The 72,089-nt window shown below is 42.2% G+C and overlaps 1 protein-coding gene across 2 annotated transcripts; it reads right to left on the reverse strand.

The window, feature by feature from the left end:
• Window positions 1-17,018: 17,018 nt before the first annotated feature.
• BDNF (brain derived neurotrophic factor) lies at window positions 17,019-52,774 on the reverse strand (the record flags this gene model as incomplete). Of its 2 annotated transcripts, none has more annotated exons than XM_082843995.1 (2): window positions 17,019-18,951; window positions 52,709-52,774. In XM_082843995.1, the coding sequence occupies 2 exons, from the start codon at window positions 52,772-52,774 to the stop codon at window positions 18,184-18,186; spliced, it is 834 nt and encodes a 277-aa protein (XP_082700121.1). In that variant the 3' UTR covers window positions 17,019-18,183. The 2 variants fall into 2 exon arrangements, with proteins under 2 accessions (XP_082700121.1, XP_082700122.1); XM_082843996.1 differs by lacking the exon at window positions 52,709-52,774 and adding an exon at window positions 51,891-51,943.
• Window positions 52,775-72,089: the final 19,315 nt, after the last annotated feature.

The raw sequence follows: 72,089 nt of genomic DNA on the forward strand, positions 1-72,089 counted from the left end.
ATCCTGTAATAAACCATAATGGAAAAGAATATGGAAAAGGATGTATATATATGTATGACTGTATCACTTTGCTGTACAGTAGGAATTAACATAACATTATAAATCAATTATATTTCAATAAAATAAATTTTTTAAAGAAGAAAGAAAGCTGTGTTCTAGGAGTATAATGGCATGACAGAAAACGCTAAGGGTCCATTGAGGGCTGGAATTAAAGTGGGATGGAGATTTCAGGACAGGGCCTATGGGAGATGGTTTCTAGCTTGGGAAATCAGGAGCAGCGTCAAGGAGGACGTGGCATTGGAGTTGAGTCTTGAAGGATTTATTTATCCAGAGACAGGAGTGAGAAAGGACAAGCAAAGGGCCAGGGGTGGGAAGGGCAATGTATTGATGGGAACCAGGCAGCAGGAAAAGTGGATCCTGAGGGCTGTGCAGGAGAGCAGGGAGGCATGGGACCTGAAACCCCAGGTGAGGCCAGATCACCAGGGGCCTCAAGTGTCAAGCTAAAAAGTGTGCTTCTAAAATTGGAGGTCCTTAAAATGGCTCTTGAAAGGACCAAATGAAAAAAAGAACAAAAACAAAAAAATAAGACTCAAGACTTTGAGACACAGTTATTATTTATCAGTAAGAATTGGCAAAATATGGGCTTATTTATCTAGTTAGCTCTCTTCTGAAAAAATCACATCAGTTTACAGAAAAAAAAAAAAGCTTTTTTTAACCACAAAGGGAGTTGATTTTGCAAACAAATACTTGTTCATGTGAAGAGCTTTCTGTATGAAACGTGGTACAATTTCCATATTTAAATGAAGATGCTATCGCGGGTATTTTCCCTTGACTGGATAAAATATACCTAGAACTTAAATTTTATTTGTGAATTCTTTCCCTTCCTCCTTTCCTCCTTTTCTCCCTCCCTTCCTTCTTCTTGCACTGGAGCTTGGCTCACTCCTTTGTCCTGGACAACTGGTATCTTCTCCATCTTTAATTTTGATCTCTCCTTCATGTTTTGAATGTTGTCTTATGTTTAAATTTCACATTCTTTGTGACATGAACTCTCAGCCACTAGCACACCCAACATCCCTGGCATGACCAAGCTGAAAGGGACAGTCAAGAGGATGTAGTCTAACATCGGATTACAGCTGAGAAGACTAAGGCCCAGAGACAGAGCATGTCTTTCTCAAGAACATGGTGCCAGTTCAAGGCAGAGCTGGGCCCTGAGCTTGTCCTCTGTTTCCCATCCAGCGCTCATTTCAGTGCATCATGTGAGCACGTGTGTAATCAGGGCTCAGGGGGAGAATTTAGTTTCCTAGAAGTGGTTATTTCAGAGTTTCAACAGACTTCTCATGTACCTTTTCAAGACTTAGAAGCCATGGAGTATTTAGAGCTGGAGGGAACTTTAAGATCATCAAATCCAGCATCCTCCTTTTGCAGAGGAGATGACCAAGGCTGAGAGAAGTGAAGGGGGGACTTGCCCAGATCAGGCAGCTGGAGAGGGGCAGAGCAAGGTCAGGGATTCCAATCTGCTGACTCTCAGGCCCATGTTTTCTCTCTGTACATGCTCATCCTTATTTTTCAGCGTCTCCACTTCAAGAACCCATCTCTTGACACTCACATACACTGGAAGGAATTCTGCGGCACAAGGCCTGGAAGAGCTTCAAGTGGAATGTATCCAAACCAGGAGGAAGCCGTTCCTTTGGTTTTCCTCTGATGGTCAGTTCAGGCTGGTGTGTGGTGGGGATGGAGGTGTGGAAAGCTGGCCAGTTCCGCTTTAGCAAGGTCTTCATCCTTTCCTACCTGAAAATGTATCACAGTTATGGACGTCTTTGTGAAACCAGAACCCAAACAAGAGAAAGTGGAATTGGGAACTGGTGAATTAATGCCCAACCCAGTCAAAGCCAAGATTTCATATTTGCATAGCACATCTGCAGCCACCTGGTCCTCACACTCAGGAAGGGAACACGCGGCGAAGGCTCGATGGCTAGACTGAGTTGTGGGTATGGTATGTGCATATGTGTCCACACATGTGTGAAAGCACTGTGTAAACTATAAAACACATTGTATGAAAAACTGAAAAGAAATCCATAACTCTCCCTCATACCCCATTCTCGCTCCTTTGTTATGGGTTAGACCCAAAGAAGAATGTCAGTCCAAATCTCTAGCAACCACCCATCATTTTCAACCTTGCCTGCCCAGTAAAAATCACCTGGGAGCTTAGAAAACAATATATATGCCTGAGCTCCACCCCCAAAGATTCTGATTCACTTGATCTGGGATGGTGTCTAGACTTCATGGGGTTTTTTTATTTGTTTTTTTTTTTAAAGATGTTGGGGGTAGGAGTTTATTAATTAATTTATTTATTTTTGCTGTGTTGGGTCTTCATTTCTCTGCGGGCTTTCTCTAGTTGTGGCAAGCGGGGGCCACTCTTCATCGCGGTGCGTGGGCCTCTCACTATCGCAGCTTCTCTTGTTGTGGAGCACAGGCTCCAGACACGCAGGCTCAGTAGTTGTGGCTCACGGGCCTAGTTGCTCCGCGGCATGTGGGATCTTCCCAGACCAGGGCTCGAACCCGTGTCCCCTGCATTAGCAGGCAGATTCTCAACCACTGCGCCACCAGGGAAGCCCAAGACTTCATGGTTTTTTACAAAACTCCCCAGATGTCTAACCTGCAACTAGGATGGAGAATCACTCAGTTGAACTATCCAATAGCTTTCCCTAACTGCTGGGACCCACTCCTTTTTTTGCTGCTAATCTCTTTGTAGTCACTTGGGGCTAAATGCACTTAAAATGTGGTGTTATACTGTGTCATTCAATTTCATAGACACTTGTTGAGTGCTTGATGGCTATATGGACTGCAGTGGGTGCATAGATGAATGAAAATGCCCATGGCCCTAGAAAAGCATAGGGTAAAACAAGGGGCTCAGTCACCTAGACACATAACTACTGCCTGGGGAGGTAGCAATTACTTTTTTCTGGGAAAATCCTGAAGGCCTCATAAAATTGAACCTTGAAGATTCTATAACATGTGGGAACAGTTTTTATTTTCTTAGTAGATGATTCCTTTGTAGGAAGAGGCCTGATTAATGGAAAGGTTGCTTTGATAAGTCCACCATCATGTTCAAAAGTGCCTTGGGCCAGTGCCTGGGTTTGGAAGATGGAAGCTTCCCTGTGTAACAGAGAGTGGGAGTTGGGGAGCAGGGCTGAATGCCGTGTAGGGAAGAGGTCAAAGGAACACTTGGCAACTTTTTCACCAAAAACGGAGGCTCAGGGGGCCATTTTTAATAAGATTCTTTTAAGATGAAATGATAGGTATTATGGAACATAAACCCCACCTTTCATATTTACTAAGAAACATTCAGTAAAATACACATTGTTCACCAATGATTTGGTAAGAATGAATTCCGTATGGAAAACACAAAGAAGTGCTGAATCCGACTTTGAGATGGGCTGAGTAAAATCAGAGGGTGCATATGGGTAGAGCAGCATCTTATGGGCAGGGCTGCTGGATTTAGCAAGCGAAATTCCAAGACACACCGAGTTCAATTCGAATTTAAATAAACACAAATAATATGTTAAGTGTGTCCCATGCAGTATTTCTACATACTTACATTAAACATTATTCATTGTTTATTTGAAATTCAAATTTAACTGGAATCCTGTATTTTATCTGGCAGTGGGTTAGGCTTGGGTGGGGTTTTTACAATCAGGGAATCAGGAAGTGAACAAAGGAATGGTGGAGAGAGAGTGCAAAGTGCGCTTGGAGAATAGGGAGGGGTGGGTTGGGAGTGGTCTGAGAAATACAGTAGGAAAATAATCTACAACCACATCCTAGAAGGCTATGAATGCCAGTCTGATGGATTTATGTTCTGTCAACAATGGAAATCCCTTCAATACGTCAAAGGAAGGAAAATCATATTGTCTGTTCATCCGTCCATCCATCCATCCATCCTTCTACATCAATGTATCTGTATTAATAGCATGTTGGAAAGCACATGTCCTCTGAATTTATATAAGGTTCTGCTATGTGCTCACTGAGAAATGTTTGGCAAACCACCCAGCCTCTCTCAGCCTCCGTTCCTTGAGAAATGGGCATAATTAGGTCTTTATCCTGTACTTCTCATCGGGATTATCACACTGTCATACAATTGCTGAGCAGACAAGGCCATCTTGAATGACTTCTTGAGAACTTTTTTAAAGGTTCCAATACTGTGTGTACCAACTGATACCCTTGTTACCCTAAAACATTCCACTCAGCTGTCTGTTTCATCCTTTTGCGAAAGCACTGGACTTTATCCCTGTGTCCTTACCAGTGAGTAAGGACAGCATCCCTGCCTCCTGCCAAGTCAGTTGATGGGCGTTGCCATGTGTATACTGTGTTACAAAGCATTTTCGCATGATTTCCATCGAATCTTCAGGGAGATCCTTCTGCTATCACGAGAGGATAGATTGTGGTGGGGGTAACAGATTGGAGGCAGAGAACCCACCAGAAGACTATCATGAGAGTCCAGGCAAGAAGTAACGAAGACCTGAACTAGAGTAGTGGAAAGGGTGAGGTGAAAATGGAAGGAACGGATGAGAAAAAATGGCACACAAGTAAAAACAAAGGGATGTTCCGACACAGGTATTTGGTCTCTCTAACACTGCTTCCATTTCCTCTAGGGACGTGTCCCGGATAAGGGTGAAATCGGATATTCTTTGGCAGTTTCGGATGACACCACCCCTAACTTTCCACTGGATGAGAGAAGGCTCAAAATAGCTTCTGGTCCCACAGGCTAGTGATTCCAGGGACTCGGATTCCTGTTCTGAAAAACATGGGGAAGAAGCCAGGCGCTTGCCCACTGTTACCCTCTCACCAGCTGACCCTGCTGCCTGCTGACACAGAGCATTCGCCGGTTCCGACGAGCCCCGTGGCCTGGCCAAGCTGGGCATCTCCTGCACTGCTGCTCAGAGAAGCCCTCCAGGAAGGGGCCAAGAGACATAGAGATGTTTTTTCCTACTAAGTGTCAATCAAACTGACTGCTTGGCAGTTTGAGGTAGGGGTGGGGGGAGATAGAAAAATTAGAAGGGGCAAAAGACAAAGCCAAATGCTAACCTAATGGTCACTCTGAAAACAGAGAAGACATTCCAAACAATCAGATCTTCTTTTTGCTTGAACTTTATAAAGTCCTTTGGAGTCCAGCAGAATAAGACAAGCTTCATTGAAGTGACGTGTGCAGGCTTGTCTCTGGCTCAGAGCAGCCTGCTCAGAGGTGGGACAGGGGATGACCTGCCTGCCTCCTGGCGAGTGGAGCTTTTTTCTCTGCACTGCTGCCACTTGACCCTCACCTGCAGGCTCAGCCCTCCTGTAGAGTTCGTGCCTCTCCTGTTCTTGATCACAGTGAATCTGAAGGAGTTTGAGGACCCTAGTTCGGGATTCAGTGTTTAACTGAGCTATCTGGTCATCCCATCCTGACTCTGAATGTTGATTTTCATATCTAGAATTGTTCTTTGTTCCATGGTAAGTCTTCTACTCTATTTGATTTCCCCTAGGTCTAGGGTCTAGTTGGTTAATCCCCAGACATTAAACTACAATGCCCAAGTCCTAGCCACTGGGTTAGGACCAGAATTCTCTGATATTTCTGACTCATGCTTACCCAGAGGAAGAGGAGTCTAGGGTAGTGGTTCTACCCTGGCTGGTCAACAGAACCACTGGGGAATTTTAATACAGATGCCTGGGTCCCGCTCCCAGAGATTCTGATTTAACTCATCTGGGGTGGGGCCTGGGCATATGCATTTTTAAAACATTCCCTAAGTGATTCAGATGTATAGATCATGATCAAGAGCCACTGGTCTGGTGATTAAGATTGGGGGCCTTGGCATTTGCAACAATGTGGATGGACCATGTGGGTATTATGCTAAGTGAAATAAGTCAGACAGAGAAAGACAAATACTGTATGATCTCATTTATATGTAGAATCTAAAAAAGCTGAAACTTAAGTCATACAAATGTTTTCTTATGTCAGTCTCCCAAGGTAATAGAAACAAAAACAAAAATAAACACATGGGACCTAATCAAACTTACAAGCTTTTGCACAGCAAAAGAAACCATAAACAAAACAAAAAGACAACCTATAGAATGGGAGAAAATATTTGCAAATGATGCAACCAACAAGGGCTTAATTTCCAAAATATACAAACAGCTCGTACAACTCAACAACAAAAAAACAAACAACCCAACTGAAAAATGGGCAGAAGACCTAAATAGATATTTCTCCAAAGAAGACATACAGATGGCCAACAGGCACATGAAAAGTTGCTCAACAGCTCTAATTATTAGAGAAATGAAAATCAAAGCTACAATGAGGTACCACCTCACAGCAGTCAGAATGTCCTTCATTAAACAGCCTACAAATAACAAATGCTGGAGAGGGTGAGGAGAAAAGAGAACCCTCCTATGCTGTTGGTGGGAATGTAAGTTGATGCAGCCACTATGGAAACAGTATGGAGGTTCCTCAGAAAACTAAAAATAGAATTACCATATGATCCAGCAATCCCACTCCTGGGCATATATCCAGACGAAATTATAATTCAAAAAGATACATGCACCCCTATGTTCACAGCAGCACCATTTACAATAGCCAAGACATGGAAGCAACCTAAATGTCCATTGACAGATGAATGGATAAAGAAGGTGTGGTACATATATACAATGAAATATTACTTAGCCATAAAAAAGAATGAAATAATGCCATTTGCAGCAACATGGATGCAAGTAGAGATTATCATACTAAGTGATGTAAGTCAGAAAGAGAAATACAAATACCATATGATATCTCTTACATGTGGAATCCAAAATATGACACAAATGAACCTATCTAGGAAACAGAAACAGACTCTGTTTCGGACATAGAGAACAGACTTGTGGTTGCCAAGGCGGAGGGGGTTGGGGGAGGGATGGAGTGGGAGGTTGGGATTAGCAGATGTAAGCCTTTATATATAGAATGGATAAACAACAAGGTCCTACTGTATAGCACAGGGAACTATATTCAATATCCTATGATAAACCATAATAGAAAAGAATATTAAAAAGTATATATATATCTCTATATATCTCTTTCTATATACATAACTGAATCACTTTGCTGTACAGCAGAAATTAGCACAACATTTTAAACCAACTATACTTCAATAAAACAATAAAAATTTTAAAAGTGAACTTATAGAAATAGAGACTAGAATGATGGCTATCAGGGGCTGGGGGTGGGGCAAATGGGGAGATTTTGGTCAAAGGATACAAACTTCAGCTATAAGACGAATACGTTCTGGGAACTCTAATGTACAGCATGGTGCTTATAGTTAACAATACTGTATTGTACACTTGAAAGTTACTAAGAGAATAGATCTTTAATGGTCTCACCACAAAAAAGAACAGTAATTATGTGATGTGATGCAGGTGTTAGTTAACATTATGGTGGTAATCATTTTGCAATATATAAGTGTATCAAAGCAACACATTGTACTTAAACTTACACAGCGTTATATGTCAATTATATCTTAATAAAGCTGCGGTGGGGGGGAGAAAAATGCCAGGGTTATAGTGAGCATGCCAAGAGATTATTAACAGAGGCAACAGCAAACTTATGAAGAATTGTAGGTAACATACGAACAATGAAAGGAAATGAAACAATGCTGATTTGAAAACAATTGGGGGTCTTGAGATTCTATAGATGTGGCTTCAAATCTGACTTTATCATTTATTAACTGTGTGACCTTGGGGCAAGTTATTTAGGCTGTCCGTTGTCAGTTTCCTTGTCTCTAAAGTTATATGTATCACAGAGTTGACGTGTATTTTAAATAGCATGCAAAGGGTCTAGCACAGCATCTGGTACATGGCATCTGGTACAAAATAGTACAATAGCATGGCATCTGGTACTAATATTATTGCCTATGTCAAACTCTTCCCCATGTTCAATCAGTTCCTAGGGTAATCATTCCTTACTGGGCTTCTCACAGTGGATCATCTGTCTGAAGCCATGGAATTCACTCTCACGTTCACATGTCTGTAGAACATGCTTTGCCCTTTCACACCCAAATTCTGCTCTGACCTGATGGGCATATCCAGTCCTCAGCACCTTGACTTTGCTGCCAGATCGATCCCATCACCTATAGGATCTGATCTTGAGAAACTGGGGGAATCAGGACAGCAAACCGTGTTCGTCTCCTGGGTCAGAGCACAGCCTTAAAGACGGTTCTGAGACTGCAGCTAAGCTCAGCTAGGACTTGTTAGCAATGTCTGCCCTACATGGAAGAGTAGGGGAGAGATGGCTCATGTGCTGCTCTGCTCCTGATGCCAACCCAGCAGGGCCAGGATCACTGCACTTTCTCTCCTCCACCAAGCCCAAACACAAAACAACTTTGTACGTTTTTGACCTAGGGAGGATTGGGCTTTCCTGAGTTTAGCAAGTGGTTCCAGAACACTCTGCCTGTCTACCCAATCCTGGCTGCTCACAGGAAGCCCTTCCGAGCTGCTATGAGGTAGACTGGGTGACAGCTGCCTCATTTCCAGGTATTGGAGACAGCTGACACAAAGCTCTAGAAACCCTGCCCTCAGATTGCCCAGCACAGAGTTGCGTCCACTTTTGGAAGGGCCCGCACACAATTTGACCCCCTTGGCACGTTAACCCTTAAAAGAGCAAGCCAGTGTTCTCTCGAAAGCTAAAAACTATAAGCACCACTAGTGCTCCACCTGCTTGATGGAGGTCCAACTCTTCTTAGATACGTAGCTCCCTCCATTTTTTTTGTTTCTATATTTTCCCAATGCTCTTACACTGTTTCTATTTTGCAGGGGTTAACAGAGTGGCCCCAGATCCAGGCTGCCTGGACTCCAGGTCCTGCTCTGCTACTCACTAGTGATCTTTGGCAACTTAATTGAACTCTCTGTGTCCTAGTGTGCTCATCTCTAAAATGGGAGTCCTAATCCTACCACCTAGTCTATGGACTCGTGAGAATTAAGTGAGCACGTCTGCACGATGTGCCTCGGACGCTGCCTGCTCACAGTGAGCACTGGTCATTCTTATTGTGTGAAGGGCTGGATGGCTCAGCGGTGAGGTGGGATCTTCCCGATGGGCCACAGCTATTTTTAGAAGTACGGCTGTGGCGCCTTGTTTTTCTTTCTGACTCTGTGAGTTCATCCATTTCACCCTGGCGTCAGTCTTTTCCATTCAGCTGGGATGGACACTTAAAGGATAATGGGCTTCATTTGGATTGTACAATCTAGAAAGATGCCTTTGATTGTAGTGTACCTCCTTCTCCATTTGCCTAAGTGTGTGTATTGGCCACAGTTTAACTGCCAAGGAGTATATTGCTATGGGATACACAAGAGTTGACTCCCCGAGTCTTCCAGAAAAGACAAGTGGCCTTGGATGCTTGATGAAACACATGAAATAGGATCCTCTCTAGGAGTCAGAGAATATTCGAGAACAGTCTCTGATATCTGCTCTAGGTGAGCCCAGCTCATCCGCAGTCAACAGAGTAAGAGTTTGACGCTTCCATGGGACCATCCTTTTTCTAAGTGCTTTATGTGCATGGACCCATTTGCTTTTCACAAAATCCTATGAGGGAACTGGTAGTATTTTTACCTGTCCTTTACAAGTGAGGAAATTGGAGCACATTGAAGTTAAGTAACTTGCCCACAGACACACAGCTCTAGTGTCAGAGCTGAAATTCAGACCCCCAACCCTCAGGCTCCAAAATCTATGGTCCTGTACTCTGAAGGGTGAGAAGTTGGATCCCAGAATAAATAGAGTCCTGAGGTTGCCAGGAAGGGAAGATCAGCATGAACGAGGAGCAGACATAGATGGCACTAGAAAGAAAATATAGGTTTTCAGAGATTCAGGCCCAAAGGATTCTGGCCCAGGAATAAGCCAAAGTTGGGTAGCTGGAACGAGGAATTCCAGATTCTGCCTAACCAGCGAGGTTTGTCTCCTAAGCTAGCCAAAGTTCTACTCAGAATGACCTTCCCTGAAGGTTTGCTGTGAAGAAGTCTATTGGGTGTGGTGTTGCCATGATTCATCATGTGACACCATTGTCTTCAAGGCTATTGTCTCCAGAAAGAGGCTATATACCTAGAGTGCCGGGGGTAGCAGAGGAGCAGGTTGAGAGCTGCATGACCCTGGTGAAGCTATAAACCCAAAGGAACTGAGAGGCAAGTCCCTTCTGCTTTGGAGGGTTCTATAAACAGTGACTTCACAGGATGCAAATCCTGCAGTTTGATCCAGGGTTTCCTGACCTCACCTCAGCAAAACATACCAGATCTCTGTTTGTCGGGCACCATTTCTGTCATGGAGTGACATAAAACACAGGCAAATATTGTCTGGCTTTGAAAGCAAGTATAGAGCCAGGCAGAAAATGTTTGCACCTTGCAGAATATTTGGGCTCCTCTTCCAAGGCATTTTCTGCCTGATTGTCAAACAGTTGGTAACATTTTCATTTTATATATGAAGTGAAAAGCTTCCTTGGGGCATTTCCCCCCTTCCTCAACTCCCATTTTGACACAAGTACCTCCTGATTTCAATCTTGTGATAAGTGCCAAGCAGTAAGCGTGGAGGGATCCAGGAGATGGGCCGTGAACTTTCATAATGTTCCCCAACCTTTAAGAGCTTCAGAAACCTCTTTTAACCTCTTTTACCACAAATGATGAAGTAGGAAGAATGGAATGATAGACTCTTAGGGCTGGAATTTACCTCCAAGACCATCCAGTTCAGTCTTTTCCTACAATAGATGAGGGCTTGGAGGTCCAGAGACCAGAAATGGCTTTGGTCATCCTAGTTAAAGACTGAACTACCAGGACTCCTGGTTCCTAAGGTAGGCTTGTCAGAATTCAGGTTTCCATGTTGTCCAATAGATGGGTAACGTATTTGGATACCCTCCGCCCCAGCTCCTAAACAGAGAATCTTCAAATGCAGTTTGCAGTGTCTAACGTGTGCAGGAATATGCACACACAGATACACACACACTCACACAGAAGGGGTGGAAGTGCAAATAGATTATTCTCCCGTCCTCCTTTCCAGAAATAGTTCCTACGATCAGGAAAAGGTTTGCCACCGAGGCTGGAGAAGCCCTTTGCATTTGCAATCTGGTCTTTCTGGAGGGGTGAACCTAGGACTCCTCAGCTGGACGTTAATAGCTGATTAACTCAGGAAGCTTATTTAATGTGTGACTAATATAGCTCTGTTTCACAAAGAGGGGGCCATGTTGGCAGATGCAGAGACCAGCTCCCCAGATGGAATAATCTTTTTCTTATTAATTTGCTGCATGTTGCTTCTCATTTCTTGCGGTCATTCCAAATGTGTTACAAACAACTACATGCTCTGGGTCCTGTATCCACTACTGCTATAGCTTTGAAAAAAAAAAAAGAAAAAAAATATTGACTATCAACTGCAGTGAGCTTTCCCAGCACACATCTTCATGCTTGCTTTTTTTTTAAATCATTGCAGTCTCCCATCACTGAGCATTGCTCCACCTGGGAGCACCCATTGCTCTTGTGTTTTTTAGGAAATGAAAATCTGGATGGTTTGAATGATGTTTTCAGGGTCCTGGAAAGAGGTGGTGGCATGGCTGGGATTAGAACTCACAGATCCAATTTCTTGGGCTGTGCTGTCTTCCTACTGTCTAGAAGAATATGTGGCAGACTGTCTACTCCCCCTAGTCCAGGGATTCACGAGTATCACCCGGAGGGCTTGTTAAAAACACTGATTGCGGGCCCCTCCCCCAGAGCATCTGATTCAGTAGGTCCAGGGTGGGGCCTGAGAATGTACATTTCTAACAAGTTCCTGGAGATGCTGTTGCTGCTGACTGGAGAGCACCCCTTGAGGACCACTGCTTAGTCCAATCAGATGCATGGGCAGGTAGTACAATCTCCAAGTGAACGCTCTTGGTACCTTTTGGAGAAGGTCTCTGATGTTTGGAGCGTTTCTGTTTTGTTTTGTGTCTTTTTCCTCTTCCCCCCCTTGATATGCACCAAATTCGAGTTTGGAGACCATTATGATTATTTTTTCATGTTAAGGCTCGATGGAGAATGTAGACTAAATTAATTTGAATGTGTACCTCAGTACTTGATATGGATTTTTCCAAAATGTGAGCACTTAAGCTAGACGAAAATATTTCCCCTGGGTTCAGCCATTCTACACAGAGCAGCTCCTGGTTTCTAAGGAACCATTTGAACAGCATACAGTACCAAAGTGCAGTGCTGCAGAAGCATCCTTGTGATGTTTCTAAATGCAGAACATACACCCCAAGCTCAGTCTTTCAACCAACACTTTTTCTTGTCACTTACAGGCTTATGATTATTAATACCGTCATTAATTACGGTGTTCTGTGTGGGGTATTTTAGGGCAGAAGGGCTTATTTTTGCAAAGGAAAAGTACTTTTGTTTTGCCACATATAAAAAACTGGCAGCTCGCACTTAAATAGACAATGAATGCACAGGTCCTATTTGTTTATTTTGCATGTGTGTCGGGGGTGGGATAAGATTTAATGAATTGGAAGACTAGCTTTTACGAGTCCGTGCTACTGACATCACCAAGCATCCAGGGTTGTTGCTTTTCAGAAAAGCAAATGTCAGGTCGGGGAGCTCCTGATCTAGTATTTTGTGCCTAGCAACTAATTCAAGGGATTGAGGTAAAGGCCTATGGAAATCCTGTAGCGAGTGTGACATAAATGGCTCTTTTTCTTAATGAGGACTATCACGGGTAAGGCCACAATATTTTTCTACTATTTAAATATATTCTTCAGGCAATTTACTGCTTCTACTCACATATCAAAACGCAAGGAGGTTGTCTTTTTTCTCCCTACAAAGAATGAAAGGGTGGCTAGAATTAAAGGAATAGGGGATAGAGGTGTGGGCCGGGTATTTATTAGCTGGAATGTACGTAAAGCCTGGCTGGTTTGGAGTGGCCGCACCTACTCTAGCCACTGAATTTGGCTCTTAGGTGGGGAGTTCACAGCACCAACCACCAGTTAGCTTATTGTAACCAACAACAGTCAGATTCCCAATTAATTTCTCCCCCCAAACCAACCACCCAACCTTTTTTTTTTTTTGCGGTACACGGGCCTCTCACTGTTGTGGCCTCTCCCGTTGCGGAGCACAGGCTCCGGACGCGCAGGCTCAGCAGCCATGGCTCACGGGCCCAGCCGCTCCGTGGCATGTGGGATCTTCCCGGACCGGGGCACGAACCCACGTCCCCTGCATCGGCAGGCGGACCCTCAACCACTGCGCCACCAGGGAAGCCCCCACCCAACCTTTAAAACAAGTTAAAACAACCCGCAGCTAAAAAAAGAATAAAAAAAGAAGCCCAGATTCCATCACTAATTTTGCTGTTCAACATTTTAAGGTTGGATCAAATCTGTGGGTCATTCTTTCCAAGCTAAATAATTTATCTACCTACATTATGTAGATAAGTTGTTTCTTATCCCAATTGTCAACATCCTTTACTTAACAATGGCTTACCAAAACATGCGGCCACTTCCACTTTAACTGTCTTATAGAACAGGCTTAATGCGAGAACATGGAGGAGACATGTATGTTTTAATTAGGCCTAAGCCCTAACGCTGCTAGGGTGCTGGCTGAGCTGAGGCCAGGCATGAAGGCTTCTGTTGCAGTTCATAAGGTGTCTGACATTTTATCCAGAGTCTAGTAACCTCTTAAATGAATCAGGGAAAATTTAACACTGATCCATTCTGCGAATTAGTTCAGATTCTCACTCAGAACTGTGACAGTATTCACAGAATCGGTATAGCTAATAAAAAGACTTCATAGCCACTGCTAATGACCACAGAGGCTTAGGAATAAGGTGAAAAACAATAGCAATGATCTGGCTTATTTCCAGGCATCTTCATAAAGAAAGAGGTTTAACCGCTTACCCAATGACTAGACTACAAATTGACTAGTCCTGTTAAGTTCAAGCTGGTTAATTTAGGAGATGTCTCCATCTTTTGTTTGCTTGTTTCTCTGACCTCATCTTCTGATGAAAACTTCCTGTCATGTTTACCAAACTCCTTTAACTTTAAGGAGCTTGAATGTCACATTGAATTCTCACTTCTTTTTACTCAAGATTCAAAAACCTTTTGGTCTTCCTCGACTGTGAAAATTGGTTAAGTCAGAAGTTTCCTAAAGTTCTAATTCATTGCTGGGTTCACTGGCTCACTGGCAGCCCATTGCTGTCTTCACTGGCCGTCGGGACTTCTCCTAGGATTTAGAGTACTTTGCAAACTCACTGGACAGATTAGGATGGAGGAATTCCTCTCATTCGATCTGCCCTTCCTTCCATACCCACAAATCTATGTTTGTTATGACTTTCTTGATCCTTATTTATAAGACAATACAAGAGGAAACCATGTGTGTGTATGTTTGAAATAGAAATGATACATTGCACAGATATAGTTCACCACGTTCTGGGATGGGTTGTCAGTGTTCAAATGGGGAGTCTGAAGAGTAGGAACAGATGCTTTTTTTCTTAATGGCCCTTTCTCTCATTTAAAATCCTTCCATTTATTTCCCTAAGATTTAGCGATAACTTCAAACACTTTAACTAAATTACCCAGCAGCTTGGCAGCCATGAAAGAGGCAAATCTTTTTAGAAATCCTAGCAATCTGTTAGCTCGTGGGTACTGTGATATAAAATCTGCGTGTACCACGTACAAAAATTAAATCAGTGCAACGGATACGAGCACATAATGCAAACGGCACCATTTCCAAACGGAGGGTACATGACCTGCCTCTAAATATTGAATTTCTATGTTTTTTTCAGTCATTGACTTTCTAAATTTGGACCAATTTATCCTCATTATCCCTAAGTAAACCTACTTTGATTTTTTTTTAACAGTTATTTTATAATCAAATAGAGCCAGCCAGCCCTAATTCACGGATCCTGATGTTGCTAGGATACATGGCTTGGTATTTGATGAAAGTATATCACTTCAAAGGGGAAAACTTTCAAGTGTCCTAGAAAATGACACTCCCGTTTTCCACTGTGGAAGACAGGCCCAATCCTAGAGCTTCTTGAAAGCTCACAGACTGCAGGATTGGTCTCCCATGCTCTGAAATAAGCATCCTCTCTGGAGGGCTGTGCAATTGCTAAAACTAGTCAGGTTGGTCTTAAAGCAAGGAACACACGTATTTATAACAAAACACGTTGTCATGTTTGTTTTACAGTGAAGAGAATAAAACCCAGAACCCCCAGATTTTACGTACTTTGAAAATATATTTAAAAACATTAAAAATTCTATATTTAAAACATATATTATATGTTAATTAGTACACTTAAATAGAACTTGTATTTACAATAGGCTTCTGATGCGATTAAGTTTTAATGCCAATTTTTTCAAGAACATAATTATATAAATATACTAAAATACAATAAATATTTTTTGTTTGTTTTACATGGTGAATAATATCTTTACCATAGAGAGAACAAGGCCACAGACATTTACATTGTCAATGGGAATCACCAGAAAAAAGCAACAGACCTGCTGCCATGCATGAAACACTTCTGCCACAAAGAGACCACAGCAAGACTTTAAAAAAACAAAACCAAACAAAATGGAACAAAAATGAACAGCAACAGAGAAAGATTTTAACAAAATCAACCTTAAGTCAACGTAAACCACCGAGCATGTGACTGTGATGTAGCTTATTGAATAAGAGACTGCCACCGACCACATGAGTGCTGAATGCCTCCTACTCGGCCACTTAAGAGATCCGGCCTTTACAGTACACTTCGAGACTGTGATGGGGACTTTTTTGTTTTGTTTTAGAATTTTGTCCCTTGAAAGGAGGCTGTGAAAATTGATCAGACAGCAGATATTCCGAGTATTCATTACATGTTAAAGATAATTACAAAGATAGTAGTTTCAAACAGCACAAAACAAACCTATACTACATAAGTTATTCCTTCTTTTAAAGACAGGTATTCAGGATGGTACCGTAAAAGATAGCCTCGTTCTAAATGCAAGACTGAACAAGTAGACATTATTTGCTGATGGTATCTTCATTCCCTGGGTCATGATGGACAGCCTCTTTTGCTTATCCCTCACCCTACTAAGATGCAGCAAGTTTCCTGAGGCTTTCTGATACTCAAGGACCCGGTCCAGGACATTTTCAGGTTTACACGATGGGCTAAATGGGCACTAATTTCCACTGGAATCCATTTTACCTAGGACCACTATTTCAGGCTCCCAACTCGACTTCTCCTAACCCAAGATTGCAGAGTTAAGGCAGGGACCCTCTCCATGAACAGACAGGATGGTCACGAGGTGGCTGCAGCCTTTACCGGGGAGCAAAACTTTGTCAGCTCTGTCCTGGCCTCTTCCACCGAGCATAGCGCCTTCAAGCCTTTAGTGTCCTGGATGGGCAGACACCATCCCAAAGTCTTGTCTCTGGACAAGATTTTCTATTGGTAGCCATGGTCATCCAACCTGAGTTTTGGGGCCTTTTCCTGTTCCCTTCCCCTTTACCAAAAGTTCTCAAAAGACAAACCCTGGTTTCCTCAAGTCTAATTTCAAAGCAATAAGTGCTCATGTAACAAACATCTCCCATCTCATCGAATCCATTCCATGATCACACTGCCATCGTGTAGTTCCAAAAATGTTCCAGGCTAATCCAGCTTTATGCAAAATTACTCAGAGGTGGAGGGTGTAAATCGGCTTGAGCGCGCGGTCCTCCAGCGAGAACCTCTTAGCACGGTTAGATAATGTAGGCACTTAAAGCGCGAGGTCCAAGCAACTTGACGCGTGTCATTCCAGAGCCACCCCTGAAGGGTCCTTCAGAGGTCTCCCTTCTGGAATGTCTCAAGTACCCTGCTCCACCCCACCTAGACCTCAGCATGGCCGCTCAGAAATTCCTTCTGCACCACCTGGAAATGATAGGTCAGCTCCACACAGCCTCCAGAAGGCTGTTCAGTCTCATTTCACTGGCAGTGTGGACTCCTGCTCTGATCTAGGTGTTTCTGGGTCTGTACAGAACTCTACCTTTTGCTTGCAAGACAGTTATATGCCTTTCCATGATTTTTTTTTTAAGCCTTACAATGATTGACCCAAATGTTTACCCCTCATCTAAAAGAATTTTTATTTTTGAATTATTTTTTGTTTTTCTTTCATCTAAAAAAAAAAGAAAGAAAGAAAGAAATCACTGTTCTCCATGCTTATATGAGTGCCACGATGTGACAAAACATGTCTACTCATTTGCAGCAGTTGTAAAATATTTCAGAGCGCGCAACTGATTTTTCTCCCTTCGAGAAAACAAAACAAGGAGGGGACCAGAGGGGGTGGGGGGGAAAGAATGTGCTCAGAGTAAATGGAGATCTTTCCAACCAAAGAATCTTCCCCCGACCAAGGCCCAGAGGGTGAGCAGGCGCCTAAGCGGTGCGTCACGGGAAGTGGAGTGAGCACGTCATTCGTTTGCCTTAATTTTTATTCACTTTCCAGTCATCTGATTGATACTGCCGACATCTCTGCAACATACAAATGAATCTTTTATCAACCAGACTCTAGATGGAAGGAATTCTTTCCCCATTCCTACACCCTGTGGGAACTAAAAAAACAAAACAAAACAAAACAAAAAAAAAAACACAAAACAAACAAAAATATACCCCTCCCATCCCCCATCCCCTAAGCCAGTAAAGCGATGACAACAGCACCTTGACATTGTTTTAATTCCAACGCTATCAGAAGTTAAAAGCAGTAAAACAGATAGAGTACTAACAAGAACGAAGATACTTACTGTCTAAAATGTAAACGGAATGTTTTGGTTCAAATTTTTGTTAGGCTTTTTTTTTTCTTTCTTTCTTTTTTTGTTTGTTTTCTGAAAGAGGACAGTTTGTTATCAATTCACAATTAAAGCAGCATGCAATTTATTAGTAGTATTTTTTAAACTTTTTTTTTTTTTAACGTTTTTCAATTCTTGGCAACGGCAACAAACCACAACATTATCGAGGAATGTAATGCAGACTTTTTTAAAGTTGTGCGCAAAAAATGACTGTTTCCCTTCTGGTCATGGAAATGTCCAATAAATAGATCGTAGAACCACTGTACTGTATAAACTTCATTTATACATGCAGTTCATAAAATTATTTTTTTCTTAACTGAATAATTTACCCTGTTATGTATATATACAAATAGATCATTTTTGTCTCAATATAATCTATACAACATAAAGCCACTATCTTCCCCTCTTAATGGTCAATGTACATACACAGGAAGTGTCTATCCGTATGAACCGCCAGCCAATGCGCTTTTTGCTATCCATGGTGAGGGCCCGAACGTACGACTGGGTAGTTCGGCACTGGGAGTTCCAATGCCTCTTGTCTATGCCCCTGCAGCCCTCCTTTGTGTAACCCATGGGATTGCACTTGGTCTCGTAGAAGTACTGCTTCAGTTGGCCTTTCGAGACGGGGACTTTTTCGAGGACCGTGACTGTCCCGCCTGACATGTCCACTGCAGTCTTTTTATCCGCCGCCGTCACCCACTCGCTGATGCTGTCGCACACGCTCAGCTCCCCGCGGCGGGCAGGGTCCGAGTGGCGCCGGACCCTCATGGACATGTTTGCGGCATCCAGGTAATTTTTGTATTCCTCGAGCAGGAAGAGGAGAGGAGGCTCCAAAGGCACTTGACTGCTGAGCATCACGCGGGACGTGTACATGTCCGCGTCCTTATTGTTTTCCTCACTGGGCCGAACTTTCTGGTCCTCGTCCAAGAGCTCTTCGATCACGTGTTCAACGGTGTCAGCCAACGATGACGTCAGGCCTCTTGAACCCGCCTTGGGCCCATTCACGCTCTCCAGAGTCCCATGGGTCCGCATACCTGGGTAGGCCAAGCTGCCTTGTCCTCGGACGTTGGCTTCTTTCATGGGGGCAGCCTTCATGCAACTGAAGTATGAAATAACCATAGTAAGGAAAAGGATGGTCATCACTCTTCTCACCTGGTGGAACTGTAGGGAGAAAGCAGAAACAGGACACAAGACTGTTTAGGGCTTTCTTTTGCTGGGATACAAAGCAGCCATCTGATTGTAATTCCAGGCCATTCTGCAGGGTCAAGGTTTCTGCTGTATTGGTGATAAACTCCAGCTGCACCAGACACAGGTTAATGTCAGTAGTGTGCTCGATGGGCCTTAATATAAACCAGAGCTGTGCAGCCTTGGCCCCAAGGTTTACCATGTAAACCCGAGATTAGGTGGCTCCTGAGCAAGTGAAAAGAAACTGTGGCTTCGAGTTTGCCTCTTTCCTCCCACTTGAGCAGCTCTGTAAGTTTAATTTTTAATGATCTCTGCTCGGGCTGTCACAGGAAACACAACAGCAGAAATGTTACCAAGCAACAACGGCGAGGGTAATAGTAATCTTTTTTTTTCCCTCAAGCCAGCAACGTGGCCCTATGGCAGGAACGTGTGACAGGACCAGTAGTGGCTTGTGGGGTCTGAGGGGGCCTTTCTAGCTAGGGGCTATCCAGGCATGAACAACAAAACAAGTCAGGGAGCTACAAGGAGGATCCACATTGACTCTTTCCTCCCATGGAGATAATCCATTAGAAGAAAGGAGGGAGTTCCTTGGTGGTCTAGCGGTTAGGATTCAGCACTTTCACCGCTCTGGCCCAGGTGTGATCCCTGGTCAGGGAACTGAGATCCGGCAAGCCATGCGGTGCAGCCAAAAACCAACCAACAAACAAAGAAAAACAAAGGAGAAAGATCATTTCGTCAGATCATCCAGTTCTACCGATAAGAAAACCAAAGGCCATGGAGGACTTGCCTCCCGTCACGAAGAAAGTTTCTATTAGAACTCGGGGCTCCCAAGTCCAGCTTCAGTGTTTTTCTACTACACCTTGGGTGTTCGTAACGAAAATAAGCTTTGCTCGTTCCCAAACAGAAATCATTTTCTACACGTTGATTTTAATGACGCGTCTCTGCCTGGGGCTGATATCATGAAAGCAACGTGTCTGCCTGAGAGAGAACTGGGGCTTCCCTGGTGGCGCAGTTGTTGGGAGTCCGCCTGCCGATGCAGGGGACACGGGTTCGTGCCCCGGTCCGGGAAGATCCCACGTGCCGCGGAGCGGCTGGGCCCGTGGGCCATGGCCGCTAAGCCCGCGCGTCCGGAGCCTGTGCTCCGCAACGGGAGAGGCCACAACAGTGAGAGGCCCACGTACCGGAAAAAAGAGAGAACCGAAGAAGGTGGCATCAAAAAGCTCGAAGGCAATTTCAAGTGCCTGCCACATGCGCATCGACGTGTATCTCCACTAACTCCCTCAGCCCCTCACCCCTCGGCTTTTCTGGCTCTTGTGCAGACTCATCTAAGAGAGTTCAGCCTCTCTTTTTATTGGAACGTGACCTGTGTGCACGTGTGTGCGCGAGCTCTGAGTCGATCGTACCTTTAAAAAGCCGGGCGGCACTGTGCACATTTTGGTACAGGCAGCTGAGCTGGTGCTTCTTTCTGGGCTTTTGAAGGTTTCTGGGAAGTCCCTTAACAGCACACTACAAAATTAATCTTTTCCTGTTTGCCAGAGAGTAGCTATACTCTAAATTTGGCTCTCCATCTACAAGCATGCTCTGGGAAGCCAATTAGAATGAGTGAAGAGCGAGGTGAAAACATACCTACAGACACAAGGTTCCCGTCGGACGGTGAAGGACTTGAGGATCACTTACCTGAGGCATCGCGTCCCTGAGTAGCAATGAGAAGCATTCCCCCGCCCGAGCCCAACACTCTAACTTTATTCCTACTTCTGGGTTCTGGAGCAAGGGCTTACAAAAAGACACGCACATGCCACAGCTGTTACGCTGTGCCAGTTGGAAAGGGAAGTGCTTTGCTGTCCATGAGGTGTCACTTGCCAGGAAGGTAACCTACCTCCTCCAGTCAGTAGGTCATACTGCAGAAAGAGCTGAAACTCTGGGAGCGAGAACCCAATGTTTCCGTCCTCCAATTTTATCAGAGATCCCATTTTCTACTACTACAAGACTTCATTACCATTCCCAGACACCAACCAACTTCCTTGCAGATTCACTCTTGCTTCTGCATGAGTAGCAAGCATGCTCAGAACTGCTTGGAGTACACAGTCTCAGATTAGGAGGACACACTGGTTTGAATAAAACACAGATATCCAGTCTGCTAATACCTGAACTTTTGTGAAGGTTCTGGATTCCACACCATCAAAGAAATGGATCCTCCAAGGAGATTTCTATTCCTGGCAGCTGTATTTACACCACTGAATGAAAATCCTTTCTCCTAGTGTTTCCGGTCCAAATTAAAACAACCCAAGGGGCACCTTAAATGCAGGCCGATGAAAAAAGTCAAATTTAGAATATTTTACTCCTCCCCTCTATCACACTGGTAGACAGTTGCTGTGATTAACTATCTTTTAATACCATACTTCATGAAATCTAAGATACTATCCTTCTGAAGTACACCATTTTAGGTACCACTAGGATATAAAAAACGCAGCCAGTTAAACTATTGCTTTCTTTACCGCTTAGAATGGAAAAGAGTTCTTTTAGACTTATTTGGACATATTTTATCATAGATAACTTCTGTGCATATGTAAAAAAGAAAATTAAGCAAAATAAATCGGTTAAGGCGATGACAACTATGTTGCAACTGCTACATAGCCAACGACAATAAAATGACATCAACTGTAACCCAGTTTCAGAGATGTTAAAAAAATGAATAAGAAAATGTGAAGCTTTGAATTAATGAAAAAGTTTAGTAAGTATTTACTAAGTGCCCACACTCACTGCTTAAAATGGCCCAAGGCACTGAGGCATCTTAAACTACAGAGTGGGAAAATTATTTTATTATTATCATAGTAATGAGTCTTTTAATGATCCTTTTTTCTATACTTGGACTTAAAGAAGTTGACCCTGTAAAGTTACTGCTTTTCACTTGTCGCATTTATCTTTCTATTAATAACTTTTCGGTTATAAAAATAGTTAGCACTTTAAGTATCATTTTCTCATCAGTTCCACAAGCAAATTTTTCAAAGGAACAAATGGCATCTGAGTAAATATTACTTGGCTTTCATCCTGAAGCCCAAACATGGGCATCCCTCAAAGCAGAACATCTGCAGACATTCAGTAATTAAACTACCTGGTGATAAAGCCCAACCCCAAGCCACGGCCCCACCCAACTGAGTGACTTTCTACAGTGCTAACTGCCTACTGGTTTATAAGGCCAATACTTTTTGTTGGAACAATGTCACTTCCTAACTTTTCTGTTTCTGACAACGGTTTCTTTTTTTTTTTTACATCTTTATTGGAGTATAATTGCTTTACAATGGTGTGTTAGTTTCTGCTTTATAACAAAGTGAATCAGTTATACATATACATATGTTCCCATATCTCTTCCCTCTTGCGTCTCCCTCCCTCCCACCCTCCCTATCCCACCCCTCCAGGTGGTCACAAAGCACCGAACTGATCTCCCTGTGCTATGCGGCTGCTTCCCACTAGCTATCTACCTTACGTTTGGTAGTGTATATATGTCCATGCCTCTCTCTCGCTTTGTCTCAGCTTACCCTTGACAATGGTTTCTTGATACTTTGGACCACCCAGGCTGCAGGATAGAAATCTTGGAATCAATTCTGCCAATGTATTTCTTGTAGAGCTTTTAAATCCAGTCAGTGAAGAAGTCCTGCTCATTTTTCCTTTAAAATACTTCTCCTGTCCATCCTGTTTCTCCATTCCACTGCCACTGTCTCGGCTCAGCCCTTGCCATCTCATTTTGACTACAATGCCCCCAGCGCTACCCACCTCCCCACGCCCCCCCGCCCAATGTATATGACATCCTTTCTGCTCCATTTAACTCTGATGACCTGACTAACCTCTCATCTTATGCTCCTATACAAAGACTTGCAATGACTTTTTTATTCCAGCAGATCAAATCTAACCTCTTTTGCCCGGTATTCAACACCCTTCAAAATCTGGCGTCACCTTACTTAGCTAACTTTCTCATGTCAACTCAGTGCTTCATCACCTCTCTCCTCTGAGCAGGCCAGAGTCCTTGGAGCCCCAAATGTATCAGTGCCTGTAAGTGACGTGTTCCTTTCTTCTGGAAAATTCTCTTTTCTCTATCTGACTAAATCTTGCTTATCCTTCATGACCCAGTTCAACCATCAAATCACACATGCCACCTTCTTTAAACTACTCCAGCGCACACTGCCCTCCTTCGCCTCTAAAATTCCACATAACATGTACCTCATTCCCTACTCACTGGTTAACTGGTAACAGTGCTTGCTAATTATGGTCAGTCTTCAAGTGGATGATAAGCTCTCTGGATCATGGGTGATTCCCCCATAATGCTTAACACAGAATAATGTAGTCGTAGACTCAGTCAAAACTTACTGATGGGTTTATTAAACCATGAGAAAACAGTGCTGATATCATTTTCACAGGAAGCCTTTCCATATGGCAAGCACCAGTGAACTCACTGAAATTATTAGGTCAAGTACAGGCTGTACTAAACCCAAATTACAAGCTCTAAAGTATTTGATAGATGGTAATTATCAGCCATGAGGACTCGCTTGAGTTTCTCTAATAGGGTATAACTTACCTTGAGTAATAATTTTTTAAAAGCAAATAACACTACAACATACTAACTGCCCCTACTACTTCCTTTGTTGCTCTGTTTCTAATAGAAGACTTGGAAAGGGGGAAGTAATAATAATAATAGCAAAATTTGGAACTTTCAGTCTTTTAATGTTCTTTGTCCTATTTACCTCTTCAATGAGTAATTTTATACACTGTATTAGGAAATCAGGAAAGGTTAAGAACCTCCATGACAATTTTCTTATATGACAGTTTCTTTAGGTGAGTGTTACACAAGAGATAAAGAGGCTATGCAAAATTGCTAAGTAGCTTGTTAGTCTATATATCTATTTATACATTACAAAATTCACTGCTGTTAATTCTGTTCCAAGCCTTACAACAATCAACTCAACCACATGTATAAAATGCTAGGAAGGTTGTTTTTAGCCCCATTCTCAAAAAATTAAATATAGTGCACAGAGCTAAAAAGACAATCAACGAAATAGAAATAAGGTTTACTTTTAAGCATGACTCACAAGTCTTAAACATTCAACCAAATGAATATCCATGACAGCAGGCTGTAGTAATAACTTATATTTGTCTAAAAGACTGCAGAACATTCACAAGCATCGTCTAATTTGATTGCCACAAGGAGATAGGACAGGTATTATTATCCACATTATACAGATGAGACAATTACTGTTCAGATATCATAAAGCTAAAAGGTTCCCCGTCTCACTGTCCACATTTTTACCATCAGGCCATGTTCTAAATATATATATTTTTTAATTTAAAATATTTAACCACAGGGAGGAGAGAAGTGATGCTATGAACGGTGGTCAAAGAAGCAGCTTATAAAGTATGGACACAGTTTTCTGCAGTTGTGTGTATCTTAGAGCCCAACTTTCTAAAGGCAGCGCCATTAAGATGATATTCTGACCTTCAAGACCCTTCAACTTTATGGCTTGATTGCTTCAGCAGATGGAATTTCAGACAATTCAGTCCTCCTCTAAAAGCAAGCTTTGCAAAAATTTAGGCATGTTAGAGCCAAGTTTCCATGGCCAGAGCTAAGAAGGGGAACCAAACAATAATATGGATAATCTGGGCATACAGGCGGAAAAATACAAGGCTTTGTTTTTTCCCAGTCCCTTTGGGTTTTGTCTATGAGCATGTAGTCAAAGGAAACACAGTTTAAAGATATAGTTGCTCACGTTAGACAGTCCTATAAGCAACAGGGATAATGCTAATGTTGGCAAAATTATCAATTAATATTTAATTCCTAACATACCTGATGCAAAAATCTATTAAGAGCCCAATTTAATGAAATCTTGCAAGTCTAGGCTTATTTTTGGTTGTTCATTCATCAGACATGGATCTGTTTTCAAGCCTTCCAGTCTAGGAGGGAGGTAGGACATATATGTAAAGTAACTAAAATATAAAGGTAGAAATGACCCAGAAAAGTATAGGTACAATTCTATAAAGAGAAAGAGGCTACTTCCACTTAGAGAAAGAAGAATGCTTTGTGAAGACCATAGCAAAGGATAGAAAGGATTTTAATGTATCCAGAAAAGACCCCAGTGGATGGACGGCAGCTTGGTTAAAGGCACGGAGTACATTTCTGGACAGAAGAGTAGTGAGGAATAAGAGTGAATGATTGTTAAGTTTTGAAAGGCTCTGAGGGTGATGCTGAAGAGTCTGGACCCTGCTGTACAAGCACGGAAGAATCAACTAGAGTTTCTGAGTGGGAGGAATGCTTCAGGAAGCCCAGTTTATCACAATGTGTAGGAGAACCTGAAAGAATGATACATTGGAAGAGACACGTCAATTAATTGACTTTATTCTTAGTGGCTGTTGAGCTTTGAAAGTAGATACTAAGGAGTTACGTAAGTGTGGCGTTGGGGTTAAGGGGCCTGGACATAATTTTTAACTTATTCTATGTATGTATGTATGTGCGTATGTATGTATTTTTAGGCTTAATTAAGTTGCCAAAAGCAAAGGGTTTAGAGAGACGTGTGCAGAGCTGGGTGGTAACCATGAGCCGTGTCTGTCTGGGCCAAAGGAACAGAACGGAGGGAGGTGGAGGGAAGGCGGCCATATAAACTCTCATTCCAATTATGATTACACCGAACTTGGATTCTACTGCTCAGCACTTTTAATTCAAAGATCTCCAAACGCTTTGCAAATATTAATTAAGACTCATAGGCCCCTAGAGGTGCAGGTAACTATAATTATCCCCATGTCATGCAGGAGGAAAGAGGACCAAAGTTTTTAATCAACTCATCCACTTCCCCTGGTTCCCCTGAAAGAACAAGGTTAGAACCTCGGATTCCAAAGGAAAACTAGGCCTTCACCTACAGGGACTAGTTTCTTCCATCCCTCTGCATTATTTCTGTATTGTTTTCCCATTAGGTATATATTGTTTAGCCAAGAAGACTTAAAAGAGAAACACTTCACATCCCTCAAAGAAAATAATGGGTAGTTGGAATCCACAAATACAACGGAGGGAAAAAAAGCTCATGATCGTTACAGATGCTCGCCTCCTCACCTGAAAGACCAATCAACTGAAACTGACAAATATTTTAGTAAATGATACCTGATAATGCATATGTTCCAAAGCTTTGAAGGAAGTTCCTTTAAAAATGTAGTTTTTAACCACAACACAGTTTATGTCCAAGAGTATCTGATTACACTTCTTATAAAACACAGTCCTTCCTACTACTCTCTGATCCCTGAGTGCGCTCATGGTGTTGAGTGACACGTGGATACATTACTTAGCCTAAGAACGCCAGAGAAATTGCTGGTTCTTAGTTCAAACCTGGAGTGACACATACATGCAAGTACCATGAAAAAAAGGTGTATTTCCCTGAATCATAAATTTGATAGACCACATTACATACATCTTTGATAGAAAGCCCTATAGCTCTGGCCCTCTATTCACTCCTTCTATTCCCGCCCCCCCACCGCATTTCTGAAAAAGGATTTTTTCTATTGGTTGGAGACCTACCTTATCCAGGAGTAAAACCAGACCGTAATCTCCATTAGGAGAGGGATTGGGCATTCTCTGAATTACCACAGTTTGTACAGTACCTTGCACAAACTAGGTTCCCACACACATTAAATGACTCAGTTCCCCTCTGTAATGGTAATATTTGCCTAGTATTTAGGGAGGTGCAATGAAAGTAAGAGCAGTAAGTCTTAAAAGTGAGCTATAATGATGGAATGAATTTTGGAATAAGAGATAGGGAATGCCTGGCACAAGGACCAGGCCTGGGCAAAGAACACACTCCACCTGGCATTCCAACCCCAGGCACAGCTGCCACCACGCAAAGGTCTACAAGTGCTTCCATCATTACTGCTCTGGGAAACCTGCTGTTCTACGGGAACCAAGGCAGCATTCCAGAAAGCCAGAGGCACCCAGAGCTGGCAGTCTTATCCATTTATCCATACTCTGCCCCCTTCCTCCACCTCCTCTACACAGAGAAATACTGCCCCAACAGTGTACATCTCTAGTCCCTCCTAAAGAAGTCTCAAGCATACACAGGTCACTTGCCCATCAAATAAGGAGACTGTCTAAAAATGCTTTTTAAAGTATTGTTTTAAACTGCCAGTTGTTAGATTACAAGAACGAAATGGCAGTTAACATTCAATTAAAAAGCCTAACCTCTTTAATTAGGATTCTGTTTCCTTTAGAATTTCAGGTGGAGTTTGTCATAATGAGCTGAAGTTCATATTTAACAATGTTCTGACTATTAAATTGCCAAAAAGCAAGGTATTATTTATTAAATTTCCACACAGGGTAGACAGTAACATTAACTAAGAAGACACTGTCTACCTGGTTCTGTGAAGTTTCAGTGACCCACTGCGTAAGGAAGGGCCTGAAAAAATTATCAAGTATCCATCACATTTAATGCTAGGTGTTGAGCTCTACAAGTCCTGTGAAATCATGGGGAAAAATTTCCTGTAAAGGGAAAATGACTCTGGAAATAGTAAATAAGGAGATATAAACATCATTGTAACACAGGCATTTAAGTTACATTTAAACATATGGACTTTGAATTTATAGAAAAAATTGAAGTACAAAATTCATTTCATGCAACCTAAATCTCCAACTTCAGATAATTTTTTGAGTGTTACATCTATAAATTAAGTGTATTAATGCAATTCCAATTTGTTACTAAGAATACTACAACAGAAGGAGAAACTTGTGGAGCCTGAAACAAGTTTTAGGAAATGTAGGTATGGGATAAATGTCCATGGGTGGAAATTAAATGAAGCCTTGCTTCTCAAAGTGGGATCCATGGGCCAGCAGCATTAGCAAAACCTGGGAGCTAATAAGAAAAGCAGAATCTCAGCTTCCCCTCCTCCAAACCATCACAGCATCCACTCAATCAGAATCTGCATTTCAACAAGACTCATAAACTTCAAGGTCATTCATATACTTAATAAAGTTCAGAAGCACCGGACTAAGTGATAAAACCAAATGGCGGTTAACATTCAATTAAAAAGCGGTGTCTACTTAAGACACGGAAACGGCAGGGTTAACATCAACTTAAGTAACCTCCTTGGTTCAACTTGCTTTATTGGGACATTTATTATGCAGCAAAATAGTTCTGCTTTTGAAATGTTAAGTAAAATCTGGGTTCCCTTTATGTCAACTGGCTTTTCCACTGTTGTGTTCATACCATAAAGTGCAGGATTACCTATAAACGTGACAGGCTGAATGAGAATTTATAGAGTACTACTGATCTAAATCTGGACTTCCACTCAAACACTAAATTTTATCTCAATGCTACAAGGCAAGTACAAGCATAACTGGCCTCCCTGATCATTAGAACCCTAACATCACTCACTTGATCAGAATGATACTGGAAATGATGTGATCAGTTAGAGCAGCGAGTAGATTTCCAGGCACATTAATATTACTTTCAGCCGGATGTCTCTGATCCTCCTGAGTTCTTTCTGTTGTGAAATGGTGAAACAGAGGCAGAAAGAACTGACTCACCCACTTAATGGAGATTTCTTGTCCTAAAACTAACAGATCGAGCTACCTCCTACCAAGTACTATGAAGTTAAAACAGAAAACAAAAAACTCACAAAATAAAACAGCAATGGGGAAATTCCCTGGTGGTCCAGAGGTTAGGACTCCACGCTTTCACTGCTGAGGACCCGGATTCGATCCCTGGTCGGGGAACTAAGATCCTGCAAGCCCCACGGCACACCCAAAAGAAACAAAAACAAAAACAAGACAAAACAAACAAAAAACAACAACAGCAGCAAACAACCAAACCCTAAAGTATATTAGCGTACGTACCAAGCATCAAAATCCCCTCTCCAACCCAAATCTGCCTCTATTTCAATAAGGTAGCCAGCAGCAACCCAATTTCTCAGTTGAGTTCCAACATCTGGGATCACTTGCTTCAAGACTGAAGCACCCAAAATGGTTTTAAAAAAATGTTAGATTTCCAAAGAAAAGTAAAAACTTTGAGTTGAACAACATTATCAGGGAGTCGATGGGGTAGGGTAATTTCATAAACAGAACTGCTAGAGACTGGTCCACTCTTTAGGCTTTTTACAAAGGACTAAAAAAGATGGCTAGTTACCAAACCCCAAGAAGTCACCAAGTTCACCAGTACAAATGCAAGTGACTCACACTGGGAACCCTGATATTGTGGCTGTTACATCATTGGCAAATGGGTGGATGAGGTGAGGCTGAGATGCCACAAAACCCTATTTTCCCAGGCAGTATCCACCTTGAGCCCCACCCAGTACAGATGTCAACAAAGCTAAGGGACTGCCTCTCCAAATCACAAACAAGGTGCACCTACTGACAGGCGCTGTTGTGAAAGCACAGTAGAACATGGTCTTCCAAGTTCCTGGATCCAGGAAGGAGCATGCTCTGTCTAAAAAAAATGCAAGGGTGACACAACTGCATTCTTTGTCCCTAAGGGGAGAACATGCACTAATTCAAACCAGAGGATAAAGAAAATCCACCTTTAAGAAGTCGGCCACAATGTGGAGACTGGGAATATGCCAGAACAATTACAATCGGAAAAAAAAAAAGGCAAAGGAAGAAAGTTAAGACCTGTCTGTCCTATTTCAGTCTCTTTTTTCAGAACCGGCAATGTCAAATCGACAGGTTGCTTTCAGAGGGCTGCTGGACACTCTTGAGTTCCTGCCAGGAGGTGCCGTGGGGATTCTGACAGCTGTGAGCCAACACCCACCAGACACCGTCCCCATACAAACACACTCTTAATGGACCCCAAAGCTGTGGTAGAGGTATACCTTTCTCAGTGTTTCCACAGATGGTGCTCCTGAAAATTTCCATAGCCAATGTATGCCTGTGGTCAATTAGTTATCTGAGCAATTTCCATAAAGAAAGAATATCTGTACGTAATTAGACCCATCTTAGGCCCAAACTGGAAGACTTCAATGTCATTAAGTCAGAAGGGGTACAAAGAGAATGGGATGGGTAATTCTCACCTGATGAAGAGACCTCTCTCTAGATTAGACCCTATCCTCAGAAGTAACACAGAACTTTAATTTTTAAAAAAGCAAGAGAGGTGAAAACAGGTGGGGGAAGAACCTGAACGGAGGATAAGTTGCCTCTAGAATCAAAAGAATAACATTCCTTTAAAAGCTACTACCAAGAAATACTAGGGGAAAGATAAAATTAGCAAGAGAAGGCCAGCAGTTCTGTTGCTCACCTTTATGAGACCATTTTCAGGAATCGCTTTGTTAAATTCCACTGAAGCACAAAGGCACACACCACAGCCCTTCTTCTGGGATGCACAGTCATACCATACAGAAGCGTGTGGGTAGAGGCCAAACATGTGTGGACACGCAACCCTTTCTGTAGCAACGCAGTGTTCTGCGCATTCTCCAGGATTAACCTTCTCCACACATGGAGAAAACTGGCGGTTCCACACATCGAGTTGTCCTTCAGGTTATTTTTGCATCCAACTCTGTAATTTCTTTTAATTGCTTATTGTAAAACACAGGAAAGTGCTCATTATTTGTAGCTTAATGCAGGAGCAAAACTAATTGCGTTCCCCCGCCCACTGCCCTACCCCAGCCCTCAACTCTTCTGTGTGTCACCATTCATCTGAACAGCACAAGGAAGCCGGTTTCTGGGCCCTGTACATAATGAGCCAGGTGCACCCTATTCCAGAAACTGGCTGTGCTCCAGAGCTACTATAAAATACAAGGAAAATATTAACATCTCAGATGACAAAAGATCCATATGGCTGGTCAGAAAATACCTACATCATAGAATGTACCTATACGGAAACATTCAGTTCTGTGGTTTCGTATCAGGACTGTGAGAACGTTTGTTTGGCTCCAACCCTTTTCACTCAACACTGATTCCTACAGAAGTCATGCAAACTCTAACATCAAAACATTTAATCTAAACAAGGGGATGAGGGCTGTGTTTCTACATAGTACCATAAATAAATACAGTATTGGTAGTGGTGTATATGGGGGGGTGAGTTTTGGAGGATGCTCTAGGGAGCTGGTTAAATAAGTAACATCAAACTTCTCTTCATATTAAAAAGCGATTTAAAATAACAGCTAACATTTACTAGCTATGAGGTAAATAACCTAATTATTGACAGTTTACAGCTGAGAAAACTGAGGCTCAGAGAGATTTTGTAAATTGCCTAAGACCATATGCCTGGCATGTGGTGGAAATGGAAATCTGAACCTGGGCTAGCTTGCATGCTTCTTTCCACATGGGGTCAGAGGTGAATGTGGCGTCATATTTTGAGGGAGGTCTATTCCACCAACTGCTTATTTATTTAAGCAAAGCCGCATGTGATCATTCCTGATAAGTAGTTTGTTTACATGCTAATTCCACAGAGGTTGAACATCATCTTAATGTTTCTTCTTCACTACCCTCTTCCCAATATTGAATTATTCCCTCAAGGTACCAACCATACATGCATACTTAATAGGGCAGAGTGTCAAAACTCTGCAGGAAGGTAATTTGTTTGAAATGGCAGGACATTTTCCCCTGAGAAGATTTCTTCGGGCACTGGAACAAAACCACATGCTTTTCAGACCAGGAACTATAACTGCCAAATATATGTGTCAACTCCACTTGAGTAAGAATACAGTAAGTCCCCTACATACGAACCTTCAAGTTGCGAACTTTCAAAGATGCAAACGTGCATTCACATGTCCAATCACATAAGTTAGTTGATGTGTCTGGCGTACACTGTCACGTGCATGCACCCTCTACAAGTGGTTGTGCTTTTGTGTACTTTACAGGACTGTTGCTGTGCAACACGAGGCACTTACTAATGAAGACCTGATGGAATTGGAGGCCCAGAGAAAGGACGAAGAGAGACAAGAAGAAGAAGAAGGAACTGAAGAACCGAAGAGATTCATGCTTCAGGAAATGGCAAGGGGATTTTCTTTATCTGAGGAGGCACTGTTAGCTTTTGAGGCACAGGACCCGAACGTAGAACAGTACACGAAGGTTGCAGCAGCCGTTCAGAACGCAACCCAGTGCTACCGTGTCATCTATCGTGAGAAAAGAAGAGCTACTACCCAGACATCACTGGATCGTTTTTTCAAGAGGGTAGATAGAATTGAATCCAGCGAGGAACCAGAGCCTGTGCCATCAGTGTCAGGCGTGAGTGAAATTGCAGCTTGCCCTCCTCCTATTGCTGAGGATCCCTCAGCTCTACCATCTCCCACCTCCTCTCCCTCCTCCAGTCAGTAACTCTCTTCTTGCCTGTTCACTCGATGCCAGCCCCTGTATGCCAGCTGTTGTACTGTACTACTGTACTTTTCAAGGTACTGTGCTGTAAGATTAAAAATGTTTTATTTTTTTGTGTTTGTTTTCTATGTATTTTTTGTGTAAAAAGTATTAAAACCTATTACAGTACAGTACTAGATAGCCGGTTGTGTTAGTTGGGTACCTAGGCTAACTTTGTTAGACTTACGAACAAATTGGACTTATGAACGCACTCTCAGAACAGAACTCTTCAGTACGTAGGGGACTTACTGTAATTTCAATCAAGACCCAAGTGCCCATGTGTCTTAAAAAAAAAAAAAAAAGCCAAAAAAAACTTCTGACATAAAAACCTTTCTTTTCAGTATCTCAACCTAATCCCCTCCAAGTCTGGAGCCTGGTAGCCTAGGTTACCCCACTTCTGACCCATGAGGTTTGCCCTGTTACTCAAGAAAAGAGCTGAGGGGCTGAGATGGGAGTGAAAAGTATGGCAAGACAGTGTCAAATATATGCCTGGGGAGCAGTTCAGACACCTAGTTAGGACCACAAAGACAGGAGAACAGGTGGCCCAGCATGGACAGAGCAGCAGACTGTGCAAATAGAAGCCATTGAGTCAAAAAAGCCAAAGGAACAGGGTGATGGAGCTCAGATCTCACGCATGTTCTCTGCCAGAGGCCCTCCGCGTGAACGACTAAGGCAAAATGGACCCCACAGCTACACGGAGCTGATGCAGAACATATCCCTGGGATGACATCCTGAATGTGTGTGGTGGGTTAGATGATAGCATAAAAGAACACCACGCTTCTGGCCTCAGTCAGCCCTCGGCAGAGAGCAGCCTTCAAGAAGCAGCTGCGAGGAGCCTGACAACAAAACTGGAAATGCCTGTTGTGAAGCCTTGACAGGTATTAACAAAAGAAAATGTGTATCTGCATTTGTCAGTGGTGTGTCAGCTAGCTTCTGGCAGTCCACCCTTATGCCCAGGAATTATTTTGTGTTTCTTGTGTAGGGCAGATACAGTCATCAATTAACTCCCCAAGTGCAACTAGTCCACATAGGAGAGAGGAGTGGCTTTCCCTTTTTTTTTTTTTTTTTTTTTTTTTTGCGGTACGCAGGCCTCTCACTGTTGTGGCCTCTCCTGTTGCGGAGCACAGGCTCCGGACGCACAGGCTCAGCGGCCATGGCTCACGGGCCCAGCCGCTCCGCGGCATGTGGGATCTTCCCGGACCGGGGCACGAACCCGTGTCCCCTGCATCGGCCGGTGGACTCTCAACCACTGCGCCACTAGGGAAGCCCTGGTTTTCCTCTTTTAAGCGGCCCCTTCAAAAATTCTATGAAAGAGAAGAATGTTCGTTTGGATTGAATGACCATTCGGCCAGGCTCATTTAGCACGCTTCTCTGTGCAGTGGAATTAAAGTGAGTTTTTTTCTGAACGGAGCACACTGTCCTCAGAGAAGAATAAGACGGAGAATCAATCTTACCAGTGGAAATGGCAGAGTCGTGTGAGGATGATGTGTAATATATGGTCTTCAACACGTGGAGATGTTATCTAGGCTATAAATCTTATGTTCTCACAGGATGCCCTATTTGTAACATGCAGAAAACTACCCGACAACTTTAATGGGGAAGTCTAGCAATATGGCAACATTGTATCCCATAGTTTTACTTTACCTTATAAAGCACTAATTATTTAATTACAAATGTTGGGGTAAGTGCAAAATTATTTCTCAAAAGAGCACCCCCTTGGGTATGAAAGCTCCAAATGTAGCAAGACTTCCTCTGTGATTTGGGATCTCTCTCTTGAACTCAGTCCCTAGAAATAAGGTTAGCAGCTGGGAAACAAGCATTGAAAGCCTGGTACGCAGGGCGCTGCAGTGGAACAATTTCCTTTTCTAGTCCAGTCAACACTGTTGTGCTCTTTAGACCCAGTATTGCTAGCTGGGTGAATAATGAATGCATGCTCAACTTTCCACTGCAGGAAATTCTGCAAGTGGCAATGTGGGTCCATTCCATGTGTGTCACTAGAGCTGGCGTAAGCCCACGCCATGGTGAGGCATTATTTCCATTGGAACTGATGCCGGCACCAGCTCTCGGAACTGGGCAGTATTCCCACTGCAAACCAGGGGACACGGAAGAGACTGAGACCTCACTTAGAAGGTCGCCTCCCGTTTCTCATCTTTCAGACTGACATGCACTCTGTTGGTGAGGCTGTAGTGAAACAGGCATTCTCATTTACTGATGGTGGGTGTACAAACAGTTCAAGAGCTTTTTGCAGGACAATAAGGCAATACCTATCAAAATTTTAAATGAATTTTCCTGCTAATCCAGCAATTCCACTTCTGAGAATAAATGTACGGCAATAGGTAGGTGCATACGTACAAAATGATGCATACACAAGGTTATTAATTGCAACAAGGCATAGAATAGCAAAAATGCTAGAAGGAGTCCCATTTCTAGCTAAAGGAAAGTATATAAACTATAGTGCATACTTACAATGAATTTGTGCAACTGTAAACAAGTTAGCTCCCATACACTGAAATGGAAAGCTCTCTGAAATATATTGCTAAGTGATAAAAGCAAGATACAAATCAGCAGATGTATACATATACATACTATCTTTTAAAACTGGGGGAATATAATAATATTCATATTTACTGTATTTTCATAAAACACACTGTATTCACATGAGACGAATACAAACGACCACCCACAGATGGTATGTGTCGGGTGGGGATACAGGTGGGCATGGCACAGGTGGGGCAGGAATTCTCAATGCAGCCTCTTTTTTTTAATATATATCTTTGTCGGAGTATAATTGCTTTACAATGGTGTGTTAGTTTCTGCTGTACAGCAAAGTGAATCAGCTCTATGTATACATGTATCCCCATATCTCCTCCCTCTTGCGTCTCCCTCCCACCCTCCCTATCCCACCCCTCTAGGTGGTCACAAAGCATAAAGCTGATCTCCCTGTGCTATGCCGCTGCTTCCCACTAGCTATCTATTTTACGTTTGGTAGTGTATATATGTCCATGCTACTCTCTCACTTCGTCCCAGCTTTCCCTCCCCCCTCTGTGTCCTCAAGTCTGTTCTCTATGTCTGCATCTTTATTCCTGCCCTGTCACTAGGTTCATCAGTACCGTTTTTTTTTAGATTCCATATATGTGCATTAGCATATGGTATTAGTTTTTCTTTCTGACTTAACTTCACTCTGTATGACACACCCTAGGTCTATCCACCTCATTACAAATAACTCAATTTTGTTCCTTTTTATGGCTGAGTAATATTCCATTTTATATATGTGCCACACCTTCTTTACCTATTCATCTGTCGATGGACATTTAGGTTGCTTCCATGTCCTGGTTATTGTAAATAGTGCTGCAGTGAACACTGTGGTACATGTCTCTTTTTGAATTATGGTTTTCTCAGGGTATATGCCCAGTAGTGGGATTTCTGGGTCATATGGCAGTTCTATTTTTAGTTTTTTAAGGAACCTCCATACTGTTCTCCATAGTGCCTGTATCAATTCACATTCCCACCAACAGTGCAGGAGGGTCCCCGTTTTTCCACACCCTCTCCAGCATTTACTGTTTGTAGATTTTTTGATCATGGCCATTCTGACCGGTGTGAGGTGATACCTAATTGTGGTTTTGATTTGCATTTCTCTAATGATTAGTGGTGTTGAGCTCAACGTAGACTTTCTAATACTATTTTGATTTTTGAATCATGTAAATAAACTATCAAAAACTTAAATTAAAAATAACCAATTAAAAAAATGTTTAACCTAGTGGCTTTGCTTTTGGCACCAAAGAATCTCCCACACTGCTCTGATGCAACAGACACTCAAGAGATTTAACCAGTTCTAGGTCCTGGTGGTGACTAAAACCAAAAGTCTTTGGGGGAACCATCTCAATTTCTGGGACATTTCTCTGGAAACCAATCTAACGTGGGACACTTGGATATAAAGGACTGTCTCTGGGGCTGGGGACTGAAGACCTGAGTTCTGGTCCGCCTTTCCCACCTGCTATTAAGTTGACCCTATAAAATGGCTGAGAACTGGCCATTTTTTTTACCAACAAATTGGGCAAATTCATGGGTGAACCTTCATGGGTGAGCCAATTCAAGGACTCTGCTGCCTCAGCTCTGTGACAGAAGGAGGATTAGAGTTCTCACCCTGCCTGTCACAGCATCCTGCCAAGGGTCATCAACACGTAGAAAAGGGCTCTATACACTCTAAAGGGCAACCCTATAAACAACCTTTGTAAAGCACAACACCAAGCTGAGGGTGACCATGGCCAGACACAGAAGGAGAACGAGACCCATTCCCAAAAGTCTCTGAGACACTTAGATGGTGGGGAGGAAATAAAACTCCCAAAAGATGGAATCTAAATGTAAACAGAACACAAGAGCAGGCTGACAAAGAAAGACTTTGAAGATTAAGACATATGGTTAAATGACTCCATATGCGGTCATCTGCAATTGAATATACTGCAAATTCTAGAAGTCTTAACAGGAAATTAGGGAAACATATATGGAGCAAACTTAAAGGGTACAGACCTGAATACAGATGCAAGATCAATGTCAAATGAATGATCCAAAAGGATGGCCCTTATCCTTGCGAGCAGTGTAGTTGTTGGAGCCATGTGCCCGTCACACATAGGCAGGCCTCCAACCTTCCTCCAAAATAAAATGCAAACTTCAAACACTTTTGAAAATGCTCCCTAGGAGACCACCTTTTACCCCAAATTTAGAAATGGTAAGAAAAACACTCTCTAAAAAGGCAAAAAGGAAAAAAACCTTCTCAAAAAACAAACAAAAAAAAGAAAGAAAGAAAACCTTCTCTTCTCCATATTTATGGTCATCTGGAAAGCAGATCTTCCTTTAAACGGATGGTCAAAGCTGGACCACAATGTTAAACTCATCATGAAAACCCAAAGGTTGCTTCTCTCACCTTCTTGAAGTGAAACATTCCATTCCAAGAGGTAGGAAATAACCACAGGAGAAAGTTCACTGTTGGTGCCCTAACTTGGTACTGCTATCTAGACACCTGGTCTGGAAACCAGAAGTCTCTTGGAACTCAGAAGAAAGCGAAGAACTTCTTTCTTTTTTTCTTTTTTTTTTTTTTGCGGTACGCGGGCCTCTCACCGTCGTGGCTTCTCCCGTTGTGGAGCACAGGCTCTGGACGCGCAGGCCCAGCAGCCATGGCTCACAGGCCCAGCCGCTCCGCGGCATGTGGCATCTTCCCGGACCGGGGCACGAACCCGTGTCCCCTGCATCGGCAGGCAGACTCTCAACCACTGTGCCACCAGGGAAGCCCAAGAACTCCTTTCTACTTCGGTTAAGGAAGGTCCTTGTGCAAGGTGCCTGGTTCCAATTAGGTCTAAGTGGTCTAAACCGTACAATGCATTGAGACCACCACTTAATGACTTTGATGGACCTTGCTAAGAATTTCCCAGGCCACTTTGGGTCAAATGCAATGTCCTCTCACTTTCAGCTTCATGGTTCAGTTGACCATGCTTCCTTACAGAAATTTCCCTAGGAGGCTTACTATCCTATATTATTTCCAGTCAGAGTCTCCTTTTGCACAAGAGGCTTAAACTAACTCTGATTAAGAATCAGAATATGCTCTGTTTTAGTTAAGGATTCATTTATTCATTCAGCACAGGTTATTAAGAACTTACCAAGTTTAGATGTGCTTTGCTTTAAGAAAATCATTTTCAAGGAAGCTTCATGTAAAGCAGGAATAATTAACCTGGTAACTCTTAATAGATTCTTCAAGTGGCTGAATCCTGAGTTTAAATCCTCACTGATTTTCAAATACAACAAGAAAATCAATTGTGGAGGTGGGCACACTCCCAGCTAACTGTCAATAGCTTTCAAGGGAGGTGTTTCAATGTCGCTCCAAACGGTCAATATCACATGGTTAATCATTTAGTTAGAGATTCACAAGATCAAAAACAATTCTTAAAAAAATGTTTACAGGCACACAGGGACAATGAGTTAACACCTCCAAGGTGTATGTCAGTGTCAAGGATACAAGCTCATGTTTCATAAGCAGAGCTCTGGTCACTTGATTGAAGTTGAAGGTCATAACCGGCTATGTTTCTGTCATTTCCTCATGTGAAGAAAAGTAAGTTGTAGCCCATGTTTATTCCACGAGGAAAAAAAAAAACCCACAAATGTTTTTAAAGCTACATTTTGGCCTCTTCTCCCACCAGAGCTACAAAGGTTGCCCATCTTTCCATGGCTGGGTTATGTGTGAAGGCCTTGTTTGGATATCAACTTGTCAAACTTATTGCTTGGAATGACTATGACTTAGTGTTCTCCTAAAATTGACTTTTTAACTTTTTGTTCACTTATTAGACATACTCTGAGCACAGATACTGGGGACACCAAAATGAATGAGAGAATCCCTGCCTTTGGAACTTCACTGTTAAAGGGGGCAGGGGATGCAGAACAGGGGCAGGGGATGCAGAACAGTTTAGACACGTGAGCCAACGATTACAGCTCAATGTAGAACACGCTGTAAGCATCCTAAGCAGGATACTCTAGAATGTTTTTCTCGACTAAGACATCACATCCACAGCTCCTAGCAGAGAATCTGATACAGAGAAGACACCCAATAATGTTTTAATAGTTGTGCAATTATTGCTTATATGATTAACTATTAAATTGTAAGATAGAGACCATGGATGACCCAGGAATCCAGATAGAACAGGTTTCTCTTGGGCAGAAGTCTTTCTAGAGGAAGTCAAATTCGAGCTGGGTCTTAAAGAATGAGTAGGACTCAGATGGATGAAAGGAAGAGCAAGTCAATGAGTAAACAAATTAGCCTCCAAAGATTACAACAAAAGAGTTCTGGTCTTGTCACCGTTGGTACCAAGTGAAGCAGATTTAGGCATGGAGCATGCTGATACAGTTTTTAATTGTCTTGACAATAAGTCATAAAAGGTACTCTTTTAGGGCTGGAAAGTGCCAGGAATAACAACAGTGGCTGAAATTCATTAAGCATTTACTATGCCAAGCACTGTCCTGAGGACTTTACATGTATTAACACACTTGATCCCTACCATGACCCTGTTAGGAGGTTGAGGCACAGAGATTGGAAGTAGTTTGTACAAGGGCCTAGACCTCGTAAGTAAGTGGTGGCCTTGGAATCCAATTCGACGCTTGGGCCCAGGAATGTTGTGCCAGGCCTTCTGCTCTCACATGGAAGCCTTCAGTTACGCACGATCTTTCAAGTCAGAAGAATATCTTCAACAGGCCTCCGACCTCAAAGCTTCTGAATTTCTGATTATTTACAAGACTGCAAACCCCTTCTAACCATGCTCAAATCCACGTATTTGGACGATGAAGTAAATGATGTCTTTTTACATTTATTTGGTTTCTAGTTCAGCAATTCTTAAACCTCCTGCACACCTGAACCACCTGTGGAAGTTTCTAAACATAACATATGGCCAGGCTCTGGTCCAAACCCACGAATCTCAGGGATTAGGACCTGATAGCTGTATTTTTTTTTAAGTTTCAAAGGTAATTCTGATGATCACCGTCTTTAAGAACCACTGCTCCATGGTATGCTTTCCAACAGTTCACTTACAGGACCCTCAGCTTTAAGCAAAATTATAACTAAGAAGCTCAAGGAACAAGACATATCCTTTTTCTCTTTTTTCAAGAGTTTTTTGTTTTTTTAAAAAAAAGGAAACTAAATATAAAAACTCCTTAGAGAAAACATTTCTTATCTTCCCATCATCATCTTCTTCCTTGGCACACAGAAGGTTGCCAATCTCTTCTCTAGAGAGTGGACACCAGGCCAGGGTGACAACACTGGTCTCCATCTGTGCTGGGCACCCACATTAAAGCATCAAGGGTGAAATACGGTTTCTAACCTGAATTCTGCAGTTCACGGTTGTAGACAACCAGCATGATGGTCAGAGGGCTGGATTAGGAGGAGTCACGGAGCTGTAATCCTTGCTCTGGTTCTATAGCTGTACATCTTGGATCAAGTTATTTAACTACTCTGAGCTTCAGTTTCCTCAACTGTTATATAGGAATAATGTCTGCCCAGTGGTTTTCAAAGGGTTATTTATAGGATCAAGTGGAATGAGACATGTGGATGCATTTTCTTAATGTATGGAGCACTACACCTTTGGACAAGGTTATTACCGAGGTGTGCAATCTTACCTACATATGACAATAAAATCATGTAGGAACGTTAGTGATGACAAACCAACTGATTTTTGGTCCCAGTACCAATGTCTACTGGGGCACTGCACTAGGGCAAGTCATCAAAACCTCTGATACTAGGGCTTCCCTGGTGGCACAGTGGTTAAGAATACACCTGCCAATGCAGGGAACATGGGTTCAAGCCCTGGCCCGGGAAAATCCCACATGCTGCGGAGCAACTAAGCCTGTGCGCCACAACTACTGAGCCTGCACTCAAGAGCCCGCGAGCCACAACTACTGAAGCCTGCGTGCCTAGAGCCCGTGCTCCGCAACAAGAGAAGCCACCGCAATGAGAAGCCCACGCACCGCAATGAAGGGTAGCTCCCGATCACTGTAGCTAGAGAAAGCCCGTGCACAGCAATGACGACCCAACACAGCCAAAAATAAAAACAAATAAATAAATTTATATATATATATATAAAAAATCTCCGATACTGCATGGAACAGTGATGGCGAGGGTTCCCCTAAATTCTTAGATGAGACTAACTCTGAAGAACAATCAGATGCTCTGGAATAACAGACACTTCAAAGTTTTAAGAAAATCATTGCCAGGGATGTGAAAACCAGAAAAATATACTGGTATTTTAGGAAGAACATTTTAAAATAAATTTTATTAATGGTGATAAATTTCAATGATTAATAAAATCTTTAAGGTAAGGTCACCTTACCGTTTTTTTCTCAGCCGTTACACGTCTATGATTATTTCTAAAAATTATGCAGTGGGGAAAATGTCACATACCCGTATCTATGTTACCAAGTTACCATCCGTGAATAATTTAAACAAGTGGATGAACACAACTCTCAATGCAAGAGAATGGCCACAGGAACGGGCAGGGGGACAGTGATTTTCGTGAAGAAGGAAGGAAGATTTAAGACTTTGGGATTTCCACTTATTGATTTTTCTCTAGAACAACAGTTTTCCAACTGGGTTTTGCAGACAAGAGTGTCGAGAGGCTTCTTGCAAGGGGCTAAATCGAGGTCAAGGAGACAGGACACTGATGTTCCCACCTGCAGTTCAACTAACTCAGCCCTGCTTATTTTTGTTTTACACATTGGGATTTTAAGTTAAGGCTGTATTACAGGAAAAGAAAAAAAAAAAAGTCCTACAATGTACTTATTTACATTTATACCACTAATTTGTAGGTTAGAGGACCTGTGTCTAACCCTCTGATTTTGTCTCAAAGAACAAAGAATGAATGGAATAGTCCTGACACTAGTTATTTATGGCTTATTCTTTCTTTAGTTATGGATTTACGGTTTATTCTGATTGCCCTGCTCAGGAGTGAAGCAGAAGGTTAGAAACGTGGCTATAGGTTTGGTATTAGAAGGAAAATGGGATGTATTACCACTTCCTGATCCTGTGATTTTTTTTTTTTTTTAAGATTCACAAGAGAATATGAAAATTTGCTTCCTTGTTCAGTATATCAAGAAGCTAAACATTTCTGAGTTGATGGTACCAAACTGTGCTCTAGTTCCATTGACATATTTACATGATCCACAAACACTACATACGGATTCTTATCTATTCCATGTATTTGAGCAAAAACACCTCCTGACTTCACAGTGAAAGGAGACCAACCCAATGGATTGAAAAGTGGTTTTAGGAAACTCTTAAAAAAATTACCATTTAAGCATGTTATTGACTAACGTTTAAAGGCAATATAGTATTTACTACACTGATTTTTCCTTCTTTTTCTTACTCAGCATAATCATGAAACCAGCTTCTAGTAAATGGAAGCATTTTCACATTTTTAGTTTCTTTAGGGAGGAAACACACAGGGTTTATAAACACTGCAAAATAAAAGACACACTCCTGAATACTAAAAGGCCCAAACATGTCCTTGTAAGTACAGAAAAAATCCATCATAACATCAGTGGAAATGAACAGCATCTTTAGTCCAGAAGTTCTCCTTCTACTGTGGCTTCTGCCGGCATCATTACAAGAGTTCTTCTTGAGGGCTTCCCTGGTGGCGCAGTGGTTAAGAATCCACCTGCCAATGCAGGGAACATGGGTTCAAGCCCTGGTCCGGGAAGATCCCACATGACGCGGAGCAACTAAGCCGGTGCGCCACAACTACTGAGCCTGCACTCTAGAGCCTGCAAGCCACAACTACTGAAGCCCGCACATCTAGAGCCCATGCTCTGCAACAAGAGAAGCCACCGCAATGAGAAGCCCACGCACCGCAGCAAAGAGTAGCCCCCACTCGCCACAACTAGAGAAAGCCCACGTGCAGCAACGAAAACACAACACAGCCCAAAAATAAATAAATAAATAAAAGAGTTCCTCTTGAAATATCCTCAAATAATAGCAAAATGTTTAAGACACGAACAAGCGTTTTTGTTGCCTTAATTTGAACATGAAATGATACCCGATTGTTATATATATAAAAAAAGATTAATCTCTTAAAAGTGACATAAATTCTTCCAAAATATTACAATCCATAACTGAAAATACAGGGTGGGCAGGAAGTTCTGAAATGACTCAGAGACTTTGTTCAATAGATTTTTAAAATACTCTTTTGAAGTGAGTATATGAAGAGGTAATGGAAGACTTACCTGGCAGAATCAATGGAGTTCCTTATCCAGGGGCACCTGAAGATGGATGGAGCCATCTAGCCCAGTGCCTGGCACCCACTGGGCACTCAATTAACACTTGATGAATTAATAAATAAAAGAATCATTCCCTGCGTGTAATGCTTTTACTTTTTTTTAAAGAAAAGCTTTGAAACAGGAGAAAACATACATGTAGCAACATGAACTATATATAAAATATGTGATGCTCTAAGGGGGATGTAAACAGTAAACTGCTTGCTTTGATGACTGACAATATGAATATCTGAAAGCAGTATTAGAGACCATGAAGAATAAATATTCATGAGTACTAGGAGTGGGCCATGCAACCTAGGGTCTAAACTTGCATTTTAATGACATCTCCATGTTGGTTAATCTCCAACTGATCTACAGAAGAGCAAAATAAGTTACAAAAAAAAAGTTAACTCCATCCACGTTGGAGCCTGAAGGGGTTGGGGGAGGGGTCCACTGTTTTGACAGTTTACATTTAAAAAAAGAAACTCTTTGGAAAGCTGAGGATTCTGCAGTTCCCAGAAGGGGAAGGTGAATGTTGAGGGTTTTTTTCAGTTCAGTTGCTGAACTCTCTAAAAAATCTAATGTCAAAAGCTAATTTCTTAAGCAATTTGGGCATCTGGATCTGATCAGGACTCTTTTTTTAAACATTCCATTCTGTCTGATCCAAAGGAAAAATAATTACTTTTGTAAGCATGAAAAAAGTAAAAGCCCAACACTTTGCAAAGAAATGAGAAGGATTTCTGATGCTCAATTCATGATACGGCCCCTAGCTCAGGTAGAGGATCCAAAGACAGAAATATATGATCGTCATTAGGATTGTATATGAACTCAAAATAAGGAGCATACCTATGATATGATCAACATATTTGAAAAACTTAGGACTACAAAGGTACTTCAGAATATACCTAACTCTGACCTCCCATGTTAATAGCTGTCCTTTCTGAATGGGTTTCAGCCTCAGCTTAAACATCTATAACAGGAAACTGATCATATTCCAAAGAAGCTTCTTTTTTTCTTTGTTAGATCATAATTCCCTCAACACAGTGCTTTGTATGCAGTGAGCCTGCAGTATCTGCTTAATTACATGGAACTGAAAGTTCTTCTAGATACTACGTACAGTGCCTAAATTACATCACTGGTCCTAGACCTGCTGTCTGGGGCAACATAAAAAAAACCCTCTCCCTCCTCCATGTGCCAGTTCTTTACACTCGTGAAGACTGTCCTCTAAATTAGGACGTCAAAAACATGTCACACATGCTGCCACTCTATCCCCCAGCCGTGGCGGGCAGAAACAGAACATTCTCATTGAGCCTGGACAGCTCCAGAATTCTTCTTAACCCAGCCTTCCAGGTACCTCCCATGATGTGATTTAGACTACCTAAGGGAGAAAGAATACGTTCACCATTGCAGCCTAAGTTTCCTTGTCCCCAAGCCACCCATTCCAAGTTCCCTCAGCCATTCCTCACTTGCCAATGGTTTCCAACTTCCTACGCATCATGATCATAACGATCTCAATATACACCAATTTGTCAATGCTGGACCTAAAGCAACCTATTTCAGTTCCTTAAACTGAAGATACTCCATACATAGTCTACTTTAGAAATGGGGGGAAATTATTAGTTTCTCCATTTGCGTGTTAGGCTTCTACTAGTACAGACCAAAACCGCAATAGCTTCGTCCAAAGCCCCCCACCGCACACCAACACACACACACACACCACTGGCTCCCACTGAACCTGCAGTTATTTAAAACGTCTGAGTTTCCTTTGTACAGTCTAAGTCAGCGCCCAAAACCCTGTCTCAACTCCATATTCTCTCTATTTATACAGTTGACTTTTAATCTAACCACAATATTTTACATTTAAGTTAATGTAAATGATCCAGGTTCTATCATCCAACAGAATGCCTGCTGGCTTTATGTTTCAGAATGATAAGCCCATCATCTGTGACTTCAGATACATCATCAGACAGTGTGTGAATGCTGGATGCGCTCTCCCCATGCTGCGTAAGAGACAACACCTTCACCAGTCTGGTCTAGGAATGTGGCCTGGGACTCCACCAAGCATCTCTGCCCGCAGCATGAAGCAAATTTCTCGGCCTTCAGATTCTGCGTGATGTAAAAGAAATTTATCTGTGTTTAAAAACACTCCCCATGATTCAAGAAACAGATGAACATGTGAAAAGATAGAAAAACTTGTTTCAATCTGAGCACAGGTTCCGTTTTCAAAAGCAGAAAGCAAGTATCAGAAAAGGCAGCAAATGCTGATGGTAACAGCTCCAAACCAAGAGCGATTAGACCAAATCCCATGTGGCAAAAATGTTATTCATTTTTGAATAGAAGGAGTTTCCTTCCATCTCTCTCTCTCCCTCTCCCACCGCACCCCCATCTCTCTCTATATACGCATAAGCTATAGATATATAGCTTTTTTTTTAGTAATTTTTTTCCTGAAAAGTAAAGTTTTCTGCACCTGATTGCTTCTACGCATGACACAGACAATATAATGACTTTCTCTGGTTAACTGCTTACCAGAAATTGGAACCAACTTAACATACACCATTTTCCATTCCCTGAAGCACAAGGACTGGCATCGCCCACCAGTACCCCAAAACTGAAAACATTTAAACGAAAATCCACCAGTAGCTTTTTTTTTTTTTTTTTTTTTTGCGGTACGCGGACCTCTCACTGTTACGGCCTCTCCCGTTGCGGAGCACAGGCTCCGGACGCGCAGGCTCAGCGGCCATGGCTCACGGGCCCAGCCGCTCCGCGGCACATGGGATCTTCCCGGACCGGGGCACGAACCCGCGTCTCCTGCATCGGCAGGCAGACTCTCAACCACTGCGCCACCAGGGAAGCCCCCACCAGTACCTTTATAGTTGCTCCTGTCTAAATCAGCTTTAACATTTCATATGTTCCAAACACAACAACTTTACGAGTGAGCCAAATTGTACATAAGAAATTTCGGAATTAAGCCAACTAAAGGACAGTTATAATACATACTAGAAAAACAAAACTATTATTACATTTATTTCTTCCAATTTCTGCCTCTCTGCCAGCAAAACAAACACACATTTTTCTATAATTATAGAGTTTCTTCATTGCCCACATTGCTAGTCAGAATCTGAGGCAACTATTAGTCAATCTATTTGTTCGTTCAACAATATTTGCCTAAGTGCCTCTTCTGCTACCAGAATCATTTTGGATACTATTGTGGAAGCATGCAAAAATGAATGAAATGCAGATTTTGTCATCAAAGAATTTTAAGCTAATTTGTAATTATTGTCTCCTGGCTCCGTTACCGGTTTTGGTGCTGGCTCAGATGTACATCTTTATTTATTCTAAGGTTGAGGCAACTCTTAAAATTGCCTTCTCCTTGTCCTTTCCCCGCCCCTTACTTTTTTGGTGTTTAAAGTCTTGCCACATACATGACCCTTTATTTTACTCTTAATTCTTCTCAAATCATTAAAGTTAAAATGAGATCATCACAGATCAAAGACATTCTTAAGGTCTCTCTACTCTATTTATTTGGTGTTATTATATCTCAGAAAGGGCAATGAATTGCCTGTAGCAAGTAAATAAAATCAGAACCTTTGTACTCAATGCTTCAGCATATATCCTTGAAAATAATAAATGTTAAAAAGGAGGCCAGCCCTTATTCCCGGCAGGTTATTCTACATCTGGCTAATATTAAAATGTTAAAGGGACTTAGTGTAGGTATTGAGGTATGGGTATGGATCTGCCTGTTTTAAAATCTCATCTACAATCCGAAGTGCATCCTAAGCCATCCCCTCCCTGCCCCCCCCGCCCCGCACATACACTCACCAAATCCGAATAGGGTGGCAAGGCAATCCTAGTAACTGTAGTCTTAGAAAATGGCTCATATGGCAAATGAGCTGTTTGGCTGGTAAAGCTGGTGATTTTGTTCTCTAGGTGGCGCTATTACTTCAACTTTTGATGAGTTGCTTAAATTCCTTGAAACTGTCCGTTTATCTTCTTTCCATTTCCATCACATAAATCTTAATTGGATACATACTAGTTGTAATTAAAGGAAAGATTGCCTTCTAGTTTGATTTTAATAAGCCACTTGAAGTTAGGTGATTTTTCTACCATATGATTTTACAGATTTCCTAGTTATGCTGTCTTAGATTTAAAGAATCTTCCTTTGCCTGCCTCATCCCTTTAAAATGCAGGGGCATGTCAAAAACACAGAGGGTCGTCTTAAAGCTTCAGTCAGACCAAAGGAACCAAGATGAAAGCACATTTAAGAGCTACTAGGTTCTGTGAGGTTTCAAAATCAAGACATTACTACCGTGACAACCAATGAAAAGTTCTTTCAAGTGAACCTCTGGGGAAAACTGCATAACATTCATTATTCTCTGGGCTCTTTGGAAATAAACTTTTATTTTATTATGGCTGTCACTGAAGCTTGTGAATTGACTTTGCTTCCCCCCCAGTCACTCTCCTGTTCTACACCCAGTCCCCAATTCATCTAATGGAAACATGCTCAAACTTTAGGCAACGTATAGATGAGATATCAAGGCAATGAGTCACTTCTTAGCATCCAGTATTATTGGGTCAGATTTATTTCACCAAGAGTATAAGTGTCCCAGAGTTTGTACTTGAATTTGAGTACTTTCATTTAAATACTTCTTATTCATGTTTTTCTTACAGAAATAAGAATACCTTCCAGTTCACTTAGAAAACATGCCCATTTGCCACTCCCTCACCCCCAAAAAGGTTTTCCAAAGTCCATATATTAGTGAGCTCCATTGTTTCGTGTCTATCATCAATAATGATTCCATATATTTAATAAATGGGTCCATGACTTTTCTAAGCCTTTAGTATAAGTATTCTGGAAAGTCAGAGATGCATTTAAAGTATAAAATGATTTAGGATTAAGTAATTCTATGCCTTAAGTGGAAGTTTAAGGAGACTTTGAGGATGCTTGTCTAAGCTTAAAAATACCAATGCCTTCCTCTGTCTCCTAGGGTTAAACCCCACATACAAATGACATACGGATTTCACGTGCCAACATCAATTATTGTTTGGCATTACTCCATCCTAAACAGAGTAAACGGATGCAGAGTGTAACCAAGAAGTTCACTCATTCACTTTCTAAATGCTGATCTGGGCATGTTACTCATCCTGACAAAGAAAATTTATCACAATGCAACTTAACGTTCAAATGACTTCTTCCTCCATTGAACAACAGCCAGTTGTTTTAAACCTAGAATTCCCCGGAATTCTCTCCTCCTTTCCTCTATTAAAATGCAATTCACAGCCTGAGATTACAGAGGCTGCCAGTGGCTGAAAGGCTGCACTAGATGGTTGAGAGTCCTTCAATTAAGCAGCAATTTTGCAATTAGTGGAAACTGTGTGCTCCATAACAATTGTTTGACAACAAGTTGAGACAAGTTAGCAATTACCCTATTATTGAAGGGTAATATGCTTTGGGCTAGGCTAGGCTAGCCCCCTCACACAAACAAATCTTCTACACAGGGAGATGAAAGTTGAAAATTATGTTTCAACCATTAAAATAAATTCAGCATTATGGACATCTGAAATAGCAGTGCTTCTCATTTTAAAAGGTATTCAGAGTTGAGCTTTCATATATTCAATACTTCTCCATGCTGTTTTCATTCAAGCAGTCTAAAATCGTTCTTCTGTCTACTCTGGGACTAACCTCCAAAACCTAAAACGTTAATCAACTACTAGTATATGACCTTTCCATTGTGTACATCTTCAATATTCTTGAAGCTCAGTAGAAGATTAAGTCTATGGTTGAGACCCAAAGCTGCTGGCTGCTACATCCCACAAATTCACTACCTGCATGTAGGGGCTGTGGATGGATGTGTGTGACCCAAGTTGGGTGGTGGCGGAGGTGTTGGATACTTACGGAAGATTCTGAAGACAAATGTACAAAAACATAAACAAGCTCTTTGCTGTACTATCAGGTGGGTGTGCTCAGCTTGCTCTGTGTGTTTAAGTTACAAACCAGAGCTATTTATGTTGCAAAGAAATGAGATTATCAATCATATGCCTTTTGACTACTGAAAAGCTGGGACTCTTAATCATTCCAGGAAGAAGAGAATAACTTACATTCTAATGGTGCCCCCTATTAAACAGGAAACTCAAGGACTTTGAGCCGGGATTTTAGAAATTTGCATTATTTACAGGACTTCCCTCTCTCCTGGTGAATCAAAATGAACCAGCAATATTCCAGCACCTTCCCACCCCTCTGTGGCCATTTTGAGATTTAGGCAATTAACTCACATAGTATAAATGAATCATTCGAGGAGATCATTGCATTTTAGGCAAATGATCACTTTCTTAGTTCCTTCTGTTTGCAAGTTACATTTATTGAAAAGACATCCTAAAACAGAGTTCCTAAATGCTTTATTTTCTGGATATTCAAATGTTGACCTGCTACAAATCTCAAAAGACCTTAAATATCATCTTAAAATAAACAAGATTTCCAGTTACTAATTCAGCTCTGAATAGGCAATGAAAGGCTCCAAAGGTATGTGAAAAATTACTCTGTTATTTTCCTTAAAAAAAAATGTGATGTCTAAGTGTGTCTGCAATGTTCTAATGCTTCAAAACATGTACGTAAGTCTTGTTTATCTGGAAATCATTTCTTTCTGCTTATATCATTCACAAATAGAAAACGTTCTGTAATGACTTAAAATAGCTCTACATACACAGTGCTTCTCCTGTCATAATACTTAGTACCGGTCTATATTTACCAACATTTATCACATTTTGCAAAATAAAGTGGAAGAAAAAAAAAGACAACGACTTTATGGCCCTGGAATTCCAGTAAGGGTAACCAATGTGTTTTAAATTCCAGTAAAGGTATGGTTACATTTCAACAAGTGTCTCTTTCCTTTCTCTTCTACCTCTGCTGCAAGTCCAGCAGTAAACTTACAAAAGAAGAATCTTAAGCAAGGTATTTGCAAAATCAAGGAACAGGAGTTAGAGGCTGTTTTAAAGGGGTGTGATTCCCAGGGTCAAAACTTTGTGATCTATTACTTATAATAATAATAATTTGAAGTGCTACATGCCATAATCTCAGAAACCTTCAACCTAAAAAATAATGTAAACATCGAGGGGTCCCATGTTTAGATGAATTAAATCTGTAACTATATCTCAATAAATTAAAATGCAAAAAATATAAGTATATACAAATATACTTTTAAATATACTTTTAAGCCTCTGACTTTATAACGAACATATAAAAAGTAGATTTGGGGGGGATAAAATTAAAGGAGAAGGGGTATTTTCCCAAAAGTCAAGCCGATTTGAAGGTCTCATTTAATAACATTATATCCTATTAGAAATCAATATGCAGTGAAAAATCAACGTTCCCAATTACATATGGCTTTGCTTTAAAAGAAAACTGTACTAGAATTAATAAACACTCAGAAATATGCTTTTCTTTGCTTCTGGCCAAGAACATTCCTGCATTCTTGTCAGAAAACGTTCGCTGTTTACTGCTGACGTAGAGAAGTAAGCGTTAAGATCCCTGAAGGACACTAAAATGAGATCCAGGAATCCCTAACACACCACTAACCGTAGCCTGTCAAAGCTCCCCCAGCTCAAGGAAAACTTTTTGCATTGGAGCCAAAGAGGCGCAACCAGTCGAAATTCATCCGAGTCGGGAGTCAGAAGCGTCATTCAACAAGTCCCTCCTACCAGCTACTGAAGGGATTCCGCAAAGCCGTCTCTTACCACTTCCCCACCCCCAGCAGCTGCTCGGGGCAGCTTGGCCGGCAGAGGGCACCCTCTACCTTCCCTAGAGCCTTTCTCCCCACCCCACCCCCCACCTCCTTCGGGCCCCTCCAACCGAGTCCCTCCACCCCGCTCCACCCGCTCCACACAAACACAGCATCCTCCAACAGTGACTCTAGCTCACCCCAGCAGCCCCAAGGCTTTTCTTTCCTAGGGGTGCCACCGGCCTGCAATTCCCCTTCTCTGCCCGTCGAGCAAAAAGCCTCCAACCCTCAGCTATTTCTTTCCAGGCACGGCTCACTCACCCATTTCCTCTTCCCGGCTCTGCATCCCCAGAGACCTACCCGAGTCACAACCTGTCCCCCCCCAGTACACACACACATCCTTCCCAGCCCCCGAAAGTCAAAACTTTTTACTTTCCTGTAAGGTGCCTCAAGGGAGGGGCACGGGATGGAGAGAGGTGTGGGCACAACTAGCCCCGGAGTCCCGCAGCCCCTTTCACGTCCGAGCTGCAGCAGTGTCTCAGGTTTCCTGAGATAAACTGGTACTGGACCTGGATAAGTCCGCTTTGATCTCAACTCTTGGGGAGCAGGTGACAGTGTGCAGCCCGGCTGGAGGCCCGGACGGGGATGCGGGCTGAGGGAGCAAGGGGCCCCCCGAAATCTGCGCGGGGACCTCCCAGCCCATGGGAAAGATTCCCATCTCAGCCCCAAGCCCGTCACCTCAGTCGGGGCCCCCGACAGCTGGCGCCCTAAATCGCTCTCACGGCCTCTCCTCTGCTGGGGAAGGGTTTCGGGGGACACCGGGGCGCCGTCTTCTCCCATCGCGCAGCTCTGCTTCTCCTCTTGGCTTTCTCTCCCCCACTTCGGGGCTTCCTGGCGTCCCTCTCCCTCGGGGGTCCTGGCTGCCCCTCTGGATCGTGGGGTGGGAGGAGAAAGCTCCGAAGAAACAACTCAAAGTCCCCCCTTCTCGGGACTCGTGCAAGGGAGGAAAGGAGGAGTTCTGGCCTCTTCCCATAACTTCAGGACCCCCCGCCCCCAGCCAACTTTCGCCGGAGGACCGGCGGCTCCCGCGCCAAGACCCACGCCCGATGCTCGCCTACCTCGGGGTTCACACAAAGCTCACGGGTCCCCGGCGGCGGAGTCACATCGTTGGCCCGCTCCTGGCCCCTGCGCCCAGCCCCGGTCCCCGTCGCGGAGCCGCTCGCCGCCGGCCCCACAGCAGCGGGTGGCAGCTGCAGTTCAAGCGTCTCATCAAAGCTTCTCAAGGAGGAGGTGGGGGGCGCGCCGGGCCGGTTCCTCGGCCCCGCCCCGGAGCCCGTGGCGCGACGGGGTGCGCGGGACGGTGAGCGGGCGGGTGCGCCCCGGCGCGGCGGCGACGGGGACCCAGAGCTCCAGCCTGCGCCTCGAGCTCGGGTCAGACATTATTTAGCTCTTCGGTTGAGCTTCGATTGGTCAAACGGCGCCGCCCCCCGCCCCCCCCCCACCCCCGAGCTCGCCCGCGCCACCGAGACCTGTGCGGGGCGGCCGCTTAAAGGGGACGCCGCGCCTTTCCCTTGCCCCCGCTCGGCCTCCGGGACTCCCCGGGCTTCCGGAGCTCCCCGGGCCCGCGCGCCCCGTTCCGCCAGTCGCTGGGGGCCCGCGACGTGGCCCCGCAAGCCCTGCGCCCGTCCCTGGGGCGACCCAACTGGACCCGCGCGCCACGCCCGCGGCTCTGAGAGGCGACCTAGCCCCCGCCCCGGGGAACCCCGCGTCCCGCGCCCTCCGCGTAAACCCAGGCTGTGCGCGCCGGGGCGGGAGCTAGCGAGCGCGAATCCAGAGCCCCCAGGGTCTTGCTCCCCTCCTCGGCAACTCCCTCCGCCCCATCCCGGCACCCAAGTTCTGAGGGAGAGGGCGTACGTTTCCCGGGCCATGGACACACCTTCCCGCACCTTCCCGCACGACGGAGCTTGAAAACGCTAGCACACAATGAAATCGCATGGAGCATGGGGGCTACTGGTTTACTCCGCTACCTTAAACACGCCGCGGCTTAAACAGAGTTCGTGCACTGACCTCTCCGGAGTTTGCCTAATAGGAATTCAATCAAGATAATAACGGCATTTTTTATTAATGAACGCCCCCAGATAACGTTACACCAAGTTACTTGCTCCAGCCAGGAAGGCGAGGCAATGACAGACCTCACTCAAGCCATACGCTTTCTAGCCGACCAGAGAAAAACGGCAAGAGAAAGAAAGAAAAGAAACCCACCTTATTAGTCACTACTTGTCAAAGTAAACATCAAGGCAGCTGCTCTGGGGAAGACTTCGGCACCGAAACTCCCAGACTCTTTTTTTCACGTTCCCTTTGGTTAAAAAGAAGTGGTAGGGGGGAGTCTTTGGTGCCCGGTATGTACTCCTTCTGTTCTGCACCAAAGAAGTTAAATTATTGATAGTGGAAATTGCATGGCGGAGGTAATACTCGCACCCCCTGAGCGAAGAGCTCCATTTGATCTCGGCAGCAGGGAGATTTCATGCTAGCTCGCCTGGGGGAGCGGCTGCGCGAGCAGCACTCTCCGGGTGAATGGGAAAGTGGGTGGGAGTCCACGAGAGGGCTCCACGGTGCCTTGACGTGCGCTGTCATATGATACCTCCGCTGCCTCGAAATAGACACTCTAGTGCACGAATTACCAGAATCAAAATTCAGCGCATTTAAAATGATACATCTTTTATTAGAAGAGTTCCGTTAAAGGGCATTGCATGGTTCTGCAGATGTTTTCAGTTCCCTCCCTAGCAAACTTACACACATAAAACAACCCTTTTAATAAAGAACCTGGGCAGCAAAGATAAATAAAAAGCCTCTGTTTTAACGTGTGTGTGTGCGTGTGTGTGTGTGTGTGTGTGTGTGTGTGTAGGGGATGGGCAGTTGGCTCAATTAATCCTCACCTCGCGCCCCTCCCCCCGCAGCAGAAGAGCAGTCTTTCGGATTCTTAGTTGCAGGTAGCCGAGACCCTTGGAGAGAATTTAAGTGGCTAGGGTCCAGAGGACCATTTTCATTTTGCCATTGGACGAACGTTTTCAAACGTCTACCTAGGTTCCTGCTTTAAAGCTGAATTTTCTTCCCATTAGTTCGACCGATTCGTAAGCACTAGGACAGAACTTAAAATTTAGAATAAGGAACGGAACAAGACCCCAGCATTTAACTTGGAGTCCTTGGACCTCCTCCGAGCATAAAAAACCACCTGGGTTGCCTATTAAAATGCAGATTTCTCCTCCTGAAATTGTGATTTAGTAAGGGTGGGGCAGCGTCCAGAAATTAGCATTTTAACAAGCACCTCTAGCAAATGGGAAGCAGAAAATCTGAGGTTACACTTTGAGAAACACTCTTAAGAGATGCATAAATGAGTGTCATAGCAATCTCCCATTCCCCCCAAATTTGGTAGGCAGTTTTATGTGTATGTGCGTTTTTTTTCTGTAATCTCAAAGGTGTTTGACCTAATAATTGCTAAGACTCACTGCTTTAAAAATTTGTCTAAACAGTCCAACATTAATTTGGGGAAAGGGAAAGATTTATAAACAGTTTCCTTTCCTGGACCCTCCTGTGGTTATCAAGAGTATATAATATCATTATATACTCAGTTCAGTTTACCTAAGGGTTTACAGTTTAAAAAATGAGTGCACTTATATTAGCTGTTTTAAAGCTCCTAAAGACCAGTCACAGAAATTATTATTCCTATTTTATAAATGAAAACCTGAGGCTCAGTGCCACCAAATAATTTGCCCAAGTTCACACAGCTAAATGCCAGAGATAAGACTTTAATAAATCAGGAACTCTAGATAGAAATATCCCTGCCTCTCTCTCCACCCCCAATAAAGGGAAGCTGTCTGTTTCTTGGAAGTGTTATCAGGATGTGTGATCTTACAGAGCCTCTTTGCAAACTGTTGGACTGAATAGTCAAATTATTCAAATACATGCATATTCTTAGAGTGTCACACATTTAGCTTTGCACCTCTATCAACTTGAGGGTATACATGACCAATACAAACTACCATACAGCACAGATGGTGAAGTATATTGTGGAATATTTAATGTAAGTGAAATAGACTGGCTAGTTGGAAGCAATGAAGGACAGAGGCCAAGAAGCCCAGCCTGGCCACCTCAAAGAACCTCTGAATTGATTCCCAGGGGTGTAGGCTGAATGCAGACACAATTTCTTTTAATATGGCAAAACAATTTGAGAGGCTGGATTATAAATTTAAAAAAACAAAACATGTACTGATTTATAAAGTACTGGAGGAGCCCTACCCTAAGATTTTTTTTTAATAATTTTATGCTAACTTCAAACCAATGCTTACTTTCCAACTTTAAATTTGCTTGAAAATGAATTACTTCCCCAGGTTTTAAAGCTCATTTGTAATTTAGTTCCTTCCTGAAAAATACCTAGCCAGTGCGTATCAAGAATCTTAGCATTCTCAGTGCTGTTGAGTGAGAAGTTATGGCAAATCTATATGCAAAATTCACGTCGCCACGTCAGCATTTCTTCTGAAGGAAGGAGTGTCCTTATTTCTGAGACTCTGATTGTATCTATGGCCAGTCTTCTTACTCCTACTCTCCCTTGATGTTATACAGATGCATATATCTTTACTTTCCAGTGTGTGGTGCAGTTTTACTGAGGAAAAGACAGATGAATAGAAATGTCAGGAATATTTAGAAATAAAAGAAGATCAAATGCCAATTCAGATAAACCCTCTAATGAATCAGACCTCTGGACACTTCTGAGCATTTCCAAACTTTCTGATTTGTGATTATGGTGTTACCAAAACAATAAAAGCCCATACTTAAACACTTGCCTATTTGCCTTAAAAATACATCTTACAGGGCTTGCCTGGTGGCGCAGTGGTTGAGAGTCCGCCTGCCGATGCAGGGGACACGGGTTCGTGCCCCGGTCCGGGAAGATCCCGCATGTCGCGGAGCGGCTAGGACCATGAGCCATGGCCGCTGAGCCTGCGCATCCGGAGCCTGTGCTCCGCAACGGGAGAGGCCACAACAGTGAGAGGTCCGCGTATCGCAAAAAAAAAAAAAAAAAAAAAAAAAAAAAAATACATCTTACATTTAAAAACGACACCAAGGTAAATTAAAGTTGTACCAGTGTGTTGAATGGAATTCTGAATAATTTGTTTAATTCAGGTAGCATATAGAGATAGTGTTAGAGGTCTGATCTAAGATCAAACTTTTTACAAAATCATTTTCCTATTGTGATCACGGGTGATGCTGAAAATATAGAGCACGTATTTCTGACTCTTCTTAAAGATTGGTCTCTGACATGATTGCTGTGTTAGGAGCAAAGATTCCAAGTTTGTGATCTGAATATTTCCTTAATCACCAAAAGGAGGAAAAACATCACTGCTTGAAAAGAAAATGCTCCCTATTTCACTTACAAAATTAATTTTGAATTAGTCAAAATCCCTAATTTTGGTTTTGGTCTAATACTATCCTAACACAATGTTCTAGAAGGACAAAGGTAAGGGAGAAATTCTCATCTATTCTTGTCAGGAAATGTGAACTAATCCTCATTACCCAAGTGGGAACAAAGGCAGTAAGCTCAGATTTGACACTGACATATTTTTTCTATTAATAATTTTAATTGGCTGAGGTCAATTCTACTATCACTATAAGCATTTTATGTTTAATTATGTTTACTTAAGTTTCCTAGTTACTCCTGCCTTCAGTCTTCCTTGCAAAAAAAAAAAAAAAAGGCGTTCAGAATCAAATGAATTGACCTCAAAAACTGCTGAAAATTGGAGTAATTAGCATAGGGAAAATAATAAGTAAACAGAAAACTCTCCCGCTGAGCAGAGTGGCAAAGATGTCAAATTCATGATTTCAAAGCCCCGATCTAATGCCAAACTGTCACTCACAATCCTCCAAATCATTGAGTAAGGCCCGTCCTGAGAAAAATCTTAAGGGAGGAATAATATCCCTATTCATTAGATGGTACCTTAACATGAGGTGTACTTCTTGTCTGTAAGCTTCTCATAAACCATAAGAATAGCTGTGTGCCATATTCAAATGTGTCCAAATTGGTTAACACCTGTTACAGGAATTATGTAACCAGGCATGGCCATTAGTGGCAAAGGAAAGAAAGGAACCATAGTAAGAAAATGTTAGAAGGGCCAAGATTAGGAGAGTAGCACAAGAAGGTCAAAAACTGATCCCATCTGGGAATAATATTTAATTGGATCAAAGAAAAAAAAAAGCATAAAAACCATTATGAAACAACTAACTCCCAGACATGTAAGAGTCTTCAACTTGTAGCCCACCGAGTTACCAGATTTTCCCTGAGAACATTTAAAAAATAATAGTGAGGAATAAATTAGTTTACTTGTTATAATGTTTCTGTAAGCATAGTCAGAAGGGATGTGATTGAGGGCTTAGGACAAAAGTTAGAACTGACAATGGTAGCTGACTCTTTGCTGGTTTTGCTGGGAGAAGAGCCAGGAGATTTAGCAAGTTTAAACCAAAGGGTTTCAGGACATTGAATCAGATTGTAAGGAGTGGATTATATTTTTGAAACCCAACTATTTAGGCTGTGTGATGATTGGGATGAGAGATTCCCTACTGCTAAATTTTATATTCTTCATGGAGAAAGTTAGCAACATATGCAAAAATATAATTTAGAAAAAAATAATTACTGAACTTCCTGAAGTCATGTTTTAAAAATCACACTAAGAATTTGGCCTATTTTTCCATGATTCTGAATCTACACAGTGCCTATGGTGAATTTTTTTTGGAGGAAGGACCCAAGCAGCTTGTGATGCCTTGTCCAAGTCCTCTGGATAGCCCAGGCCTGGTGGGAATAAAGTCCTCAATGGCACACATGTGGCAGCAAGGATTAGGCTTTAGATTTGTCTCACATGTGGAATCATTGGGAAACCTCTAACACTCTTGACCTTTCTCAACTTCAGTTAACTACCTTCACTTCTTAGTTCCATTCATTCAATTGATAAAAACTTGCTGAGCACCTACTGCCAGCCAATGCTCTATGGACTAGAATCAAGGCGATGAGTAAAACACATTTCAGCCCTTTAGCTGCTCAAATTCTAGACATAATGTTTGTCTTTTAATCCATTGGGCCACTTGTGAGTTAGTTAGAAATAGGAAATTATGCTTTGTTTGGTTTTGTTTTCCCTTGTCAGAGGTTTAGTTTATAGAAGAATGACCATCAGCATGACCCTAGTGGCCAAGGGGTAGCAGTGATGGACAAGAAACTTGTTCCCAAAGCTGGAGGGACAGGGACTTCCCTGGTGGTCCAGTGGTAAAGAATCTGCCTTCCAATGCAGGGGACATGGGTTCGATCCCTGGTCAGGGAACTAAGATCCTACATGCTGTGAGGCAACTAAGCCCCCGTGCCACGACTACTGAGCTGGCACACCTCAGCTAGAGAGCCCATGTGCCGCGAACTACAGAGACCATGAGCTCTGGAACCCACACGTCACAACTACAGAGCCCATGCACCCTGAAGCTCGCGTGTCACAACTAGAGAGAGAAAACCTGCAAGAGAAGCCAGCACGCCACAATGAAAGATCCCGCGTGCCTCGATTAAGACCCAACGCAGCCAAAAATAAATAAATAATTAACTAATTAAAAAAAAAAAAGCTGGAGGGGCAGCTAGCAGCTGGGGAGGCCCCCCCTCCCCATGGTTGATCAGTGCCCTAGCCATTTTTGGTTAGCAGTGTTTTACAGAAGGCGGACAAAGGATAAGGGATCAGGGGTGGAGGTAGTGAGAAAATGAGACATAGTTCAGGAAAATAATTTTTCTAAATATGATTAGGTAGACTTATAGAAAGATAGATCCAGAAGGGATCTTATGAGATTATCTCATCTTCCTCACTACTCATAGGCCTATCACCGCAGACCAGGGAAATAGACTACACATCCTTCTTCTGAGGACCTAAGAATCCAGCCATTCTAATGCTTAGAAGTTCCCACTTGTAACACATTTTTGTTCTTGCTGCAATTTATATTTTATTTCATTTCATCCAACCTTAGTGAAGATGGAGAACAGCTGTTTCCTAACCTTCTTGTGCTATTAAGTCACCCCTCAGCCTTTTCTCGTAGCGAGAAATCAGATCTCACAAACTCTCTTCATAAACTCCAACTTCCAATCCATTAATCATGTCCCTTGGTCTACCCTGGATCTCCTCCAAGATCTCCATATTCTTCTGAAAATATGGAGGCCCGTATTAGACATGTCTGTGAAATTATCCAGGGCTCAGGAAACACTGGAGTCATGAATTATCTGAACACAGCTGTTGGGAAAAACTAAAGGGAAGATTCAATCAGAATGGCAAATCCCTCCCTTGCAACTTGGAGACAGAAGTGATTGTTTCATAAATGATGAGCCCTTATGTCAAAGCTATATATTCTATCCTTAGTTTTCAGATGAAGCATTTTTCAAAAGAAACAGATCTTTAATAAGACATTTGTTTTTACTTCTCAACAAAATTTTTTAAGAACAATTTTTCTGTTCTCCACTTAATGTCCAAAGTTGTACACATTTACCTGATAAATTAGGAGAGTGCTTTCATCTTCTCAAGTAATTTCTCTCAGAAGGTAAGGTCTACACAACACTACATGACTTTTGAAGTTTGAACTTTCTCCTAAATTGGACCATTTCTTTTCATTTTGTCTGCATTCAAAACCTAATTAGAATACAGTATAACTAAGTTGAAGTCCATAAAAGAGAATCATGTTAACCTACGTGATTCCTAGAATCAAGTTTAACTGATGATTTCACTTGTCAGGTATATCTCAATTATGATTTCACAATCCAATGTGACCAAATATTTGGGGCCTTCTAATTCTTGATAGCCCGGCTGAAGAGCATGGGATCAGCTGAAATAGCATTCCTACTACTCACAGTTGTCTGTTTAGGGCATGTTGAAGGAATTCAATGGTAACTGCAAAATCAATCCAGCAATCCCAAGAAGAAATTAAGCCAGACATGGAATGAAATCAACACTCTAAAAAGAAACTGATTAGAAAAAGGGAACATTTACTTCCCCTTCATAATATCATTTTGAGAAACTGTCAAGGGACTCTGTGATCAAAAGATTACTAAGAGTGTTTGCTGTTAAGTAGGAACTTCTGAAACCTTAGTCTACCAAGAAGGGTAACAAGAAGTGCAGAATCTAGTTGAACCTAAGGAAGGGTGATGTTGATACGGATGGATAGGACAAATATAATAGTTCGAAAAACGTGAGGGCAGAGAGATGTGGTAGAATGGGAAACGAATGGGGGAAAGCAGAGACACACATTTAAATCCCAAGACCCATTAATTAATTAATTATCATTTTAGTTATTGTTACATATGTACTCAGGGAAATTCATTTTTCTCTGCTTGGACAGTAGTCATGACCTGGGAGAGAGGCTGATGTGTGTGAGGTGGGGGAAAATAGGGCTAGATATCCAATTTTGGAAGTCAGATTTTGAGTCCTTAATACAAATTAAATATATTTCTGGGATGCAAATTCAGCCCACGGTCAGCTTTCCTTAAGGCAGGCTCCATACTAACTTAGAAAAATGAAGACCCAACACTTCCTTTCTTACCAAATTTTATGCTTCTCCCAAATGCAGTAAAATGTTTAGCACTGAGGAGCTTATATTTCATAGACATGTTTTCCAGGAGGCTTTGGGAAGAATGAGCCAATGCTATCATATATTCTGGCCTTTTTAGCAAAAAAAAAAAAAAAAAAAAATTCCCAGGATAAATAACTGAAATTAACTTGCATTGCTCATTGCTTTATGTCTATACTGAATGCCAACTTGAATTACCATTCTCACATAATAAACATATTTTTATGATATTACAACCAGATTGTGGATGTAGATCATCTTAGAACTACTTTGCAAGCCAAATTTCCATTGCCTTCCATTTTATCTGCACACAAAAACTAATTAAAGTGAGTAAAAATAAGTTGAATTCCATAAAAAAGGATCATGCTAACCTACATGATGCCAATTTATCTCAAAAAAATATGTCAAAGTTTGACATATTCTTGACTATTTGCTTGACTAATTAACATTTTTTCTAATTTTACTTTTTGTTACTGTGCTTTTAATAAGTCAGATTGTTATTTATTGATATGATTTTGCCCTGCATTCCTAGGAAGAATTTATAAAATTCTAATTTACCCTTCAATGAATTGATAAGAGCACAACTTCAGAATAGTATTTAATAATAGAAATTAATCTCAAAAGCAGAATTATATGTATAGATGTCATATGAAGAACAAAGGAACAGTCTTAAAGAGTATTTCTTTGGAAAATGAGTTAAAAAGAGTATTTGGATGAGTTAAATGAGTTAATGAGTAAATGAGTTAAAAAGAGTATTTCTTTGGAAAATGAGTTAAAAAATCTAAAGTTTAAATTAGTAAACATTTCCTAACATTTTTAAGACAAGGGATTTTAAGAAAATTTAGAATTTCATCCTTATTTCTTGATTGTTTTAAGAAAAATAAATCAATTTTTTGTTTTCCTAGGTTGAGAGGGGAGGAAGCTATAAGAATAATAAATAAAGCTGTTGTCAAATCTCAGATAAAAATCTAGAACCAACTGAAAACACTGGGAATAATATAGGAATGAATGAAAATTTGAGGTTTCAATTCATCTTGTCTTAGCGTCTCAATAATCGTAAATTAACTGTGGAGTGTTGAAGAAATTTAAAATACTATAATTAGTTTTGTGCTACCAATTTGAAATTAATAATGTCATATTGGAATGGTATTAACATTTTGTTAAGTATGTTTATATTTAAGCAATTAATCTAAGCTATATACAAAAAAGCTTTACTTTGAAAATCAAGATAATTAAAATCTTGCAAGGCTATTCATTGTTTTCTTTTTTTAAAATTTTTATTTATTATTTTTTTGGCTGTGTTGGGTCTTTGTTGCTGAGTGCGGGCTTTCTCTAGTTGCTGCGAGTGGGGACTACTCTTGCAGTGTGCAGGCTTCTCATTGTGGTGGCTTCTCTTGTTGCGGTGCATGGGCTCTAGAGTGCACGGGCTTCAGTAGATGCAGCACATGGGCTCAGTATTGTGGCTCCTGGGCTCTAGAGCGCAGGCTCAGTAGTTGTGGCGCACGGGCTTAGTTGCTCCGCGGTATGTGGGATCTTCCTGGACCAGGGCTCGAACCCACGTCCCCTGCACTGGCAGGCGGATTCTTAACCACTGCGCCACCAGAGAAGCCCCGTTGTTTTCTTATGTTTTGATTATTGGGAAATAGAAGAAATGTCATTGTCACATGATATGATTGTAAGGCCCTCAGTAGTCAAGAGAATTGGGGTTCTAGTTTAAACTATCACTCTGGCTGTGTGACCTGTGCAAATCACTTCACTAGCCCAAGATTGTTCACATCAATACTATCAGTTTCACAGAAATATTTGTTGAGTAAGTGGAGCAATCTTAACTACCGTACACCTCAGCTGCCTGATCAATGAAACCAGGGCAGTGTGCTATAAGCTGTGGTTGTCAAGCCTAGCAGCACATTCAGACCTTAGCTCAAAGGAATGAATGATTCAGGTGATTTCCGTGTACTGGGGAAACCTGTGAACTAGATCGTCTTTAAGGCTTTTTTCTATCTAAATTTGGACTGCTTGCAGGAACTGTGTATCATTTGGTAAACTAAACTTGGAACTCATGAAATTATTTCCCCTAAAGTTAACAGCCTTGAGCCAAGGTAAGGATTCATACTCTTCTATATACTACATAGTTATCTCTGATGAGGTTTTAGGTAGACTTTTTCATACACCAAAATGTCCTTTAAGATCATCCTTTCCCCCTGGGCTGGTTTCTGAGCTCTGGGACATATCAAATGCATTATGAGTTCAGGTCGTCCTTCCTTGCATAGATCAGAATGGCGGCAGGATGAATTCTTCCCATTGACCTCCACATCCTTGATTCCTTATATGACTTTAGCAGCTCTGCAGAGACCACTGACTTGTACTATCTTGGACTACCAGTATGCAGCCAATGTCTCATTTAAAACCACATCTTTCTAAGAGCTGTTTTCCAGGAGGAAGATGGAAGAAATTTATTAGGAAGATGCGCAAGTAGATGTATAACTCCCTTACCCAGACTATCCCCCGCCTTAGTTTCTAGAGCTGCTATTCTGAGTTCTGAGTTGGTGCAAAGACGCAAAGGACCCAGACACAAATACTTGGCATTCTCTCAAACGAGATGCTATTTCCAGAGAAGTTCCAAGTTTGGAGTAGGGCTTTGGGAGGAAGAACATTAAATTGCACAAGGAAAGCCAATAAACATTTTAGTCCCCAGCAGGGACTGTAAGCCTTGTAATTATGTTTAGGATTATGCTTGTCCATCCTCTTCTTTTCCATCTCTGTAAACAACATGTTAGCTTTGGAGGTTTGTCATCCACTGTGTTTTTGGAGAGGGAGTTCCTCATCACAGCATCTGCAGTGCTATAGCCAGTAACAGTTTGAAAATGCAAATTTATGAAAAGGCTTCTAAACACACTAACTCCTAATCTAAACAATTTATAACGTTTCCTACTCAATAACTCTCAGAAGTCAACTAACTTGGAACTGCCCTAAACAAGTTAAGAAAGGAGTCAGACATCATCCATGGGGTTAATAAACTAAAGTAAGTGGAAGGAAGAACATGCAGGTGAAGAGTTCCAGATAGTAATCTTTCTCTTCAGTGACTATGTACTTATTTCTGGACAATTTTCTCTCTTGTTAGTGTTTTAAACATGACAACAATTATAATAAGAGCAGCTAAGATTGCATAGGGACTTACAGATTAGTTTACTGATTAAAAGAAAGGGCTTGGACCTGGGTTTAGTCAAGCTTTGCCACTTATTGGCGCTGCTAATTTAGGTTAGTTAATTAATTAACTGATGCCTCAGTTTCCTTATCTTTAAAATAGGAATACTAATAATCTCTGCCTAGAAAGATCGTCGTGGGGATTCAATTAACTATGGAAATGTAGAATGCTCACCACAGTGAACTCAGTAAAGTTTGATTTGATTATTAATTTATCTGATCCTCCCCAAACACTTTAAGTAACATCACTCTCTCCATATTATGATTGTGAAAATGGTGCTTCAAAGTTGATAGGTGACAATTAGTGGTTTGAAAGTTTTTCATTAGTTAGAAAAGATTCAATATAATTCTAAATCAGCATTTATGGCCGCTGATTTGGAAATTCTCAGCCATCTCAAAGGGTTGTGTTGAAGATCTCTTCACAAAATGTATGTGCAAACCTGATAATGGGGAGCCCAGATCAAATCTGGGTGGTAGCTATTAGATAGGGAAGTGTGGTTTTATAATGGACTTTGGAACCGGAGAAAATTAGGTTTGAATTTTAGCTTTTCCATTTAAGATTTGCTGTATAATTTGGGGTAAATAAACTCTCTGAGCTCCAGTTTCCTTATTTATACAATTAGAATATAATCTAACTCAGAGAATTGCTTTGAGGGTGAAATAATAAATGTCAAATGCAAAGCAAACAACTTAGCCCTGGAAAAATGCAAAATGAATGTTATCCCATCCCATCATAATTTGCATATACTTTCCCATAGTATAGTAATGACAGAAATGAAGTCTTTATAACTTGTTGAGGTTAATGAAGTCACAGCAGGAATCTGAGGCCATGCTCACTGAGTTAATGAACAGAGTCTGGACTTTTTCTCTTTTTCAATGGAGCAATGGATTCTAGGGTAGTGGGGTAGCCCTTGTGGTACTGAGGATAAACTTCGGAGTAACAGCAAGCTCGGCCAATGGAAACATGTCTACTACACCTTAGCCATCTCATCAGTTGGTTCTTTATCCACTTGGCAACTTGTCAAATGGCAAGAGTGAATTTTAAAAATTTCTCCAAATGCCAGGATGGAAAACTCAATGGCTCACACTGAAAGGCAGAGAGAGACTAAACTAACAATTCTGAATCTATGCCATGTTAATCAGTGCCCCCCTTCTCCAAGCGTTCTATGGTCAAATATGTTTGGGAAATGCTACACAGTAGTATTTGCAGACTTTGTCACTGATAGAAATCACAGTCACCTTCGTATCACATGTCAGTTGTTACAGATATCTTGAAATACATTGATGCTTATCACTACTGCAAAATTATAGTATTCACCTTGCTGCTAGATGTTATTTAGTACCTTAAGAAAGCACATATATTACTATATCACACAATCTACTTTTTAAATATTTTCAAAACTATATTTCAAGGTAATTGGCTTCCTTTGTAATCATATGCTTTTAAGACTTATTCATTTAGAAACATTATTCTGAGAAGGGTTTATAGGCTTGACCAGACTGCCAAAAGAGTGGAGTCCACAGCACAGAAGTGGTTACCAAGCCCATGTTAATCCAACATATGCCAAGGAGAGGCAATAACAAGGCCATTCTTAAACACTGGTTGTGGAAGTTGCTGGGGGAGACAGAAGCCCTTACTGGACGAGGAAGGTAAAAGCAGAAGAAATCATTGTTTCCTACCAACGTAACCAGAACAATAATGAGCATGGATGGTAGAGATCAGGCTCAGTAGACAAGTGGCCTTGAAGAATACTCTCGGAGTGGACACGTCTATTCAAGAGCCCCCATATGATACTAACCCTATTTTGGTTTCCCTTTTCATTTCTCTGCTCCATTTTTTTCACGTTCCCTCTCTTTTTTCTATTCACTTGCCCTGTAATGTCCGATCCCAAAGGCTTTAGATATTTATGGAGCCTTTTTACAATCACCCAACTTAGCTATTTTTTCCCCACAGTCACCTTATTACCTAGGGATAGTAGGTCGTTGCTATTTTCCTTGAAGATGGAGGTAGGACAAATCAGTTCCAACTCCTTCTGGTGCTGATGGGTATGGGATTTAGCATATTCTGAAGGAATCCTGGATTCCATTACATCATAGCATGCACTCTGGGCACAAAGATCTCAGAGCATTTTCTTCTGCTGTTTCGGGCAATTGATTGGGTTTCCCTTTCCCAGTGTGAGAAGGTTTTTGAGTGCATTTAACGTTCACTCAGAGGTTGAAAACATTGGCAAAGTACTTGCTACCTCCTGGGGTGATCCAGAAAATGTTCATCAATGGTCAAAATGCCTCACACAGGCCAGAGGTTCCTCCTAGCTTCAGACTGAACTGTTAAATTTGGAGGTCACACACTGCTAAACTGCTGATTTTTAGAAACTTGACTTTAAAGGTTTTTATTTTTAAATTAATACTTTGAAATATATTTTGCCATTTGTCTAAAATAGAATTCAAGAATGATGTATGTCATCCCGAGTGCATCCGAAGTTATTTTAAATATGGCATCTTCATAAAAGTCAATAGCTGACTCCTCAAAGGGCAATCATGTCCAGTGTGGGCAGCTGTGCCAATTGTTTTTGAACTACTGCAGCAATCTAGCCAATCCCAAGGAGTGTAGCCTTTCTGCACCCACATTTTTCTTAATTATCTCCGCTAGGCTGAGTTAGCTAAGGACAAATCTATAGCATTTCCTGGATGTCGAAATGCCCACACACCTTCTGCAATCCTTGGGCTACCAGCTCCCTTTCATGTTTCTCCTGGTTGGTCCATCTAATTATCTATTATCATGTGTATATCATGCATTATTCATGAGGCCCAGACAATTTCAGGGTGTAATATCTTTGATTTTAAAAAGAAATGACCTGAAAAATGAGAACTTCTGCTTGTACAAAGAAAAGAAGCATTTAATTTGATAGTGAGTCTCTCATCATCCCATCCCTTTAAAAAGTAATCTGTAGAAGTTCGAGATCATTGTTCAAATTAAAACTTTCCAAGTCATCTTTTCTCAGAAAATGATTGGTTCAATATCCGGATCCTTTCTGTGCTGGGTTCAGGTAAGTTTCTTTGAGTTTTCATAATGTGCTTCTTAACAAACAAGTTAAAAACTGCTGGCACCCCAAATTGTAAATCACCAAAGGTTAGGGTGACTTAAGCCCAAGAAATAAGTTATCTATCATATCACTCAAACTTGGAGCTAAAATGGAATTTAGAGTTGATCCTAAGGCTATCCTCCTTGTTTTATGTGGGAGGAAATATGGATCAAAGGGGACTAATTGATTTTTCCAGCTACTGACAATGAGTTGGCAGCAAAGCTTGAACTCAGACATTTAATCTGTTTCACTGAGTTCTCTTGAAAAAGGTTAAGAATCCAGAAGTCTGTCTTCTTCTAGGGAACAGCGCAAATTCAAGGACAAGTCAGGTCTCTAAGCTGTGAGTTCCACCAAGACAAGTACCTTCTAGTCTTACACGTTGCTGCATCTCCAGACTTCAGCACAGCTCCCGGCACATAGTAGATTGTCAATTAATGCTTACAGAATAAAATTATGAATATTAGAGTCTCTATAGAAAGTATACCTCTTGGGCAAATGGAAAATGGCCTGTCAAGCTCATGATCCCCATAAGTATCAGAATATCTACCGAGATAACAAGATCCCAGGCATGTAAGACTGGGATGAATCTAGCTGATGCACTTTGCTGTACAGCAGAGACTAACACAGCAGTGTAAAGCAATTACACTCCAATAAAGATATTGGGGGGGGGGGGCAAAAAAAAAGACTGGGATGAAATTCCAGAGGGTTAGAAGAAAACAAACCAACATGAATTCATGCATCAGATAGGGGCTGGGCTAAGTGACCCCTGAGAAATTTCCCAGGCCCCAGATTCTACAGCTCGCAAGTAAAAATTCTTCTTGCCTTTGGCTCTTCCTATTCTGTGTTGTTTTTTTGGGGGAATTAGTGACTATCCCTTAGATGGTATGTCAACCCTAGGAAGATCCCTGCCTTCTTTGAGCCTCCGATTATGGGAGAGTGAAAGAATGGCTTAGGAGGAGAAGGTCATATACTGGTAAAAACTTTTCATTAGGACTACAGACTTGTGGGAACTATTTTTTTTTCTTTTAATTTAAAGAAATCAAAATAGGAGGAAATAATGCCTACAGTCCCCTCAGATGCCTGAGTAGGGTTTGAGGCAGCATGATCTAGAGAGCTGAAAATATTGTCCTTGAAATTTGAAGATTCTGAGTCAGTCTTCACCTCTTACTGGCAATGTGGCCTTGGGAAACTCTGAACCTGAGTTTCCTCATCTGAAAGGTGATTGATAATTCCTACCCTACCCTCCTGGCTGAGGAGATCAGATAAGGAAATCTGAAGAACTTTCAAAGCACTATGTGTATATAAAGTATTATTACTAGGAAATACAAATAAAGTCTGCATTATACAGAATTCTTCATAGGACTCCTTTAGAATGTTAGGTAAAAGGGGGAAAGCCCATCTGAACTTTAAAAAAACTCAGAACGAATGCTCCAAAGATTGCCAAATGACAATGGAGGCGGGGATAAAAATTTGACATTTTGATCTTTGCACCTGGTGTTTCGGCGTATTAGTCTTTAGGGACCATATGTATCTTTCTCAAGACACACTGGTTAAAGCAGTAGCTTTAACTTCCAAAGTAAAAGATTATAATATTTTTGAAATTATGGTCACTCATTGGCCAAAGAGGAGAGAAATTTTTCGTTTTGTTGTTTAAGAATTTAATCTTTCTCCACTTAAAGGCAACACCCTCCCTCCCCATTTCCATAGGATTCAATAATGGTAAGCTCTCACTAAATGTTAATGTTTATTTTATTTATTAAATGCCACACACTGTTCTTTACATGGATTATGGCATGTAAATTAGAGACTCACCGCTTGTTAAATGCACTAGAAACACACAGAGACAAACATGCCTATACACACACACACACACACACACACACACACACACACACACACACACACACAGCAGGAGCAGATCAGCAGAGAAAGACACCAGCCAAAGAAAGATAATTTGAGATACTTCTGAGCTAGCAGTTGTAAAATTAAAATAGGCAACTCATTAAATTATCCATAGAGTGAAAAGAAAGCTACAAAAATAGATATTTTTCTGGCAAGTCAGTGCTTTTCAGAACAAATTTAGTTTTAAGCAGAATCTTAAAATCAGATTCTATCAGTTCATATTCACTAGAGTCATTTAAATGGTTAGATTAGTTTTTCTTAATTAAAGGCAAGGATTAGCTTTACCGGCCTTTGATAGGAGTATATGTATGTTCAGTTAGACATCATTTTAACTGACATTTTGTAAGCAGTTTGATCAAATGAATGTTATTTGAGCAATTGGAGCCTCATCCCCAAATCACAGAATTAGAAATAAAATCCTTTGTAAATCATGCCTCAATGCTGATTTTTTTTCCCCCCTCGTTTCTCTTTGTTGGTTTTTGTGGCTGAGTATCTATTTTGTGGTCATCCAGGCCTTGCCTCTCACATTGCCTGATAATGGAATGTTGTTTCTTACTAAGCTTCCCCTAGAGGACAGGCCAGGAAAAGGAAAGAAACTAAAATCACTAGCTTCTCCTCTTATTAAGAATATAGATTACAGATTCGATAGGGAAAGAGTCTGGTAAGTGAACGAAGAATCATATGTATTTTGATTTTAGATATTTTAAAGGTATTCTTTCCAATTTACATTGATTGGCAATTTTACAAATAATATTTTGTGAACCAACAAGAAGCTTGCTTTTAAAATCCCATTTACTGCCTTACCGTATAAAGTAGACGATATTTAAAAATAACTAGCATTCTGGTTCAATCAAATGAAAATGCTGTATGCAGAGAATGACATAGTGATACCTCCCTCTTACGGAGTGTCTCCTTCCCAGTTTGCAAGGCTCTTTCAAACATTCTCTTCTATCCTCCAAAAATTGCTGTGTTGTAGGTCTTACTATCAGTGACACTGAAAAAGCTATTGGCAAAATGAATATATTTTCTTCTGAATCAGTACTGATATAGTCCATTGGGGGAGCTAGACCAAGCTAAAAATCTCACACACAGAAATATTAATATACAAGACCAGGGGGTACAGAAGTAGGCTAGGTTACTGTTCATTTTTTTAAGGTTAAAAATATCCCCCTCCTCTTTCTTCCCTTCTCCTCTTTAACACCTTCTAATCTTCTGTCAGGTTTCAAACAGGACAGTTGAAATTTCTCGCCTTCGCGCTGAAGGGCTCTATGTAAATACACATAAACAGTGAATATCAGGTGCACTATTCTTAAAGTGATACTCATTCTCACGACACTTCAGGCGAAACCATTTCATCTACAAGTCAAGGATGTTTATAGGTGCGCGTGTGACAGAGGATGACGTGACACTTTTGAGGTTTGTTACAGATCTCGAGGTTACAAGAATTAGTTAAGCATTTTCCCTCCTTGTCTCCCGAAGCCTCGAAATCTACAATTTTCTCCATTCGACTGTCAAGATAAATTGGCATGTCGACTAAAAGCGTAATATTCCCTTAACGGTGCATTCATTTAAAGCCCTAGGAGCTGTATTAGGTAGCAGCGGGTATTCGCTAGCAAGGCATCTCGAGGAGAGAGGGAACTCTGCGATTTAGAGTGACAGATGATTTTTTTCTCATCCATCAAACCGCCTCAAAATGTCACAATATTTACACCTCTTCCTTGGTGAATCCAGAGACAGGCAGACAGGGAAAAAAAAAAAAAAAAAAAGCCGACCGGCTGCCGCTTGATTTGGGCAAAAGGAGGCGTTGCACCTTTAAATTCTGCCCCTCCATTCCCCGTTACCCCCCGCCCCCTTCTCGGGATTTTGCAATAAATCTCCCAGTTCTGCTTTCAGCCCTGCAGATCCGTATTTAAAACAGCACCATCTGGGAAGGGTGGGTGGCGATGGTGATGCGGACTCCTTGGAGTTCCTTTGCAGCACGCTTGGAATTGCATCAGACTGATCAGAAATCCCCCCGCCCCCAAGCCCAGCCCCTCCCGTCTCGCTTCCCTCCCAGGCCCTCCCCTCCCCTCCTTGCGCGTAGATCTGACTGAGAAAATGACTGGATCTCGGAACAATCTGTGCCCCATTCGCTGCAGCCTTGCTCCGTAAACCCTGCCCAACGCTCCCTTTGTGTGCCGAGCAGCCTATCACGGTCATCTGATCCTAGTGCCTGGTTTTTATTTTTTTCCTTCTAAATCTCCACAATATCCTCGCATTGCCTATGAATCCATCCTTTTCACCTGAGCAGAGTTGGAATTCTTTCTTTTTTCGTTCGCTAGAACAGTCAAGTGAGTTTCGGAAATAGGTTTTCCCCCTACGCTCCCCCGTACCCCCATCCAAGCCTTGCCTCTTAATTAAGAAGGGCTGATCCAGGAAGGAGGAGTCCAGAACGCTCAAGCCCTGGGGCGAAGACTACCACGGGGCTTGGCCGGGAGGCCGGAACAAAGGGCCCGGGAAGGGGTGGGTTGAGGGTTGTAGGAGCATGGAGTGGACGGTGGCCCCCACGCAGGGGTGCGCAAGTCCCTGGACTCCCAGTGGAGAGGCAGGACAACGCTGCCGCGTGCTCGCTGTCCCCCCGGGGCGGAGGCGGGGAGGTGGAACGGAAGGCTGGGAGGCTCTGAGCAGCTTCGATCACCCCCGCCCCCCGGTCCACCCGGGCGGCTGCGGCGGCGGCCCGGCGGTGAGCCGGCCGCCCTCCACACGCGCCTCCGGGTGCAACCTCGCGGTGGCTGGGCGGTCTGTGCGCCCAGCTGATTGGTGGCTCGGTCCAGCCGCCGCGCGGAGCTACGAGTGTTCTCCTCCACCTCCTCGAGCCTCCCAGGCCCCCTCCCCCGGCCCGCTCCCTGGCTCTTCGGCCCGTAAAGGACCTTCTCCTCCCAAGTAGAGGCCCCCTTTTCCTTAGTTACCCCGACTGACTCGGACCTGGGCTCAGAGAGGCATCCAGCCTGGCGGGGGAGCGGAGCTCGGTCTCGGCGGCTCCCCTTCCCCTGAGAAAGCGGGAGCCCTCTAAGCCAGCACCCGAAACTCGTAGGGAGGGAGGAAAGAAGGGGAGAGAAAAAAAAAAGAAAGAAAGAAAACAACCAGAAAGAAACATCCAGCCAGGCGCGAGGGCTACGGAGGGGAAGAGAGAATAAGGAAGGGACGGAGGCAGGAGGAGGGGGCGGGGTGGAAGGAGGTGGGGGCGGGAAGGAGGGAGGGGGAGAGAGAGGGAGGGAGGGATACAGAGAGAATGAATCCTTTGCCTAGAAGAGCTGAAATTACCTTGATTCATTTTGTGTTGGAGATTTGGCGTTACCTCCTACCCTCTCCCCAACCTCCACCTCCTCTTTCCTCACCGCACACCACCTCCACCGCCTAATTCTAAATGGTACAAAGTCAAAATTTAGGAAATCGAATGTTGTGTAAAAGCTTCATAATTAATGAACCTACTGTACACACACACACACACACACACACACA

The sequence above is a fragment of the Leucopleurus acutus genome, assembly GCF_964270905.1.
Source record: "Leucopleurus acutus genome assembly, chromosome: 8".
Taxonomy (NCBI): Eukaryota; Metazoa; Chordata; class Mammalia; order Artiodactyla; family Delphinidae; genus Leucopleurus; species Leucopleurus acutus.